Source organism: Zea mays, chromosome 5 (assembly GCF_902167145.1).
Source record: "Zea mays cultivar B73 chromosome 5, Zm-B73-REFERENCE-NAM-5.0, whole genome shotgun sequence".
NCBI lineage: Eukaryota > Viridiplantae > Streptophyta > Magnoliopsida > Poales > Poaceae > Zea > Zea mays.
The window spans coordinates 192,837,440-192,907,578 of record NC_050100.1 but is presented as its reverse complement, the minus strand read 5'-3'; the positions used below and the strand labels follow the sequence as shown (position 1 = coordinate 192,907,578).

At 44.6% G+C, this 70,139-nt stretch overlaps 6 protein-coding genes, 1 long non-coding RNA gene and 4 pseudogenes across 14 annotated transcripts in view; 8 read left to right on the top strand and 3 right to left on the bottom strand.

Moving 5' to 3' along the window:
• Positions 1 to 5,838: 5,838 nt before the first annotated feature.
• Positions 5,839 to 7,442, bottom strand: LOC100281076 (uncharacterized). Its single transcript, NM_001153995.2, has 5 exons — positions 7,298 to 7,442; positions 6,943 to 7,186; positions 6,783 to 6,851; positions 6,431 to 6,637; positions 5,839 to 6,320 (listed from the first exon to the last, which is right to left on the bottom strand). Exons 1-5 carry the CDS (start codon positions 7,333 to 7,335, stop codon positions 5,934 to 5,936), a joined length of 945 nt encoding a protein of 314 aa, NP_001147467.1. The 5' UTR covers positions 7,336 to 7,442; the 3' UTR covers positions 5,839 to 5,933.
• A 2,018-nt stretch (positions 7,443 to 9,460) lies between these two features.
• On the top strand, positions 9,461 to 12,613 carry LOC103627472 (membrane steroid-binding protein 1). The gene is made up of 2 exons (XM_008647763.4): positions 9,461 to 10,095; positions 11,686 to 12,613. Exons 1-2 carry the CDS (start codon positions 9,770 to 9,772, stop codon positions 12,431 to 12,433), a joined length of 1,074 nt encoding a protein of 357 aa, XP_008645985.1. The 5' UTR covers positions 9,461 to 9,769; the 3' UTR covers positions 12,434 to 12,613.
• A 2,396-nt stretch (positions 12,614 to 15,009) lies between these two features.
• On the top strand, positions 15,010 to 20,412 carry LOC100284385 (thioredoxin M-type). The gene is made up of 2 exons (NM_001157280.2): positions 15,010 to 15,389; positions 19,781 to 20,412. Exons 1-2 carry the CDS (start codon positions 15,191 to 15,193, stop codon positions 20,101 to 20,103), a joined length of 522 nt encoding a protein of 173 aa, NP_001150752.1. The 5' UTR covers positions 15,010 to 15,190; the 3' UTR covers positions 20,104 to 20,412.
• A 5,978-nt stretch (positions 20,413 to 26,390) lies between these two features.
• Positions 26,391 to 28,385, bottom strand: LOC109939988 (uncharacterized). Its single transcript, XR_002262482.1, has 2 exons — positions 28,294 to 28,385; positions 26,391 to 26,726 (listed from the first exon to the last, which is right to left on the bottom strand). It is a non-coding gene; the product is annotated as an uncharacterized lncRNA (long non-coding RNA).
• Positions 28,386 to 28,440: 55 nt separating this feature from the next.
• Positions 28,441 to 33,305, top strand: LOC103627470 (E3 ubiquitin-protein ligase RMA1H1). Of its 4 annotated transcripts, none has more exons than XR_553621.4 (3): positions 28,441 to 28,710; positions 31,559 to 32,678; positions 32,962 to 33,305. XR_553621.4 is itself a non-coding variant. In XM_008647761.4 (3 exons), the coding sequence occupies exon 3, from the start codon at positions 31,642 to 31,644 to the stop codon at positions 32,407 to 32,409; it is 768 nt and encodes a 255-aa protein (XP_008645983.1). In that variant the 5' UTR covers positions 28,442 to 28,710; positions 30,090 to 31,491; positions 31,559 to 31,641; the 3' UTR covers positions 32,410 to 33,300. The 4 variants fall into 4 exon arrangements, 2 of the variants coding, with proteins under 2 accessions (XP_008645981.1, XP_008645983.1); XR_553620.4 differs by having other exon boundaries at positions 32,760 to 33,300; XM_008647761.4 differs by adding an exon at positions 30,090 to 31,491 and having other exon boundaries at positions 28,442 to 28,710; positions 31,559 to 33,300.
• Positions 33,268 to 37,782, bottom strand: LOC103627471 (expansin-B16-like). Its single transcript, NM_001322275.1, has 4 exons — positions 37,481 to 37,782; positions 35,546 to 35,852; positions 34,823 to 34,952; positions 33,268 to 33,870 (listed from the first exon to the last, which is right to left on the bottom strand). The coding sequence occupies exons 1-4, from the start codon at positions 37,653 to 37,655 to the stop codon at positions 33,676 to 33,678; spliced, it is 807 nt and encodes a 268-aa protein (NP_001309204.1). The 5' UTR covers positions 37,656 to 37,782; the 3' UTR covers positions 33,268 to 33,675.
• On the top strand, positions 35,662 to 37,907 carry LOC111589354 (uncharacterized). The gene has a single exon (XM_023300202.1). The coding sequence runs from the start codon at positions 36,733 to 36,735 to the stop codon at positions 37,204 to 37,206; it is 474 nt and encodes a 157-aa protein (XP_023155970.1). The 5' UTR covers positions 35,662 to 36,732; the 3' UTR covers positions 37,207 to 37,907.
• Positions 37,908 to 42,152: 4,245 nt separating this feature from the next.
• LOC114574124 (Replication protein A pseudogene) lies at positions 42,153 to 48,735 on the top strand (annotated as a pseudogene). Its single transcript, NR_161329.1, has 4 exons — positions 42,153 to 42,234; positions 42,325 to 42,443; positions 42,844 to 42,913; positions 48,591 to 48,735. The product of NR_161329.1 is annotated as a Replication protein A pseudogene (transcript).
• Positions 43,182 to 44,419, top strand: LOC111589330 (uncharacterized; annotated as a pseudogene). The gene is made up of 4 exons (NR_161328.1): positions 43,182 to 43,460; positions 43,584 to 43,679; positions 43,761 to 43,832; positions 43,932 to 44,419. The product of NR_161328.1 is annotated as an uncharacterized protein (transcript).
• A 9,973-nt stretch (positions 48,736 to 58,708) lies between the features above and the next one.
• LOC111589353 (Replication protein A pseudogene) lies at positions 58,709 to 59,368 on the top strand (annotated as a pseudogene). Its single transcript, NR_161327.1, has 3 exons — positions 58,709 to 58,824; positions 58,909 to 59,060; positions 59,266 to 59,368. The product of NR_161327.1 is annotated as a Replication protein A pseudogene (transcript).
• A 9,041-nt stretch (positions 59,369 to 68,409) lies between these two features.
• Positions 68,410 to 70,139, top strand: part of LOC103627467 (LOC109942132-like pseudogene) — a 1,946-nt pseudogene continuing 216 nt past the window's right edge. The window contains exons 1-3 of the transcript NR_161325.1: positions 68,410 to 68,822; positions 68,915 to 69,004; positions 69,127 to 69,194. The product of NR_161325.1 is annotated as a protein-like pseudogene (transcript). The remainder of the gene's footprint in view (positions 68,823 to 68,914; positions 69,005 to 69,126; positions 69,195 to 70,139) is intronic.

The window sequence follows — 70,139 nt, the reverse complement described above, 5'->3', positions numbered from 1 at the left end:
ACCTGCCGGTACCCGAATAACCCGAACCCGGAAATTTTAAGCCAGCTACAGGTGCCTACAGCGGTACAACCTTAGCCTACATGCGTACAGGGCCTACAGTGCTACAGTGGTACAGCCCAACCCACGTCTCACACCAGCGGACCAGCCCACCGCCCAGGCCTACACACAGCAATATGACAAACCCTACACACGGCACCACCTGACCACACGGCACCAGCTGACCTGATCCATCCGCCGCCACCAAGTGTCCGACGCCGTCCAGGGTCGCCGTGCAGGGTCTTCGTCTACTCGTCCAGGTTTAGCCGTCCAGGGTCTTCGTCTTTGTCTACTCGTCCAGGCGTCCAGCCCAACTGCCGAAGAACGCCATCCAACTCCAGCGGTCTAGGGTCGTCGGATGACCTCGCAGACGCAGCAGCATGCAGACTTCGCCGCTCCATACTCGATACGAGAACCTGAGTCTAGCAGTTCGAGGAGTACTGGAGTCTAGCAGTTCGTGGAAACGGAAGAGCAGTCTAGCATTCCTGAGAACCTAATGTATTTTATCGTATCATATTTTTCTTGTGTGCATTTACTAGTGATCTGTGTATGTTTCATACGGGTAGTAGTGACTATTTTTTAAATCCGGGTACTTCGGGAGTACCTGATACCCGAACCCGAATTATCGGGTACCCGAATTTTCGGGTACTATAATACTCTATGCAATTTCGGGTATGACTTTCCAAAACCCGAAATTTTAATTACCCGAATTACCCGACCCGAATTTTTCGGGTAACCCGAACGCCCAGGCCTACGCGCAATTGCTTTGGATGAGGCAAACCCTGCGGGACTATGGTTACAAATTAACCAAAGTTCCTCTTCTATGTGATAATGAGAGTGCAATCCGCATGGCGGATAATCCCGTTGAGCATAGCCGCACTAAACACATAGCCATTCGGTATCATTTTCTTAGGGATCACCAACAAAAGGGGGATATCGAGATTGCATATATTAACACTAAAGATCAATTAGCCGATATCTTTACCAAGCCACTAGATGAACACACTTTTACCAAACTTAGGCATGAGCTAAATATTCTTGATTCTAGAAATTTCTTTTGATGTCTTGCACACATAGCTCATAAATATACCTTTGATCATATCTCTTTTATATGCTATGACTAATGTGTTTTCAAGTGTATTTCAAACCAAGTCATAGGTATATTGAAAGGGAATTGGAGTCTTCGGTGAAGACAAAGGCTTCCACTCCACTCCATTAACTCACCCTTCGCCGTCACTCCGAGCAACTCTCCAACTTTGGTATAATCTTCACTCATATTATTGTTTGCCAAAAGGGGAGAAAGTAGTTAAAGGGCTTATATTTCACTCAAGCATCCGTTTTTGGCGATTCATGCCAAAGGGGGAGAGAGTATTAGCCCAAAGCAAAAGGACTGCACCACCACAAAATTTTAAAACTTATGATTTTTCAAATTGGTATCTCATTGTGTTCTAAAGGGGGAGAAAGTAGCACCTTCAAAAAATTGGTATCTTAAAACCCTCTTGAACAGTAAGAGTAGAATTTTATTGAAGGGGAGTTTTGTTTAGTCAAAGGAAAAGCATTTGAAACAAGGGGAGAAAATTTCAAATCATGAAAATGCTTCGCAAAATCTTATTCATTTACCTTTGACTATTTGCAAAAGGACTTTGAAAAGGATTTACAAAAAGAATTTGCAAAAACAAAACATGTGGTGCAAGCGTGGTCCAAAATGTTAAAAATAAAGAAACAATCCATGCATATCTTATGAAAATTTCTATTGGCTCAATTCTAAGTAACCTTTGCACTTACTTTTTGCAAACTAGTTCAATTATGCACTTCTATACTTGCTTTGGTTTGTGTTGGCATCAATCACCAAAAAGGGGGAGATTGAAAGAGAATTAGGCTTACACCTATTTCCTAATTGATTTTGGTGGTTGAATTGCCCAACACAAATAATTGGACTAACCAGTTTGCTCTAGTCTATAAGTTCTACAGGTGCCAAAGGTTCACAATAAGCCAATAAAAAGACCAAGAATGGGTTCAATAAAAGAGAGCAAGGGACAACCAAAGGCACCCTGGTCGGGCGCACCGGACTGTCCGGTGCACCAGGGAACTCTACATCCAACCCTTCACCTTCGGGAATTTTCAGAGGAGCTTCGCTATAATTCACCGGACTGTCCAGTGTACCACCGGACAGTGTCCGGTGCTCCAGGGAAGAGCGACTCTGAACTCGCCAGCTTCGGGAATCCACTCCGCTATAATTCACCGGACATGTCCGGTGCACACCGGACTGTCCGGTGTAACGGCGGAGCAACGACTAGTCCGCGCCAACGGTCACCTGCTACAGCATTAAATGCGCGCCAGCGCGCGCAGAGGAGCAGTGCACGCGCGGGTGGCACACCAGACAGCCTACAGGGCTTGTCCGGTGCACCACCGGACAGCTAGGCGGGCCCACACGTCAGAGCTCCAACGGTCGAACCCTAACGGCCGGGTGACGTGGCTGGCGCACCGGACACTGTCTGGTGGCGCACCGGACTGTCCGGTGCGCCATGCGACAACAGCCTCCACCAACAACTAGTTTGGTGGTTGGGGCTATAAATACACCCAACCACCCCTCATTCAAGACATCCAAGTTTTCCACCTTCCAACTACTTACAAGAGCTAGGCATTCAATACAAGACACACCAAAGTGATCAAATCCTCTCCCAATTCCACACAAGGCTTTAGTGATTAGTGAGAGAGATTTGTTGTGTTCATTTGAGCTCTTGCGCTTGGATTGCTTCTTTTCTTTCTCATTTGTTCTTGTGATCAAAACTCAATTGTAACCGAGGCAAGAGACGCCAATTGTGTGGTGGTCCTTGCGGGGAAGTTTTGTTCCCGGTTGATTTGAGAAGAGAAGCTCACTCGGTCCGAGGGACCGTTTGAGAGAGGGAAAGGGTTGAAATAGACCCGGCCTTTGTGGCCTCCTCAACGGGGAGTAGGTTTGCGAGAACCGAACCTCGGTAAAACAAATCCTTGCGTCTCACTTCTTCACTCACTCACGATTTGTTTTTACGCCCTCTCTCGGACTCATTTATATTTCTAACGCTAACCCGGCTTGTAGTTGTGATTTAGTTTGTAAATTTCAGTTTCGTCCTATTCACCCCCCCTCCCTCTAGGCGACTTTCAGCTTCCGATACGATTGCCCTGTACCTGACACACTAACACCGAGTTTGTCCCTGAACATCCCAGCTACCTCGTCTCTGACCCTCTCCGCCATGTCTGGCGACCATCCATTGAGTTTGTGGGTAGAAATCTCAGGTTGCCTGACATCACTCTGTCGGCTTTCCTCCCAGGGATGTTTGAGGTGTGTGTTAGGTGTCCTATTAATGTCACCAGCTCCTGCCCTATACCTCTCAGGCTCTCTTGTGGCCGAATAGTATTCAGCCCTATGTCCATGAGGTGGTATGGCATGATTATAATGTGTTGCTGGTGAGGCACCATAATGTTGCTGCGATGAATGTGGGAACTGTGCGTATTACGCAGCTCTCGGCTCTGCGTATGCATATCCGGACGGTCCGGCATAAGAAGCCGGATGGTCCGCGACCTGGCCAAATGGTCCGAAGGTATATTCGGATTGTCCAGCCGTATATGGTGCTACGTGGGTAGTCTCATATCCAGACCGTCTGTCATAAAGAACTGGACGGTCCGTGATCGGGCCGAATGGTCCAGGGCTGTACCCGGACGGATCGACCATATATGGCGCGACTTGGGCAGTCTGCGCGTGGACTCGTGTAGAGTCGGATGGTCTAGCGTAATACGTTGGCCGGTTCATGTCATATCCGGACGGTCCGGCGTAAGATGGCGGACGGTGCGCAACATATCCGGACGGTCCGGCGTGATGTACCGGACGGTCCGTGATGGGGCCGAAGTGTTCAGGGTTGTACCCTGATGGTTCGGCCATGTACGGTGCGACCTGAGTGTTTTGTGTGCGGGCCTGCATCTGGTCGGACGGTCCGGCGAAATACGCCGGATGGTCCATGGTATAACCGGACTGTCTGAGATGATGCTCGGACGGTCCGGTCGCATCCAGTACCTGCCGCGTGCCTAGTGGTTGCGGCTGTGATGGTGACACGAAAGCGTGCATCGGCATACCATATGATGGCTGGGTCAAAGGTGACCCATTTATAGCCGATGTGTTTGACGTGGGTGGCACTGTATTAGACTCGCGATGGAAAGTTAGGAGCAGCTGATTTCTCGTATGCACGTAAATGCATTTTAATAGATTCATCTACATATTGCTTTAACTGATCTCCTCGTTGATCCATGAAAGTCGTAAGAGATAGATCTGGAGTACTTACAGCGGGACCCTGAAGTGGAGGTAGGAGAGATTCCATATCAATCTCCCCTTGACGGACGATCTTCTGGTGGCGATCTACCGTGAAGTGTGACAAGTACTTGTCCGCCGCCTCCTTGCGCCGTTCGGAGAGTTTATGCAGCAGTTCCGCCTCTTCCTTGTCGCGTTGTTCGTTCCATTGCCGCACCACCTCCTTCTCATCGCGCATTACGAGGTCTTCAAAGGTCCTTTGGTCATCAGCCGGGAGCGCCTCCATGGCCGGCTTGATGATGTTGGTGGTGGAGATCTTGGTGTGATCCTTAGAACCGGCCATCTATGGGCCGATTTTTAGTAGGTCTAGACACCTAATCCCCAGCGGAGTCACCAAAAAGTATGTTGGCACCCTTTTGGAGGCGCCAATCACTCAAAAGAACTAGCGGCGGTGCTCTCTGGCCAGGCGCGGACGGTCCGCGGCACAGGGCCGGACGGTCCACGACCTGGCGTGAGGCGGATGTGCTCTCTGGTCAGGCGCGGACGGTCCGCGGCACAGGGTCGGACGGTCCGCGACCTGGTACAGGAGTCCGGGTTCCCTGCCTGACGGCCGGACGGCCCGCGCGTGCGCAGGGGCGGCGGAGGATCGCCGGCGGCGCCTGGATCTCGCTCCCGGGAGGGACCCCGTCGGGGAGGAGAGATCCTAGGAGTTGTCTAGGCTCGGTCAGGCCGACCTAGACTCCTCTAGTCGACGTAGAGTCGAGGAGAGGCGGAGAATTTGGGGATCGAGAGGCTAAACTAGGGCTAAACTAGAACTAGACTAGAACTACTCCTAATGCATAAGGTAAAAAACGAGTAATAGACTTGATTTGATCGATTGTTGGGGGTTTCAATCGGCCGTAGCCCTTCATCTATATAAAGGGGAGGTTTGGATCCGTTTCCAACTGTTTCCCGAGTTAATCCCGCGGTTTTAGGTAACAAATCCCGCGAGAAACTAGGAACTCTAACTGACTCTGCGCACGCGCGGACCGTCCGCGCCACCACCGCGGACAGTCCAGACCGCGGACCGTTCGGACCGTCCCCACGGCCTCTTTTTGGCTTCTAACACAAAGATAATTCGCAAGGTGATGTTTTGCTCGTGTGTCTGCAGCTGCAAAGCCTCAGGGCGTTCTTAAATTTTAAGATGGTCTCATTTCTGTTGTGGAATGAGCCGGGTGACTCATGAGACAGGCCATTCAAACGTTTGGTGAGGCTCCGATTCACCCTATTCATCTGGTCATCTACCGAAGGACCCTAAGGGCTTGTTTGGGAGCAAGTGGAATGAAGGGTATTGATAGGACTATAATCCCTTGGTATCTAAAATTGAATAGTGGAGGATTATATGCCTTCCAATCCACTCCATTACCTTTATTCCCAAACAAGCCCTAAAGGGTCCTCTACCCTCTTCATCTGCCTACTTAGATGGTTGGGATGATCTTAGTCTTTTTTGTTTGGGGAAAGGAGAGACGGCATTTTCTGAATGTGAAGCATCAAGCATAGAGCTCTATTATTTGCGGTAGAAATACATGGTAAACGTGGTGCGTGTTCTTCTCTACGCGTGCGTAGCACTCGAGGATTACACGAACGAAGCTATTTGAGTGCGATCGAAGTAAGCGCCGGTGACGCCGCCCTGGTCGGCGAGAGCGACGGCGACGGAGACCCTGGCGCCTTCCGCGGCCGTGAGGTCCCCGGTGTTGCGGTTCATCTCCGTCTGGACGTAGCCCGGGTGCACGCAGTTGACCCGCAGCGCGGGGTTGTCCCTGGCGAGGACCCTGGCGTAGGCGGAGACGAGCGCCTTGGACACCTGGTACGCCGCGTACACCCGGTCGGTCGGCCATCCGCGGGGCTCCAGCCGGCCGCTCCTGTAGTCCTCCAGGAACAGCGCCGACAGCTCGTCCAGGCGCTGCGTGGTCAGCGTGTCGACGCTGCTCAGCTCCTGCCGGAGCTCCTCGCCGCTGAAAAACTGCACCGGAAATAAGCGCAGGGTACAAGATGAATGTTGCATTGCATTGGACTGGATGGTCATGGTCTCTTGTGTTGTGTATGAGCAGGGCAGGGCACGTCCGCACGTACCCTGAGTAGGCCGAAGGATGAAGTGACGTTGACGATCCTCCCGCCGGAGGAGGAGGAGGAGGACGACTGCACGAGTGGGAGGAGCGCTTCCGTGACGGTTTTGGTGCCGTGGTAGTTGATCCTGACGCATTCCTCCGCTTGCTCGGCGCTCTGCGTGGTCCGCTGCTTCAGCCACTCTGCAATCTCGTTCTGGTCCTTGCCTACCATCTGTTTCGATGCAGCCAGCCAAAATTGCGTTAGTGTCTAACACTAACTTACACCACCCAAATGTATACCCAGCTCAGCTGCTATGGAGTTACAGTTACGGTATACATATGCTGGCATTAATTTCCATCTCTGTTTATTTACGTACCATTTCTTTGACGGCTGCCTCGTCGTCGCCAACCTCCATCGTCACCCCCATGATTCCCGCGTTGTTGACCTGCAGCGTGTGATTTGTGAACCAGTTTATGCGCACGAAGTCGACGACGGTCAGAACTCAGAAGTCGACGGATCGGAGGGGCCGTACGTACCAACACATCGAGCTTGCCGAACTTGGTCCTGACGAAATCAGCCAGACGAGCAGCGCTGGTGGGCTCCGTGACGTCCAGCTGGTGGGACACGACGTCAGGCAGGCCGAAGCCGTGAAGCTCGCGGGCCGCCTCGGCGCCCCGCGTCTCGCTCCGCGCGGTGAGGACGACGGTGAGGCCGCTGGACGCCAGCTGCCGGCATATCTCGAACCCCATGCCCCGGTTCCCGCCCGTGACGAGGGCCACCCTGACCACGCACAAGAAAATGGAAGTAAATAAGCGCGCATGAACTCAGCTGCTGCCTGCTGCCGGTCGGACGACAGAAGCTCTCATGTCGTGCTATGTGTGCACAGTGCACCTCTTCTCCGATGGCTTGGGAACGGCTCCTCCCTCCATGATATGATGCTCAGTTCAGCTGACCCGGCTGGTGCAGGAGCAGAGCGCGGCGGTAGTATAGTAGTCGAGTTGGAGACGGACGTCAGGCCTGAAACGAGTGCATTTGCAGACAGATAGGTTGTTCTGGTTCATTTTATATACTACTGATGATGAATCCTAGTACTAGTATTGATATTGATGTGGTCTGTTGACGAGAGAGGATGCGGGTCAGCATTAGGTACTCAGACAGCGCAAGGCAGGGATTTCCTGATGATGGTTGGGTTGGGGGTGCTTGTTGACCTTTCAGCTCTCAAGTCCGGACGGGCGGCGCCCAGGCAGGTTCCTGGGCGAGCTTACCGGGCACATGGGTGAAAGAAACTTCTCGTTAGCGTCATACATGACGCGAACTAATCTGTTGTCCAAGTTGATGTTGCCTTGGCAACTTCGGTTCGCTAGCTTGAGTCATCGACGGACCACGTGTACAACTGTGCAAGCGAGATAATCGACGGGATCATCAGATCAGAGGGACCATTATTATGCATTATTATTATGTCACGAATTGATAAAGGGTTTAGGGTTTTTGGTATACATCCTCTGTTTAATATTTGGCCAAGTTTCGAATTTTAGGAGAATATATAATATTCAAACAATTGTAAGCAGGGGAAAAAAGTAGGGCATGATTTTTAGAAAACTATGAATTAGTTTTCCGTAGGTTAAAATACATTTTCTATGATTTCTTAATATTAATTCACATTTTAGTATTTTAAACGCATATTTGTTCCAGAAAACAATATGCTATTTTTCAAAAACCATCTACAATTTTTTTAGTCTAATGGATCTAGGCACTGTTTGGCACAGCTGCTGCTTGTTGAAAAAGCAGCTTATCTGATAAGCTGGTGAAAAGCAGCTTCTGCTTGTTGGCTGCTTTTAGTGTATTCTGAGAAGCAGCTGAACTGATAAGCTGCTGCAGAAGCTAGCTGTTTGGCAGAACTTCTGCTTAAATTTGTGAAGAAGCTGAAAATAAGCCGTGCCAAACAGGGCCCTAATGATCTATGGACTGTTGCGATTTACCTTCTCGTTGCTTGACGTGGCATCATATATGACAGAATGTGGTGTCACGTCAACCAACTTTCTAAAGCACTAACCACTTCACAAAACATTTAAGAAAACTAAAATCTGATATTTTTTCTTAAGGGCTAGTGGATCCAGGATTCTTCATAGGGACCGGAGGGAAATGAGTGTATCTAAACTAGCTATAAGATAGTGTCCAACAGTTTATCATTATGTTCATTTAAAACATTGTCTTACACTGTTTGCAATGTAGACTATACTGTTTGTGGGAGTGAAGCTTAAATATGGATACGAGGATGCTGAAGATGACCTAATAGTAGCAAATCGGATATGTATAATAGTTGAGGAAGATCAAATGAAATCCTCGACTACTAGGAGTTGTACCACCAATCCAATGAATATAGGGACAGTCGGACAGATCTATCTTTTTTGGTGGAGCAAATCCACGGTAGAGCCGCTAGATAAAAAAAACATTTGGCTAGAAAGTGAACCACATTAGAGCTGCTGGATCCAAAAATGTGACTAAAAAAACTGAATCTGGATTCGTATTTTGAATTTTGTAGAGCTTTACCAAACAAGCTCTTTAGTCGAGGAATGAGGAAGAATGGCCCACATGACATGGCGCAAGTTCACTTGCTACTGGGCTATGTGATTCACGGCATCAGCAAGGCGGGCTCATGTCGCACGGTCGCTCACAAACGTTCCCAAAGCCCAATGATGCGAGTTCCTCAGCACACCAGTTGAGGGGTTTTTTTGGAACAAAGGATTTTTTCTGAATTCTACGTTTTTCATGTGTTTTTAAACTAATTTCTATATCAATCCTATAAAATTCGTACTTTACAAAGGAGCCCTGACAAAAGATCGCCTCCACCTGGTCCTGGGCTCCTGGCACGAGAGTCTGATGTTCAATGTGAAACAAAACAACACAATTCTGATTTCTCATGTCAAATTTTGGACAATGTGACTTGACATTTTTTTCCTCCAGAAAACGTGACTTGACTGCAAACCTATCTACAGTTCTCCATTCTCCGAATCTGGTTCTTTTTTCTCCATTTCTTTCTTCAGCGAGGAGAGAGACAGGGAGGCTGGTGAATGAAAACCGAAAAGACGAAGAAAACCGCGCGGTTGCAAGTCCCTCTCCGACGCTGACTCGCCGACTCCCGCCTGGTCACCACCGTCATAGACCGCGCCGGACAGCCCAGTTCCGTTCCATCCCATCCACCGCGCGGTGCTCCTCCCTGTCCCTCAGAAAAAAAGGCGCACGGTTCGCGCGTCCCATTTCACTTGTTCCCTCGCACCGGCACTGCTCCCTCCACCTTACTCTGTCGGTTACACCTCTGCCTCTCCCTCTCCCCTTGCCGGCCGGTTTTCTCCGTCCGTGCCCATGGCCATGGCCATGGCAGAGTGGTGGGCTGCGGCGACGGAGGCCGTCGCGGTGTACACTGGGTTGACTCCTACGGCGTTCTTCACGGCCGTGGCTGTGGCCGCGGCGCTGTACGTCGCGGTTTCAGGACTGTTTGCGCGGCCGGCGCAGACGTCATCGAGGAGGCAGGAGGAGGCGGCGGAGGAGAGGACCTTCGAACCACTGCCGCCGCCGGTGCAGCTCGGCGAGGTGACAGAGGAGGAGCTCCGAGCTTACGATGGGTCCGACCCCAAGAAACCGCTGCTCATGGCCATCAAGGGCCAAATCTACGACGTCACGCAGAGCAGGTACGTGCTTTCTAGCCTGTTGAACAGTTTCGATTTTGTTTCTCATGGAAAAACTTGGAACGGGAGACACTAGAAGTCTAGCACCCGTAAAACTCCCATAGAATCTTTAGTACGGTGTATTACTTTTAAAAAGCAAACGGTTCATACATGAGTCTTCAGTTAATCTTTATATGACTGAAAAAACGAATTAGCAAAACGAAAATGGTTATTAGACTAGAAAATTAAGTCGTCATTTCAGTGAGTAATCTTCATGTCAACAAAAGCAAGTGGAACTGGAAAGGTGAATTTACCGACCTTGCCATGTGAAACTAGAGGAGAAATCTCTTACTAAGGACTGTTTGAAAACTCTATTTTTACAAGAATTTCTAATTTTGTAAGAAAAATGAACAAATTTACTTTGGGAAAATAGAAATCCCTCAAAAAAATTAGGTTTCTAAACTAGCCTTAAACCCTCCTAAATTTTAAAATGTGCAAACTATTATATATGTCTATTGTAGGTGATCTAGTGAGATTATATCGTTGTAGCGCTTTAATTCAGTCCCTTCTATTTTTTTTTCTTGCTCTGTCCATATCAAGTGATTCCTAATAAAAAAAGAATGAATTTTCTTCCTTCCAACTTTGTTTGTTCAAAAGACAACTCTTTTCTCTTTAAACAAATGATCATCAAGTTCGTATACGAATAACCCTTGGCTCTATCATCGTGGCTCTAGTATAAATCTAAGATTTTAATCCAACTGATTCATAGGTTTGCAACAAGATAATTTCTATAAAAATCCACTATAAATTTTGATACTAAATGTGTAATTGGATTTTTTATGGAATATATTTACATGGTACATGTATTTTGATACAAAATAAGTACAATTGGATTTGTTATGGAATATTTACATAGCATATGTATTATGTATTATATTTTACAGATATTAATGCCTTTTCTATAATCTGGTCAAACTTCACCTAGTTTGACTAGGATAAAATTCGAATTGAATTCTGTTCCGGAGATCTTAGCGATAGCATTTTATCCAGCTAGTGTGAGTGATATGACCGCTCTGCAAGCGTTTAGGTTAGTTTGACGATATGTGCATACTGAGTTACTGATCGTCCTTGCGGTTTCTAGATGCTGGTCAGTCCCAAATAGATTCATTTTTCATGTGAACGAATGCTTCAAGTCACCAAATTCAGCAAGATGCTTTCAGCTATTGTGACCTCAGTTATTTTCCATTGTCAGTTGTGGATTGCTCAGATGGTAATATACCTATCTGACCTTAGAAAATTCCATTGATTCTTGTTCTAGTCAAATGATCTGACCTTCAAGGGAAAATCAGGTGTTATTTTCTCTTTTAGAAGATTCATCGGAAAGGAACAACATATCTGATGGCTTGAAAAGGACTAGATGGTTAACCAGATACCATTAAAGTACTTGGTTCTGTCAAGACTTCCCCATCGTTTGGCTTCTGACATTTTTCATTTTTGTCCTTCCATATTGAGCACTATTTTCCAAGTTGATTTTTACAGGAACCAGTAGCGTTCATGAGCATTACATATTCCTGGTTGCAACATGTTCATCTTCAGTTTCATCTCCTTTCGCAGGATATTTTATGGACCTGGTGGCCCGTACGCATCGTTCGCTGGCAGAGATGCGAGTAGGGCTTTGGCAAAGATGTCATTTGAAGCAAGTGACTTAACTGGTGACATTTCAGGGTTAGGTCCATTGGAGGTTGAGGCCTTGCAAGAATGGGAGTACAAATTCAAGAGTAAGTATGTTACAGTTGGAATAATCAAGAAGACTGTTCCATTCTCAGAGGGAGATGCTGCAAGGAGCGATGTGACAACTGAAAGAGACATAGTTGCAGGCATTGTTGAAAGCAACAGTGTGCCAGAACCAGAGGAAACTGGAATGACAAACCAAGGGAGTGTAGTAGAGAAGATAACAGAATCACCAGACATCGATGTTAACACAAGCAGCCATGAAGATGCAAAGAAGGCAAAGGAATTGCCAGATCCAGATGTGACAAATACGAGCAGCCAAGCTGATGCAGTGGACAAGCCAGAGGAAATCCCAAATGCAGTTGTAAAGAACAGGAGAAGCATTGAAGGTGCAATTGAGGCAAAAGAAACACCTCAGGTAGAGGATGGGAAAGATACATATCAACCTGAAGACGCAACAGAGAAGCCAAATGAAGCAACAGATGTCGTAGATTTGAAGAACACAGCCAGCCATGAGGATGCTAAGCAACCAAAGAAAACCCGGAATGAAGATGAAAAGGATGTAAGCAGCCATCAACATGGTGATGAGAATCCAAAAGAAACTTCAAATGTAGAAGTCAAGAATGCATAGAGCTGCCCTGTTGCTGGGAAGCTTTCTGGCTGTCTGGTAGTTAACATAATAAATTGTAATGCACATTGTGGCCTGTATTCAGTTGTGAATCATAGTATGGAGTATAATTATAATTGAAATAAGATGATGATGATGATAACAATAATTATAATGAAGGTACACATTGGGTCTTAACCAAAAGCTAATCTATTTTGCCCAATCTGGAAAGCAAAAGCTGAACCAAATGTTGCTTCTTTGCGTGGAATATTTTTTTTTGATAATGGAAACAAAAAATGTTCCAGCCTTTTGTAGTTTCCTACATACGACATTACAGATTGATAATTAATAAAACATGCATCATTAAAAAATAACATCTTTGACAAGAACTTGTTCTCGAATCAAGCGTCCTTTAATCTGGCATTAGAACTCCAACCATATTTTGCAAGGATCTCCATTGCCACCATCTCTAAGGATTGACATACCACAAGAATCTCCTGGTGAGCTTCTTGTTTCTGCAATAATATCCAGAGTCTGAGCCAATACGTCCCCCTGAAACGAACCTGCAAAATTGATGGTATTGGTTTAAAATTAAAGGCCACATCATTGTGTGGAAGATAGATCAAGACACCGGTAGCCTTTGTGATTGGAGGAGTAGACGAAAAAACACACAAGGTGAATCAAGGAGCAAGCTTGTGGAGAGTAGGAGTGACAATGTTAGGGTAACACACGTAGCTAAAAACTCACAGGTGATCGTACGAAGGTGCTGAGCCAAAGAGAGTGACACGAGGACACGTAGCATTGATCGTTTTTTGTTGGGGAGATGGACGGTTCGGCAGGTAGGTGGTAGTGTGGAGCCCCTCAACCCAATATCGTCTGGGAATGGATGCTTGATCAACAACGAACGAATGACATTGTTAATGGAACGAACAATACGCTCGGCTTTACCGTTTGAGGGAACGTGTAATGGCAGGACATTCACAACTAAGTGTCTTTGGAGAGTACAAAAGTCCCGGTGGAGGAATTATCAAATTCACACCCGTTTGTCACATGGAGCGGCTTGATAGTGCAACTAAATTGAGTGGCAACATAAGGAAAAAGGTTGGACAGAGTGGTGAAGGTGTCAGATTTAAGTTTTAATAATAAAGTTCAGAGATAGTGAGTAAAATCATCCGAGAGGTCTAAATAATACTTATAGCCAAACACACTAACCATAGGAGAGGTCCAAAGATCAACAAATCAAAGGCATGAGCAACACGATTTAAAGAAGGATAAAACGACAACCTAGTATGTTTGCCTAATTGACAAGTATAACAATACTCATATTTAGTGCCAGTACAAGACATAAACCTAAACAAGCTAGTTATGGTGTCAAGACAGGGTGGCCACGAGGATGATGCCAAGTGAACAGGACAACATCAACCAACACTCGAGGAGCAACAAGTCAACAACAGACATGGCGCATGGCAGAGAACATCTGCGGGTGATAGATCTAGGCAGCAACAGTGTGTACAGAGGACTGGCGGTATTCGATCTGGCGATTACATTTTTTGTAAGATCCTTTATAGATAAACCAAAGGAGTCAAACTCCATGGAACACCAATTATTAGTGGTAATGCAACGAATAGACATAAGCCTTTGAATAATATGAGGAGCTAATAAAATGTTGTTAAGATAGAATGGTCCGGGGATGACATGGAAGCCAGTGATATTCATCAGTTTGCAAACATTCGATACAACCGAGAAGACCAGCGACGGTTGCCTCATAGGAGGAGGAGGCGGGGCGTCCAGAGTGGATCCTCCCTTTAGGTTGTATGCAACAACTCCTTTATCATAGTCTCTATCTTATTCCATATTTCAAACTTTACCCTCTTTATAAGCATATGTCTACCTTTCTCGTGTGGAGGTTGAGCGACATGACATGGATGGCCTTAGTCCAGCAGGTAGCGGACCATGAATGCGGAAATTGCATCGTTTTTGCAGTGGGCCCACAGGTGAACGCAAACTAGAGTACAACGTTTTTAGTAGGTTAGGATGCAGATGTTTATGAGAAGTATCACACTCTCTTTTTTATCTAGCCGCGACCGGTATCTGTTGGACGAAGCAACAACTTCTAGGGGATCGAGTGAACTAAAATCCTAATCCTGTTCAAAATTAAATAGGAAAGTGATTCTATATCACTCAACTCCATCAATACTATTGCTTGCAAACTAGTCCTTCCCACCACGTCGCGAGAACCCCGTGTCCGGGTCCTGCACCGGCAGCACGGCGCCACCGCCAGACTGCCAGTTCTGCCTTGTGGCCGGCCAGCAGGTTGCTGGAAGCTGAATCGCTGATACACAATGATGTGGGCTGCGATAGTTGGGCTCATGATCCGCTGCGGGCTTTTTGTTCACCTCGGATTCGGGACGCTACACCGGCCCACAAAAAGTATGTCATGAGATTTTGTGGTGCGATCTCTCTGATGGGTGATGGCGAATGGCGACGGACGAGTCATGGCTCGCGCGTCCACATCGGCAGCACACGGCGGCGCCACACGTCCCCCGCCGCGGGGCCCCGGGCCGATTTGTACTTATCCATCCGCTCTACTGTCCCATCCCATCTCATTCGCAGATCGCAACTCGTTCGACCAGAAACAGACCTGCACGGCTCCACTCCAACTCCCTCCCAAGCCCCAAGCCGGCAAGCCCCCAACCACCTTCCTTTTCCACATCCACACCGCCCCGGGTTTCCTCACGCCTCCGCCCTCCCACCCGCTCACTCCCGTCCCTATCCACCGCGATGGCCTCCCGCCTCGCCGTCGCCGTCGCCGTCGCCGCGCCCGCGTCGTCTCCTTCCCCGGTCGGCACCGTCGCCCCGCCCCGCGTCGCCCTCCGCCGAGGCCTCCCGCCGACGTGGCACGCTCTCCGCGCCCTCCCTCGATCCCGTGGCGCGGCCGTCGTGTGCCAGGCCCAGGGCGGCCAGGACACCGCCATCCAAGGTATGTTTATGCCAGCCTAGGCTACTCTCCTGCTGCTATGCTTCGATTCGCGTTTCGATCTGACATGGAATGGAGCTCGGGCCGCTCGGCTGCTGATTTGGATTACTAGATTCTGTAGATGCGATGTGAGATGCGAATAAGCCGTTAAGACGATTGGGTTTTCTGGTCTTCCCTCTTCCTTGTCGTTGAGAGTGTAACTGTTTAAGTGTATCGGTGGAGACTGGAGTTAGTGTTTTCGCGGTACTAAAGTTTGCTAGGAAGTAGGAGTAGCATCTCACAACAGTTCTAATAATGAGCAACACTGAATCAGCGAAGGCATGACAGCTTATTTGTGTATATGTTTTCCTGCATGCATTAGTATACATATCCTGCATCGGTGCATCCCATGCCCGCTTGTTGCACAGTGCGGACCTGTGTCACTGTTAGGCCTGGCGTTCGGGTTACCCGATTTTTTGGGTCAGGTAATTCGGTTAATTGGAATCCGGTAATGAGAACCGGATCCGATATATACCCATTCACAACTTCTACCGAAAATTTCGGGTACTCGAAAATTGTTCAGGTAGTCCCGAATTATCCAATTATACATGTGAAGGCTGTAGGGTAAAAATAGGAAAACGCCTTGGGATTTATCTCTTCTGTTCGCTCCCTCTACATTTCTGTTTGGCTTTGCTGTTTAGTACATAATTCTAGATTTACAGACTTACTTGATAACCTGATATAAAGGTCACGGCCATCCTTACTTTTTTGGATCAACTTGTATGTGTTGTGCTACTTATTGTCGTACTAGCCGCATTGGGCCTGCAGTTCAGCGGTTCAACCTGGCAAGCGTTGACTGTAGGTGTAGCACCGAGATGTTTATGGGGTTCGCGGTGGTTTGTTTACCCAATCCAGAATCACTCTGACACTGAAGGTATTATCCAGCATAACGTGTTAGTCCAAACATTGTCAGCACATATGTGTTGCATTGACATGTGCGGAGCAGCCACACAGATATCTATCTAATACTAAATACAATAAAATTAAAGTAAATATTACATATAACAAAATAATAAAACTTTTTCAACAAACACCACACTACTCATAAATCTCATACATATTGATTGAAGTTCATTGTTCATATATTAGTACATCATAAATTTTTTAAAAAAACATTACAATAATACAAGGGTTTTCAGAACCCGAATTATATAAACTTAAATCAGGTTTTCAAACTTGCTATCTGAATTAGTGATCAGGTAATTCGGGTTCGGGAAGATCGGATCCGGATTCGATAGATCGGGTTTGGGTAATGGTAGCGGGTTTTTTCCCAGCCCTAGTCAGTAGTCACTGTGTGCAGTGCACCAATGTCCAATGCATCTAAGTGACTTGTATGTGCGCATCAAAGTTATAACATAAAGGTATTGTATGTAACTAATTGTTTAACATTTGCTCACTGGCTCACTGCATTGTCCATGCATTCTAGGTTTTCTCTGCATGTATCCTTTGGCGCGATCCGCGACAGCTACTTTCCAATTTAAACCTATTAACATTTAACGTCACATGGAATCACTTTGTCGTGATCTGCTAGGAAAGCTTGGATTGAACATTTAAAGTTTGACAGAATACGACAGTAGTGCATTCTGCATAAGATATCCTATCTAATTACATTGTAGCCGTAGCTATACTTATTGAACCATGAGATTGTTATGAATGTCTTTGTTGAGAGCCATTACCTTCAATGTATGTAACTAACTGTTATACTGGAATAGTGTGAGATGTAGCAACAAAAACATTCTCCTAATTCAAAATTAGGATACTAGGTACTGTTATTGTTTGGGTTCTGACTCTCTGAATGTTGATTCTGCATTATTCTGTGTTAGTTTTAGGTGGATTTATGTCTTTCCATTTATGAAAAGTGGCTGCAAGAGAGCTTCCAACCATTTCATTAAGAAGCTAAAAGTGCTAGATTAAGTGTGGGCGCTTTCTTTATTGTTGTTATTCTTATTTTTAAACTGTAGCAAGGGTAAGTAGACTTGTATGGGGTTTGTGGTTGCTGTAATTAGTTAAGACCTCTGCTTGCTTTCTCATAAAGATTGTTGTATATGGTACCATAGTTCTTTTCAACTCAAGTGGAGCCCTAAAATCGCCTTGTGTGAAAATGGGCTATGGAATCATGACTCGTGAGCACTTTCGTTGTCACTGTGGTCATTTACTCATATTTGCCTACCTTGTTGTGGATACCAAGATGAGAATCTGTTTGGAATTGCGCATAGTTCCTAATTTCGAATTTAATTTACTATTTTGATGAATTTATTCAGTCTTGTGCTATTGAATTCATACCATAGCCATATGTATTTCCTTTGTCTGGCAAGTGATTGTCCCATATGCCTTGGTAGAAAATACAATAAATTTGCATAATAAGACCTGTTTATGTGAGCTTTGGAGAAAATGGTTATGAATTGCGTATTGAGCTGAATAGTTTAGTTACTGCCTAATGTTTCCTTATTCAGGTCCATCATATGTAGTCTCCAGTTCAATTTTCATGCATGAAATTATGTGGTTAAGCTGGAACATTAATGACTGTATATCTTTCAGTTCCTGGAGGTTAAATGTTGTCCATCCCTTTTGTGTTCTGTAACCTTTTTAACATTCTCTTCGTAATGACATGCTTGGTATCCATGTCTGGAAATGTGGGATGCATTAGTAGGAACTGTATCTAAATTTTCGAAAACTTAAATCACAGGTCTTCAAGTCATCGATCATTAGGCCCGGATTATAGTACGCTGTGCTGTATTCAGTTGAATCACTCTTCAGCTTGCGATATTTAGAACACTGGTAAACTTGCAAATGAACCTAGACATAGTTGAAGCAGCATAGTTGAACTCAGGACGATACATTCTAAGAATAGATTAAAAACTCGACGTACGCGGGTAAGACAACCCCAAACATTATATTAAGAGGAAGATTTTCTCACACAGATTGAGAAACCTCCGAACCTCTGCCCCACCCATACACAATGGCATCGTAGTCTCGTAGCCCATGTGAGACTGTAACCGGGGACCGGACTTTAGACCTGTGCTTTGACGTGGGATAGACGAGATGATTTTAATCCCGAACCTAAAATTCGCTCCATGGGCAGGGGCTGAGACAAACAAGAGAATTATATATATATATATATATATATATATATATATATATATATATATATATATATATATATATATATATATATATATATATATATATATTCTAAATTTTGTGTATCTAAATACATATACTCTAAATTTTGTGCAGCGCAATTAATCAAAGGTTTAATATAGTGGTTGGTAATACATGATCCATAACTATGTTGTAGTATGCCAACCAAAATCTAAAAGAGGCAAAGAATATAAGATAAAATATTCGTTGAATGACCAATCGATGCATGAAACGTCAAACTAATTCGCTTACAGACGCTGATATCTGAACCTCACCACTTTATGATTCATTCTATCGTCTGGCTAGGCAGCTGTCGATTGTCGTTGACCACTTGACTTGCCTCTGCCAGCCCCACAATTAAAGTCCAAAGAAGGTGATCACGCGAAGCAGCAGAATGAACGCCAACAACTTATATACATACTACATTAGATCTAGTGGATAATAAAATCTACAAATTTCAACTAAAGTTGTCACCTGATAGTTGGTGTGTACACGGTAATTTTGACATGTACCTGCGTAGGTTGACGAAATTTCATGGATCCTCGAGGCTAGTTGTATTTTTGAATTCTCTCAAAAATTTGTTAGCTGTCTCATGAATACTAGAGTCATTATATAAAAGTTGAATCTTATCAGTTGGATATTTATCATCAGTTGGATATTTATCGTTATATCGTCTTTATTATTTTGGTATTGTTCTTGCGTCACAACTTTAGTTCAATAAATCAATTTGCTAGAAAATGGACTCATGATCTAAGATAATTTATAAAGATAGATAATTCTTATTCCATTTCGAATGCTTAAACTTGATAACATTATACAATATTTTTTATCATATAGTATTGATAAATTAATCGGCCCCCCTTATATCATAATCCTGTCTCTGCCCATGTCCATGGCCATGGGAGTCAAACTCGGGATCTGAGAGACATAAGACATAACCAACTCGGCTAGAGGCATAGGCCCAGGCAAGGCATAAATGATTAAAAAAGGAATATATGTATATTTAAGACAAAAGTGATACATTTCTCCTGAATCATGCTTGTAGAATGGTTACACATCAACTTTAATTTAGACTCACTGGCCTTATTAACCTCATGGAATAGTTTCTTTTTTGTCCTGTTATATAGTGATTGATATATGAACTCTTTTTTTAAAAAAAAGAAGAGAGTTAATGTGCCAACTTGTATACTATATTTTAATCATCTATTTTTCAGTTCCTGATGTGAGCAAATCCACATGGCAATCACTTGTGGTGGAGAGCGAGCTTCCCGTCCTCGTTCAGTTCTGGGCCTCATGGTGTGGACCGTGTAAGATGATAGACCCCATCGTTGGCAAGCTCTCGAAGGAGTACGAAGGAAAGCTGAAGTGTTACAAGCTAAACACCGACGAGAACCCTGACATCGCGACCCAATTCGGCATCCGGAGCATCCCCACCATGATGATATTCAAGAATGGTGAGAAGAAGGACGCGGTGATTGGAGCCGTGCCAGAGAGCACCCTGGTCACCTGCATCGACAAGTACGTTGGTGGGAGGTGAAATCTCAATCTGGGCCACTAGCCTTGGACTTCCATATGTAGACGGATGGGTATGTGTATACCGTTCATATCGAACTGCTGTTGAGTAGTTGTATGTAGATAATAATGTGATGCTCACTCCAATAAATGCGATTCAAGGATGGGCAAGTCATCTGGATGAAAGGTTGCTTTTGGTCTAGCTTTTTAGGTTCTATGTTTCATTCATTGAGTTGTGGTCTGTATGTAGATCTGATGAGTCATATGCAGCTAATTTTCCTCACGTGAATCAGCATCTGATTGTTCTCGATTGGTGAGTTAATCGATCAGGAGCTGTGGCCAATGCAATGTTGGTGATAGTATGTGTAAATGTGTATTTTCGTGGTTACTAGTCAGGATCTGTTTGTGATAGCTCTAGTCCAAGGAAATTTAGTGGAGTTACTAGACCAAGTCATTAGGTGCTCTAAAAAATCGTGAAGTTAGAGTTGTAAGTTTTTAAAAGACATTTAGTTAATATATTTTGTATATTATTTAGACTAAAAATATTTTAAAACTTTTTAAATTAATATTATAAACTACAACTCTACACTAGAGCTAGAACCTGAAGTCATCCTAAACACTCCCTTAGTGTGCAGTGTTGCTTCGGCGCACGCTACGTAACTTATGGGTAGGGATGGCAATAGGGATTTTTCTATTGGGTTTTAACTCCCCATCCCCGCAACAAAAAAATTTTGCCCGTGGAGATCCTCACGAACGCTTGTGGTGGACATTTCTTCCCTGTTCCCATTTCCCGCACTTGTGGGTAGGGATGGCAATAGGGAATTCCCTATTGGGTTTTAACTCCCCATCCCTGCGACAAAAATTTTTGCCCGCAGGGATCCCCACGAACGCTTGCGGTAGACGTTTCTTCCCTGTTCTCATTTCCCGTGAGGATAAATCCTAGTCGGGATCTTCGTCCCCGCTTAAATTATAGTTAGAACATACTTTCTTTGTTATTAATGTAAAATATTATCACTTATACACATTTCCAAATGTAAAAATCATTATGTGTACATCAAAATGAACATATTTGCACAACAAGTGATCTCTTGAGAAGATAATTATTAATTTTTATCAATAACTATTAATAAAAACATCGTCACATATGTTATAATGGAAGAATTTCCCCATGAACACTTGCGATGGACGTTTATATCTCCATGGAGGAAGAAACATCCTTATCCCCATTCTCTAAGGTCTAGTTTGGAAACCTCATTTTTTTCAAGAGATTTTCATTTTTCCGAAGAAAATTAGTTCATTTTTTCTTAGAAAAATAGGAATCCTTTGTAAGAATAAAGTTTCCAAACTAGTTATAATGGAAGAATTTCTCGTAGATAATCGGGGACTGGGGCCATTGCCATCTCTACTTGTGGGTCTTGGAGGGCTTCATGGCATGATTGGCCTAATGTTCCACTAGAAGTGGAAGTTCTTTTTAGTAAGAACTGGTTGGTAATGGTATTGGGGTTGCTCTAGCCTCTAAGACTATTTCCTGAGGTATTGGGGGTTGCTGTAGAGTAACATATAGAGCCCATGTGTCAATTGGGAATAAAAAAGATCTCAACACTGAGTTATATTTATATTTTTTTTCTTGACATTTATTTGTCTCACCCATAGAGATGGCAACGACCAGTGGTGGACCCACAGGGGGGTCCGGGTGGGCCCTGGCACACCTTAAGCCAGGCCCACCAGGGACCCCACCCCACCCGACTATTTCAGTTAGCGGACAGGACGCATCACACACGTTCTAACTTTCTGCTTTCTGCTTTCTGTTCGCGATCGTTTCGGTTCGGCTACTGTTCCTGGCGATCTCGTCTTCTCGTCTTCTATCCGGCCTCCGCGATCGGTTTGGCTTTTCCTGGCGGCGGCCGACGGGCTAGCAGCTGCTTGCGACTTGCCTTGTGCCTTCCTGCGCGCAGTGCGCAAGCCAGCGACACCAACGAGGACCTCCAATCCTCCAGATCGGCGCGGCGCTCCTGGACCAGCAAGAGAACAGGACCGTGCTCCGGCTGTGCAACGGCGGCCGGACGGACGGAGGCGGCGGTGCGCGTGTGGAGAGGACGCGCAGCGAGCCAGCGACAGTTTCTACGCGAGGAGCGCGCCCGGCACTCCGGCCAGGGAGTTCAATAAGGTGTACAGCTGCTTCTGGGCGTGGTACAGGCGTACAGCCGGTGCAGCTCGTGTACATGATTGATTCGATCGGTAGGAACCCAGGCAGCATATTGTTATTGATTTTTGTCTTATTGATTATTGATTCACTACCATTATTTTTGTAGTGACTAAAATATGAAGAAGCAGGGAGATATCGCCTCTCTTTTTCGCAATCATGCTGCAAAGAAACAGAAGTTTATTACTTCTTCATTATCTTCGGATGTTACTCAACTATCGACACCTCAAGAACAAGAGGAAGAGAGAATAAATGAAGAAATTGTGAATCCAATGTCATCTGCACCGCCACCGCCAACACTTTATGATGTCAGTCGTCTTCCACATGATCCAGGTGAAAGACAACCTATTGCAAGTTACCATGCTAATAATCATGATGCAATTCGAAGAGCATATATTCTTAGAGGTCCATTTCAACCATATGCGCATGAATTCCCAAATAGGAAAATTGGAGATAGAGATCGTCATTTTAATTTTGTGTGGTTTCAAAATTTTCCTTGGATTGAATATAGTGTCAAAAAAGATGCTGCATTTTGCTTTATGTGCTACCTATTCAAAAGTAAAGCAAATAAGGGCAAAGGGACTTCTGCATTTACTTCAGATGGTTGGAATAATTGGAATAAAGGGTCTGAAGCACTTCTAAAACATGCGGGTTCTATGTCACATAAGACAGCCGAAGAGAAATATCTTGGCTTTATAAATCCTAATGCAGCAATTGATAATAAAATTGAGAAGTGGAGTGATGATGATCGCAATCTTTATAAGATAAGGTTGACATATTCACTTCGATGTTTGAAGTTTCTTTTGCATCAAGGATTGTCATTCCGTGGACATGATGAAAGTGAAGAGTCAAGCAACAGAGGAAACTTTATTTAAATCTTGAAATTTCTTGCTGTAAATAGTGAAGAGGTCAACAAGTATGTTCTTAACAACGCTCCAGGTAATTGCACTTTGACTAGCCCAAAGATACAAAAGAAGATTATTCAGTGTTGCGCTATAGAAACTAGAAAGAAAATAATTGAAGAGCTTGGGGAAGAGCCATTTGCAATTTTAGCGAATGAGTCTAGTGACATATCACACAAAGAACAACTAGCTCTTTGCTTGCGTTATGTTGATGCATTGGGAAGGCCATGTGAGCACTTCATTGGAGTTGTTCATGTAGATGATACTAGCTCTTTATCACTTAAGGATGCAATTGAAGCTTTACTTTGACACGAATTCGTGGACAAGGTTATGATGGGGCTAGCAACATGAGAGGTGATATTAAAGGATTGAAAACATTGATCATGCAAGAGTCACCTTCTACTTATTATATCCATTGTTTTGCACATCAACTCCAACTAGTTCTTGTTGTTGTTGCCAAGGGAAATAATGATTGTGTCTGGTTTTTTGATCAAGTAACTCTCTTATTGAATATCGTTGGAGTTTCCTGTAAGCGTCACGGTATGCTTCGAGATGCTAGACTTGAGAATCTCATGAAGTCACTTGAATGTGGTGAACTTGAAACAGGGAGATGATTGAATCAAGAGATAGGGTTGCCTAGGCCTGGTGAGACTCGATGGGGCTCTTATTACAAAACTATATGCAACATAATTACTATGTATCCTGTAATCCGAGATGTTCTCATGATTCTTGGAGAGGATACTACAATTAGAAGTGATTGGACAAGGATACATTCTATGCTTGGAGCATTTGAGTCATTTGACTTTGTTTTTTATGCACACTTAATGTTTGTTATTCTTGGATATACAAATGATTTATCAGTGTGTTTGCAAAGAAGGGAGCAAGATATTATTAATGCAATTTCACTTGTTAATGTGGCAAAGAGAAGAATGCAACAGTTAAGGCTTGATGGTTGGGATCAATTCCTTCAAAGAATCACTTCATTTTGCAACAAACATGATATCCTAGTTCCTGCTATGGATGGAAACTATAAGCCTTATGGAAGATCATCACGATTTGTTCATAACCAAACCAATGATGACCACTTCAGAAGAGAAGTATATATTAGGGTCATTGATCAAATTAGCCTAGAGCTTGATAGTCGGTTTAGTGAGGCTAATATGGAGCTGCTTTCTTGTATGTCAGCCTTAGATCCTTCCAACTCTTTTGCTTCTTTTGATGCACACAAGGTACGAAAGCTAGCTGATTTATATCCTAATGACATGTCAAGCACTGACTTATTGAAACTTGACTTGCAACTTGACAATTATATTGATGGCATAAGAGAAGATGATAGATTCAAAGACATAACTAATCTTGTGGACCTCTCAGTTAAGCTTGTTGAAACAAAGAGACATAAGGTGTTTGATATAATTTATTTGCTTCTCAAATTGGTATTGCTTTTGCCTGTGGCGACAGCAAGTGTTGAAAGGGCATTTTCTGCAATGAGTTTGGTGAAGACTAAATTGAGAAACAAGATGTGTGATAGTCTTTTGGATGATTGTCTTGTTACATACATCGAGAGGGATATTTTCTTCGAAGTGAATGAAGAAGATATAATCGAAACTTTTATGGCGTTGAGGAAGCGCAGACCAGATAAATAATATTATTGCAATCTTTATGTTTAATGTATGCAATTTTCATGCTTATTTGTTGAGTGTCAAACTTTATATCTATATATATCAAATTGTTTACCAAATTTATATGTACATTAGATAGAATTCTACATGAAAATTTTGTTACGGCACACTCTATATAAACATTCTAGGTCCGCCACTGGCAACGGCCACGGGGAATTATTCCATTTAGGGCTAGTTTGGGAGTCCAAATACCGGAGGGGACTGGAGTGGCTAAAATCCCCTCCTTATTCAATATGAGGGAGATTTTAGCCACTCCAGTCCGCTCCGGTTTTGTGGCTCCCAAACTAGCCCTTAGAGGATGAAAAAGTTTATTCTCCTATAGGGATGTAACCGGGGAAAATTCTCCCTCGAGGACGGGGATGGGGAAGCATTCTCCATCCCTATTTACCACGAGAACACGTTAAACTTACATGTGACGATGCTTTCATGTAATAGTTAATGATAAAATAAATAATTATTTTGTTAAGAGATCACTCGTTGTACAAATGTGTTTATTTTGATGTACACATAATGATTCCTTATAGCTAACAATATGTGAGTGATATTTTTGCATTAATAACATACGAAGTATGTCCTGATTATAATTTTAGCGGGGACGGTGATCTCGACGAGAATTTATCCTCACGGAAAATAAGGATGGGGAAGAAATGTCCTCCATAAACGTTCGTGGAGATCCTCGTGGAAAAAAGTTCTCGTCATGAGATGGAAATAGAAAGCTAAAACCTGATATAGAATTTCTCATTGCCATCACTACTCCCGCCCACATGTTGCTCGCATCTTGGTGCCTCCACCACGCGGTAGCTTCTCCGGGCAGTTCAGTGCGATCCACCAGTCCACCACACATGAGCTACTCCCTATGGACTGGCGCGAGGTCAATCGAGGAAGTTGTGCATCACGCCTCCACCAGCGTGAGCCTCGCAACGTATAATTTTTCGTCGGGTCCTCGAGGATGGGTTCCCATTTCCGTCCTCACGTAGAGAAAAATTCTTCTCCATCCCTGTGTAGAGAAAGTTTCTTCATCCTCATCCCCGCTGATGCTTACAGGGAAACTTTTTCTCCCATCCGACCATTCTCGTTTATGTTAGGAGGTGTAATTTTTAAAAGCAAATTTAAATTGATTATATTAAATTAATATAAATTGAACAAAAAAGATTTAAAACTACAAGAGACATATACTTCAAAAGTTTAGTTTTATATTTTATAATAAACTATGTATTGTGTTTTTAGTATAAATTTAACAAGACATATGCTAATTTAGATCGAGATAAGTTTATGGGGGCGTGGATGATTCTCCATCCCCGTCCCGCGATACGGATCTCGCGGTCTCGCCTCAGTCAACTCTTTCATGAGAGCAATTATAATAACGAACTGTGGCTAAATAATGAGGTAGATAAGAGAGAAGAGAAAAAGGTGGTACGTGAGTTTACGGTCAACTTAGACACAAGAATCAAAATATTACTCTAATATAAGAGAGACAAGTAAGTCATGTATTACTAATAGTGAGCAGCTACCTATTACATAAATGGACTAAAAAAATAGGGTAAGAATTCTTATCGCGAGCATTATGGTGGGAACGAAACGAATATTCCCATTTCCCTGGACCAGCCTAGCTACGCGCCTGCCGCTTAATGGGCACGCACTACCACGCGCACTGACACACCGGAGGTAGAGGTAGAGTACTAGTAGGCACTAGGCAGTTTGGCAATGCGTCAGCGTGTTTTATTGACTGAACGGGGTTTGTGCCGCACCAACTCCAAAGCACTCTGCAGACAGGCCACGGGGAAACGAAACGAAACTGAGGTTTGTTTCTCCCCAGCATGGATCGCTCGGGCTCCTGCGCTGATGGTGGCTGGAGCTAGCCTGTCTGTACAAGTCCACAAAAGAAAAGGAGTTACACCAATATGACATGTTTGAGAATAGTCAGGCTTTACATCTGTGAACACCAAGTGAACATATTTTTTTAGCATTAGTGCATTAGTCTTGTGGTCCGACGAATCTTAGGGTGTGTTTGTTTGGTTTTTGGCTTTAGCTACCTCCTAAAAGACAAAAGCCAAACTAAATGGCTAGATTCATAAGCAGTTTTTTCTTAAAAAAAAACGATTTTCTCGTAGTACAAAAAAGAAAGCATTTTCGGACCTTCTTTTAGTGATTTTCGAATGGAACTGTGAAAAACATATATCGAACAACTTTTAATGATTTTTAGTGTTTTCGATCAAACGATTTTTAGTTTTTTAATAGGTCACAGCGCACAACAGATTTTTCCATGTCTCACAGTCCACAACGGCTTTTTCATAGTCGCCGTCCAACCAAACATGCCCTTAGTGTTTCTCTGTCTCCAGTGGCGATCTCTCGGTGAGGAAAACGAGAAACTGGTGATTTCAATTTGAAAACCGATACCGGTCGGGGTTTGGCAAGAAATGGTGGTCTTTTCGCCGGTTTCTCGTTTCTGGGAGTAGCGGTAAACATGTGTTGAACGAGATTTAAAACCCTGCTCCTGACTGATGGTCCTTTGGTTCCGAATCTAGCTTCTTTGGCTCATTCAAGCCGGAGCTATTTTGTAATTTAGTTGATAAAACAACTTTCTATGTGTTTCTTTCGAATGGTGCATAAGAAAAATAGAGGAGGAACAAGTAGAAGTCATGTTTTTTTTTGGTGCTCTGACTTCTAACTAGAAAACGGGTTATAGCTCTTATTGGGCTGTTAACGAGAAGCCATTTTTTCTTTACCGTTTGGTACACGATGAGCCCGAGAGGCCGAGATAGAGTCATAGAGCTGTCGAAATAGCCAATCAAAGGGGCCTGAGTCCTGCTGCATGAGATCAGCTCTAAAACGAGAACCAATCAGGCGGCGGGCGAGGCGAAGATATTGGATCGGAGCTGCCAGATGGAAATCGCTGCGGCTGGGGCGCACGGCCGCGCTGCCGTGGAAGGGAGCAGAGATGACGAGCCCTGCCTGACGCGGCCGCACGGCGCGGGCTGCGCTGATCGGCCGAATTCCTTGCCCTATGGCGGCTGGGAGCGGCGTGCGCGTGCATGAGCTGATGCCGACGCTCGCATGCCATTGAAGTGTTTTCCTTTTTTTTTTTTGGAACGGAACAAGGCCAAGTGGTCTTGTACGCGGGCGCAAGCTATCTGCTGGTATCACTCAGGACTTGTTTGGAAGCAAGGATACCGAAGAGAATTGGAGGGGCTAAAATCCCCTTACTATTCAATTTTAAATAGCAAGAGGATTTTATCCCCTCCAGTCCCTTCGGTATCCTTCCTCCCAAACAAGCCCTCAAGAAAAAGGTTTTCCAGCACTAACCAAAAAAGATCTTATATGTTACCACGGAGCGATAAAACCACACCCGAAACTGCTGCTAATGGATAAGAGCAAGCCAAACTTTTTTTTAATAAATGAAAATAATAGTAAAACACTAGGTCTACTGCTACCTGCTAGGTGAGAATGGAGACGAACTGCACCCACCCAACAAGCGAAACGTCCGCTTCCCACTCCCGGTCGCTGGCCTCTGCCATCTGCCTGCACCGCCGCTCCATCTCTTGTTTGTTCCGCAACCTCTCCGCCTTTTTATCCCCCCGCAGTCCCGCACTGCACTACACTGCACCCCGCCTCCGCTGACGTCGACGCGCACGCCGCATCCGCCGCCTTCCTCCCTCCTCATCCGATCTCTTCCTTGCAAGCCCCAAGGGCAGTCTCATCTCATCTCATAAAAGCTGAGCTGTTAGCGCCATCGCCACCATCACATCTTTTTCCTCCGCCTATTTGTACTACGCCACTGTTGTGATCCTGCGCCCTGGACCTGGGGGACAGAGAGACGGAGGGACGTCGGCTGCATCCTGCCGCCGCAGGTCAGTCGCCGCCGTCAGTTCCCGTCTTCTTATTGGTTCTGTTCTTACTGGTTCCGAGTGATGTGGCGATCCGAGTACGTGCTGCTTGTGATACGTGTAGTATCCGGGGTGTCCCTCTGCCTGTGTTCACGGTTTAGATCAGCTGGTTTGCCCCTGCTGCAGTTTCTATGGCTATGGGTGCTCGTTGGATTGTTTCCGTTCTGTCGCTGTGTCCTGTTGTTCCCTTTTGGACATGATTCTCTCTCCCGACGGATGTCCTGCGCCACTTCGATACCCCACCTCCTAGCTTCCACGTGAATCGCCATGGATCTGATTTGCTCTAGCGGTGGCTCTTCTTTCTTTCTTGCTTTCTTTTCTTGGTCCTGTGGTTCGAGGGATGCAGCGAATCTGTATCCGTCGTTCTCTCAACGCCACAAATATCGTTGTTCTCTCCTATCTCCTTATTTCGCAAGGAAACCAAACCAAACGTCTGTTGGGAACTACCATTCGGTACATTGCAGGTCATACCTACGAGTTTTTGAAAAGGTCGTAATGAATTGTGTGTGTGTGTGTTTTCTTTATGCATTATTTTCTTTTATGAAATGTAATCGAGAGTAGAGGAAAGCTTCAGTGTGAAAAAAGATCGGTTCGGCCATATGTTGATTGTTGAGTGCGCAAAACAAAAGGCTGAAAGGCTAACGGTGCCTTGTTTTGGAGGGCACCCTGTGCTAACTGCATGCTAAGCTTAACTAGATACAAATCATTGAAATGAAACGTGATGAGAGTGGGTTCTGATTATAACCTCCTATGCATCGGTTTTAGTATCTCGAGTGCACTAAACAATTTGCCCTTTGGTAATTAATTAGCGGTGTAAGTGTAATCCATCAAACTCTACTGAATCCGTGTGCTTCGCGTGTTGATCTTTGACCGTCTGATTCCATCATAAAGCCAGAACGCAACGCTAGTCGATCACAACTACATGCACATGCTGCTTGTTCGGAGTCACTCCTTGGATTAGGATATTAATGGAGAGTGCAGAGCACAATTAGCATAAGACAACGAAAATCTACTACGTTGACAGTTAAATCTATGCCTCTATGGGTGTGAAGTTTCCCATTTTATAATTCGTTTTACTTTTAAAATTTTAACTTTGATACTCATCTTATTCAAATATTTGTGGAAAAAACAAAAAAATTATGTTTTGGTTTATTATCAAATATGCTTTTTATATATTTACTTTTTCATGATTTTTTGAATGAGATGATCGGTCAAAGTTGGAGTTGAAAACATCAAACGAATTATATTTTAAAACAGATGAAGTATTATTTAATGAACCCTCCTCCAAGTTGCTGGCCAAATCATTGATGGGTTCCCGACCCCATTGCTTTTGTTTTTGTCAGCGTGTGTAAACTGCGACGCCGAGAGTATGGAGGTTGTACGGGTTCAAGAAAAAAGAAAACCGTCATGGTTGCTGGGCAAATTATTCCTGCTTCGGGATCTTATCTCCGTCTGGAAACCATTATCTTTGCTTTTTTGTTGTCGTCTTTTCTGATCCATAGATATGCTTAAAAAGGAACCTTTTGTTGCGCTTATCTCCGTTGAGTATCTAGTGTGCTCCAAAGTCCAAACTCATAATTGCTTTGGAACCTAAAAGTGGTTCATTATCCTACCTTGTCGTTGTCTTTCAATTATTTCTAGAGAAATAAGTACTTGACTAATGACTAGGATCAGATTAAAGATTAGGACAGTCTTAGCAGAGTTTTTCATTATCAAGGCTATCACGTCAAAAAAAACCTGTCTATCTTCGTAAATAAGGCGTTAAGTCTGTTGAAGTGTCACCCATTTTTTTCAAGAGATTTCCATTTTTTCCAAGGAAAGCAGTTCATTTATCTTTAAGAAAACGAGAATCACTTAGTAAATATAGTTGACAAACTAGTTTGTGAGCCAGAAAACCAGAGGGAATTAGAGGGCAAAATGATAATCCCTTAGTAAATATAGTTGCCAAACTAGTTAGGAGCTAGAAAATCAGAGGGTCTTAAAAAATTTATTTAAAATTGAATAAGAAAAGATTTTAGTCTCTCTAATCCTCTCCGGATTTATGTCACCCAAACTAGTCTTAAATGAGAATAAAAACTCTTTTGAAACCCTCACCGAGAATGTTCTATTTTTTCTCTCCCTACATGTTGTTTGTGTGGTCAACCCTACTCCATTGGCCCTCTCTTCCTCTCCGACGAAAACAAGGAGTTAATCCTTTCGCTGTCCAGTTGCCCAACGTCGTTGTCCGAATTCCGAAATCAAATCACGGGGACATGTATAGCTAGCTGATTGGATCAAGGATTCGAGTGCCCATACCTTTCATCTGCTTTCATCTCGAGGTAAATATTTGTAGCTAGTGTGTTCACCCTGTGGATCCTAATCGTTTCGATCAAGGACGCACCCTAACCTTGCCACCTTGGTTCCGTCTAAGGAACGGTAACACCAAACGACAACAAGACGCGGTTAAAAAAAATTACCATTGGCCTTAACGCCCGTCTCCCCATTTAGCCTGGAGCAGTAGTTGTCAATTGTCATGTGCGTTGCTGTCTGCTCGTCTGGAGCAACAGCAATGTACTATCTTGGATGCTTGATCAGGGCCCTCTGAACTGTGGATAGGCTGCTGAACAACATCTGACTGACACCCCACACGCACACGCACACGCGCACTCACTCGCTCTGTGCCCATACGTCTTTGCACATGATCCTTTGTTTTGCTGCTGCTTTGTTTTGCTTGCCTCGGACAGTTTCGATCGTATGTCTTGATTGGTGAGATTCTATTTAGTTGCTCCGATTCGTCACGGTGATCGAATGACCTTTCTGCTTTGTTTTGCAGTGCCGCGAACAAGCTGTCGAGACGGAGTGCCAGAGACCAGCTCCCCTGGAAGTGCATGAACTAGTCAGCTACAAGTTTAGTACATGGAGCAGACGCGCACGGGTGGTGCCGGGGAGCAGCCCAGGGGGGCTCCCGGCGAGGAAGCGGCGAAGAGGATCATCGTTGGCGGAGACGCGCCGGCGTCGGGGACGTCTGGCTCTGGCTGCTTCGACTGCAACATCTGCCTCGAGTGCGCCACGGAGCCGGTGGTCACGCTCTGCGGCCACCTCTACTGCTGGCCCTGCATCTACGAGTGGCTACGCCACGACGTCGCCGAAGCCGGCGCCAGGAGCTCGGCGAGGCGGCAGTGCCCCGTGTGCAAGGCCGCGGTGTCCCCGGACGCTCTCGTGCCGCTCTACGGCCGCGGCGGGAGCTCCAGCGCCAAGAAGCCGCTGGCCAGCATCCCGCGCCCGCGCCGGCCGGCCCTGCGACAGAGCACGCATGACAGCGGCAGCGGAGGCCACCACCACCACCATCGGCACGCAGAGACCAGCACGCCAGCCCGGTCGCTGCGGCACCCAGCCCACGCCCACGCCGCGCAGTTCGACGCCCTCCTCTCCGCGCCGTTTGGGGACCGCGGGATGCTGCACTCGACGACGTCGACGACCGGCGGGATGCTCGGAGGGATGGCGGTGGCCGTCCTCCCGTTGGTGCTCCGCGGGCAGGCGCGGGTGCCGGGCATGTACTACCCGAGCCCGTATCATCTGATGAGCCCCAGGCAGAGACGGTGGCATGTGGAGGTAGAGAGATCCCTGCATCAGATATGGTTCTTCCTCTGCGTGTTCGTGGTGCTTTGCTTGCTCTTGTTCTGATTTCCGAAGCAGGACACCATCCTGCGCCTGCGGGCCACGAGACGTGCTCTGTACATAGCAAAGGGTGAGATATGGATATGGTGCTGGTGCGGCAGTGACCTATATTTGGTGATTGCATGACGGGGCGTTCAAGATGTTAAATTGAGAAGCAGCTGAGTTGTGGTTCTAGAAAGGAGAAATCGGTTTCGAAACTGCAAAGGACCCTTGAGAAGATTATCAGAAGCCATCGTCCACATGTTCATGCGCAGACAGTAACACATAAGCTACTGGTAATATAGAGCGTCAGAAAAAAAATGCTTCAGTATCTAAATGTCACGCTACCATTTTGAGCGCTTTGATGACCTGTGCAGCTGTGCTCCCTCCATCTCGGTGGTCACCAGCAATGCAGCATTTAACTCTAAAAGTCTGCAATGTGTGCGAAAAAGGAATGCCACTCGTGGCAGCTTACATAGCTCCCTTTGCCAAAAGAACAACAGCACCTTGATTCAAAACGTCACTTAAGATTGTGTTAAGATCTATGATCATCTTCTGTCAACTCCGCTGATTTTGCAGCTGATTAATCCGGCTGAGGAATGAGGATGTTGCCGGAGCGCGTCTCAAAATCACGAATCTGGATGAGAGCACTTCACGACAGGACCTGCTACCACCGACGTGAGTGTGATTTGCCATTGATATACAGCCTGATCAGTTGCAACTCCACTTAGTACTATGATGACGAGTAACAGAGCGTCTGTGAAAGGGAGCACGGCCGGCTACAACAGCAGCTGAAGTAGCGCATAAGTCACAAGTTACACTCCACTGCAACTGATCATTCGAGCTTTGCTTCTTTTTTTTTTTGTAACGGCAACAGTCGTTGATGACTAACATAACGAACAATACATGATTATTATAGTTTACGGTGCGCATAGGTGACAGCAAGTTACAGCCCATGTACCAAGGGCACGAAAATATAACAACAACAATAGATAAGTTAAGAGAGAAGAACACAGAAATAAGCACTGCATGAGTCCATCGAAAACGAAGAGGAGTCACGTCACGCTCACGCCTTTGGTTCCCCAGCCGCTCTTCACCGGATCGAGCTCCCATTTCCAGCCTCCAGGAAGCATGCGGCCCACGCCGACCAATCAGACGCTCTCTCTCCAGTTCGGAGAGGGCTACCTGGGCCCTAAACACCAGGTTTATCCACTACTATACCAGCTTATCCCCTTCACGCGACATCAAACTGCACAGAACGATAGATACGCGGCGGGCCAAGGCAGAAGGCCTCTACGCGAAGTTGAGGCGGGAGGTGTAGGTGGCCTTGGGGGCCCAGTTCTTGGGGATGACGTCCTGGGCCGTGAGCGTCTGCTTGCCCGACAGGGTCGTCAGCCGCACGGAGAAGGGCCCGACGAGCGGGCCCGGGGTGAGGCTCCACGTGGCCCCCCAGACGTGCTGCATGTCTCGCCACTGCGCCGAGTTGGCCTGCGGTCCACATCGAGGTTGCAACTTGAGCCATTCATTCCAGTTCCAATTCCAGATAAAAACGAAGGTGCAAAGGCTGTTTCAGTTTTCATTACACGAATTTCACCCCCGCAAAGAAAGAGACTAATTAAAGGCTGAGGAGGAAGTCGCTACTGCTCCTCATAGCTGATGGAGTAGCCCAGTTAAAAGATAGGAGTACTGGCATTATTGCACAGGCAGAGGGGTCACTGGAATTATTAACTCCGGATCCTGACAAAAATGAACAGGGGCATGCGTAGCTGGCAACTCACAGCTGCGTGCTGCCGTTTCGGTGTCGAGGGAAAAAGAAAAAAAAAACAGGAGAAGTTCAGGTGAAGTTCTTTGGAGTTTACTAAACTCGTGCAGAATCATGGCTTTGGCAAAACTAGTACTGTACAACAGTTTATTACTCTGCAGACAGCATCAAGATAGTCTAGCTCCCTCCTACACTTGCTAGCCACCCGTGGTGTTGTTCTGTGTGAGATAGTATCATACTATCATATCATATATACATAGAAGAACACACATTCCCACCAGCAATGGCCAATGGACGCGACGGGACAGGCACAAAAGGGGAACAGACAAAAGCCTAGTTACGGCCCATATGCTGCTGCGTCCAGAAAACCATCGCCCGTGTCCCTAGCCGCATGCATGTGTAGAAAAAAGCGGGGGGGATCCCACTCATCACATGCCCACAAACACCCGCATGTCCCTATGGAAAGAAACGCCAGCACCTTCCCACATACGTATCACCGGCCGAGCGCCCGAGCCGAGGGAAAAGGCCCTTGCACTGCGCCGCAATAATGAAGCTCTCACGTACGCATCCATGGCGTGGTGTGTTGTGCGGTGTCGTGGTCGAGTGGTGCATGTGAACCGTGAAGGAAAAAAAAAGAGCTAGCAAAGCTTTGCATCGACGTGTCGTTGTTGTTGTTACCTGTTTGAGCTGCATGGATCCGATGTCGCCGTCGCCGTCCTCGAACTCCACCAGCAGGGAGAGCCAGAAGCTAGTGGAGCCCTCGTTCACGTGGAAGGCGATGTTCTTGCCCCCGTACCTGCACGCCGTCCTGCAACCATATATATATACAAACGCCACCCGTAAATTCCCTCTCGCATGCCATGAGCGACGATTACAGAGTGCGCGCGAGAAAACTCTGTCGTCGCCACATTCATCTCTTCTTCTTTGGGCCATGGCGCGCCCACACGTACGTACCGCTGTGTTCGCTGAATCCAGTGAAGAGAGAGGGAAAACGATGCAATGCATGGCACGTTCCCAAGATCCAACTGCTGCTGCAGCCAGAAAGGCATACTATGCGTACACCCGGGCCCGTGGTACGTGGTCCTCGTCTGACAGCGTCACATTTTATTTTTAACCTTTCTGTCGCCTGCTGCTCCTACTACTACGGTGGTACCACTGCGGGCCGGCCAGGAAGAATGCAGCAGTACTGTAGAATCTCTTTCGTTTTGACAGAGTCCAAAGCGTCCGCGTTTCTAGTAACGGCAGACGACGCATGCTGGCATGCAGTTCGCCTTCGCCCCCGGCCCCGACCGATCCGGTTGACCACGACTGCCCCCATTCGTCGTTCGCGTCGTACATAATACAGCATTAAATGAGGCAGTAAAAATAAATGTGTGCGTGCATGTTGAGCTTCGATTGTACCTGCGGAACACGACGTTGATCTCGCCCCGGTCGCGCAGCTGGCCGCCGGCGCCGGCCACGGCGAGGCGGCCGAACGCGGCGCCGCTGAGGTCGAAGTGCGTGCGGCCGCCCGCGCAGACCCCGCCGGGGCACTCGTCGGTGACGATGACCGTGACGGCGCGGCGCGAGCAGACGCCGTGGTCGAGGCACCGCACCTTGTAGCAGGCGCCGCAGCCCTCGCCGGACTTGAACAGCACGGGGCTCACGGCGCCCACGCGCGCCTTCATCGGCACCACGTCCACCAGCGTCCCGTACCCGCACGCGCCGCCTGATCATGGTTAATTATTCAACACACAGTACGTGATATATATATAGAAATATTAGAGAGAGACATGTATACAGTAGTGCTCTGTCTACTATGGAATAATAATCCAAACTAAAGTTGGGCAGTGGGCAGGCAGATCTAACCAATGCTAGCCAAACGGCGCCAGAATATTTGTAGGGACGCAGAGAAATGCAACTAGCTAGATCGCTCTCGTGTATGGACGGACATAACAGCAGTTCCGTTGAGAAATGATCGAAAACTGGACCGTTGCCACACTGGTTGTCTGGTTCACATGGTCAGGGTACAAAATAAAAATACTGTTGCGACCTGGCCTCGTTGTAATAAAATATGTATAGCTGTAACCTTTGACTTGCAAGTGAATTACTGTGCACTCCGGCCAGAGTCCATTTCATCCATTGACCATTGTACGTACGTAACACAAGCTAGCTAGCTACATGTATATAAATATAGTTGTAACTTGTAGTAATTGACTTATGGTGCGATTGGTTGAATGTACAAAGAGGTATGGAATGAGGCGACCACGTTTTCTATAGTGTTGGGTTGAAAGTCAAGCGGGAACGAGGTGAACACCGGAGTGATTTTTGGAGGCAGCGTGTTCTAAAAATCGAGGGGACGGTGTCGCCCCCGACTCAACCTACTTTGACTTCAAACCAAACACACCATTAATTGCAAGGGAATTCACCTCTCTATACATACATACATACTTGTGAGCCCGTTTTGTACGTGTCAGGCGGAAAATACGTCAGAGTGTCGGTGGACTAATTAACAAGTACGCGACCCGGCCGGTTGTTGGTTCCTATACTATAGTAAAAGTGGCGAGTGAAGGACCCGGCCGGCTCAGTGGAGCACACTGCACACGACCATGGTGGCTACACGCTCCATTGCCGGCCACCATCGTGGCATCGTACGCACGAATCTTAAAGCCTCTCTCTGCTTGACGACATTGTCTTTAATCTACGTATCAAGACACAGGTGTCCTTGCTCTATCGGACTTGAAGGACACCAAAATGGGACAATATATGGGAAAAGGTATTTACTTGGAAGAAAAAAGGAAAATACTAGCCATGCTTGCTGCGAATCGAGAGGTTTAAGTGTCATGCTTAGGCTGAGTCCAGTGCACAGCCTCCCTCTCGCCCCTGCCACGTCAGCTCTCGCCTGCACTCTCGCCCCTGCTGCTCCAGTGCACAGGCTGCAGCAGGCTACAGCCTCAGGCTACAGCACACGTGGACCAATCAGAAGTCGCCACCTCACTGTCGCCTCCACTCTCGCCCGCGAAGACGCCATCGCCAACGCGTCGCCCCGCTCTCGCCTGCCTATCGCCGGGCGGTGGCAGTAGCGCCCGCCGGGTCGCTCTCGCCCGCCTCTAGCCCTGCTCTCGCCTCCTGCTGGGCGCTATCGCTCTCGCTATAGCCTGCATTGGCACCAGCCTTACACTGCTCGCGTTTTAATTTACCCCAAAAAAAAACGAGGATCATGGTTCACAAGCTTGGGTGTAAGTGCAGTCGCCATTGTTAATTCTTTACAGAGAGAGTGTCATCATATATACACTCTCTTCTACTCAGGACGAAGGATGTTAGAATTGAGTGTAGAGCCATGGAGAGGTACATTACCGTCGCTGCCGTCGCCCTCGGCGCTGCCGTACCAGGTGGCGGTGGCCGGGTGCCACTCGGGGTCGACCACCCTGTGCGCCGCCCCCGAAGCGTTCCCGGAGACGAAGAGGCACGCCGCGCACACGAGCCACGACGCGAGGAGGACGGAGAGGCAGGAGCTCGAGGAGGCGGCCATGGCGCGCACGTGAAGAGCTAGCAGAGAAACGGCGGCACAAGCAGGCAGCGAACGCCTACCGACACTCCCGCTGTCCTGGTGCAGAACGAAATGGCCGAGCTCGCTCGAGTGGTGGTGGTGGTGGTACCTCCTCCTCTCTCTCTGGGATCGCTTTTAAGGCTTCGAGAAGCCCCAGTCCCCGATGCGCTGAGCGCTCAGAGGCAGCCCCTCCTCCCCTGCAGAAATGGCGGGCCGGGGAAGGGACAATGGGAATGCACGAGTAGGGTGCTAGGGGTGGTGGCTGCCAGCCTCTGGCTTGGTTTATAGTAATAATGTGGACAAGGGCAAGAGCCGTAGAGAAAAACAGCAGCGTTTTAGCTTTTCTGCATGGCTAGCTGTTTGTTTCATACGGAGTACGAGTACACCGCCAAGTCCCAGTGGCATCCGTTTTCTGTCTCTGCTATGATGGAGATTGGAGAGCTTGGCCTTTGCCACGTGACGAGGGGTGGTGCCCTTGCTTGTTGGTGCACATTATTATGGTCTCCATAGATAAAAAAATTCACTAGAGATAAACTACTCCAGTACTTTTAATAAACAAAGTAGGAGTACCCCGTTGGTTCCAAATCAATTGCAAGGCATTTAAATAACATCTTTTTTGCATGTATAGTGACCCATTTGATTATATGGACCTACACCCCTATTCTAGTGAGCGCTTTCGATCAACTGCCGCACCCGATAAAAAATTGATTGGGCTATAAAAGCTACCTCTACCTCAAAATCAAAAGAAAGTAGAAGAGGGACGACGGGCTGGGATGGATTCTAAACATTTATACAATAAATTTAATATATATAAATATATAGTATTTGGCACTAATATTTAGTTATGTTGTTAAGCGCATTATATAGTACATATTTCTGTGTGCATCATTTCCTATCTGCAATGAAAAGGTGAAAAAATATCCGTATCCGAATTTTGTATCGAGTTCACTCGAGAAGATATATAAGACAAATGTAAGGTTTATTTTTTATGCATCTTAACAAGCTTAATATTAAAAATAAGAATATAGATTTGTATAGCAGATTTTATATCTTATGTATTAATCAAAGAAAGAAAAAACAAAAAAAAACATCCTAATAAATATCCAAACCCATCCTGGTTGTACGGCTGTACCATCTGAGGTCAGCCAGTCTATCGGTCACATTGGAGTCCGTTGTAAACGCGACACACGGACCAACGGTATATGCTCCCGCCGCTTGTGAATCCACCCAGATCCAGATTCTATAATGGAATGGAAGTATGGAACGAAGAAAGCACGGAGTGTGACTCTAGGACGCTGTGGAGAACTGGAGATGGTGGCGCATGCAGTGCAGGCGTACGGCCACGCACCAGTGTCGACACGCTGTTTTACCACCACACTCTGAGGCTTTCGACCCGTGCCTCCCATCTTGTCTAGTTGCATCGCGGTTTGGGTCCCCTCGGCGTGGGCGCTTCCTCCCCCATGTGCGATGTGCCGCGCGCCCGCGCCCATTCTTGGTTTCCGCGAGTCGCGACGCGCGCGTTGGTGGCCGAGAGCCGGTGCGGGCAGCGGGCTTGGTAGGTAGGTGGGCATGATCGATGATGTCGCTTGTCATCACCAGCCGACGAGAGTTTTGCTCGTCGTGCTGCCGGGCTCGAGCAGTGAAAGCGCCCCGCGGGGTTTGGGCAGAGACCTACAGCCAGCCGCTGCCCGCCTGCCCATGCACGTACACGTACTGGAATGTGGGGCGGGCCGGCGGGGAGAGTAGTCGAGTGGAGTGAACACGCTAGGTTTTACTAGAGGGAATTGAGGACTAATTTACTATGCCCAGGCTCCATCATCCAAATTCGTTTACTTTGGTTTTCATATCGGCTTGCTTTTTTCCATGGGCATCATTGGATAAGATTCGTGCGGTCGTGTTATTGTGGGGGGGGGAACAAAATCATCTTTCGAATCGCTGGATTCCAGTTCCCATTACAGACGCGTTGCGGTCTGTTTGGCAGGGCTTCAACTCCTCTAAAAATAGCTCTGGCTCGGACTTATCTGTAAGAGCAGCTTATCTATAAGAGACGGTATTTTTTTTTTGACAAATACTTTGGTAAAATGGCTCCTCCATAAGAGCCCGGTTTGACTAGCAAATTGTAGATCGTTGCAGCAAAAGCAAAACCAGCACCCATTAGGCCTTGTTCGTTTGTATCGGATTACACCTGGAATCGTTCCGTCTAAACAAAGTTTATATAAATTAGAGAAGCAATCCGGTTAGGAATTATTCCGACCCATCAATTCGGTGGAAACGAACAAGCCCTGAGCTGGTTTCTGACGAACGCGTTGCAGTTTCTTCCCGGCACACCAATACACCATGCTACTGCGTTTCATTTGTGGGCAGAGATGGCCACACGTCCAAACAAAAGCACATATTTTCGGGCCGGGCAACCGCTCTGCATGCCGTTCATTCGACCCGACACAAAGGGAACTTCGGCAGTTACTACGCCAGACGGGCGATGCACGGCAGCTGGTGCTGGTGCTGGTGCGCGTGTACTACTCCTGCCTGTCAGTAACTTGCTGTCAAAGGTACCGTCAGAACCCAGAACAACGCGGCACAAACCAAAGGCTCAAGGCTGCGTCCTCCCGCGCGCATCCACAGGCAGCAGGACCACGCCAACGCCATCGTCGAGCTGCCTGAAAGTGAAAGCTCCCCCATAAACTCCCAAGCTTCTGGAAAAACGCCAGCACGTCGCCTCCGTTTCCGGATCCTCTGCGCTTGCCTGCTACCTCTGCTTCCTTGCGTTGCGTTGCGTTGCTTTGCATTGCAGGCACGGTTAAGTTAAGGTTTCTCGACGCCAATAATAAGGGAGAGTTAAATGCGACAGCGGCGAGGTTGTTCAGGCAGCTGAGCTCCCTTGATTAAAAACTCCGCAAGGACGACGCGAGACGGTCGACTGCGAACTGTGGCGAGAGGGCTTTGCCTTTCTTAGAGAAGACGACACCACGAAGGAGGGCCCACCGCGTGAGTCCGTCCATTCGCGCCGTACGTGCCCGGCACGTTCTTTTCTCCTCCACAGCACGGATGCACCGCCTGCAACGGGCGGCTAGCTCGAGATCGATCCCTGGCCCTGCCTGTGACTGTGACTGTGACTGTGACTGTGAGCCTGATGTGTGCGTGCATCCACATGATAAAAGTAGATGTCTCGACCTGGTGGTGGACACACTCGAAGACTCATCCATGGCGTTGTTTTTCTTTTAAATTATCCGAGTTCCGAGATGAGACGGTATTTGACTATTTCGTGTGAATTCAGAATTGTGACGGGTTTCCACAGCAGCCGACGGGATGCCTCAATTGCTGGGTCGGGTCAAGGAGACAGAGAAGCGGCGGTTCCCTTCTTTTTTTTCTTCTTCTTCTTTTTTCGTTCGGAAAGATGAAAATAGTGCGGCGGTGATGAACGGGTGCAGCGGCTTTTGGCGTGCTTGCGGCACCGCAGGAGCCGGCTGTGCTCAAAAGAGGCACGGTGTCTCCTCCCTTTCGTAGCACTAGCTCCCCCGATCTGCAAACGCCTTTGGACACACAGGGCGATAATACCGGCCCTTCGTTCGTACGGAGCGCAAGGAATGCTCGTGTTCGTAGTACAGAGTGTGGTGCACAAACCCAAAATGCTCAAATAACAACATCTTCAAGAATATTTGCAGAATTTAGTCTCTAAATTGGAAAGCTAATAAACTAATACTTAGCTCTAAGTTAGTTAATTAGCAACTAAATATTTGCTCTAGAGGTTCGAACCAAGGTCTAAATATGATGTTATGTTTTGCAAAGTATTGTGGTATATTGCATTCCATATTATTTTTTATTAATTAACTGTGTTTTCCATGTTACATGATTACTTTATTTTAAATAACCTAATAAAATGCATAGGTTTAGCTCCACATATATACACCATTTCCTCTTTTTAAATTACAAGACATTATCCATTTTTAGATATATAGTTTTTATATATACTTTGATATAGACTACGCAGTACGCAACAGTTAAACTAATGTATCTAAAAAATCTAAATATATTAGAATTTAAAATAGAGATTATTGATGAAGATCAGGACACGAGAATAAACCTATGCATCATTAGTTAGATATGTATGCTTTCATCTTATCTGTTGTACGGGCACTCTGTGGTGTTGTGTCATTGTGTGGCATTCCAACGTGCGGACGCATGTTGAGTAAAGAATTCCTTTTAATAAAGCGGGGAGGGAATCTGACACGTATAGATGTCCACGTCCGCAAAATTTGTCTCAATCGTTCGATTCGGCGTGTACGTCGAAGATGCAACACATGAGTATGAGAATCCCCACACCACGGGATGCTTCCAGACAAGGCTGCCAGGTTCCCAGTCAAAAGGAAAAATGGTGGTCCGCTGGCCACACCACGGGACACTTCCAGATAAAGCTGCCAGGTTCCAGTCCAAAGGAAAAAACGGTGGCCCGCTAGCTTCTCTGTGGGCGCTTGGGCGGAGATCTGGATAGCGCTGCACGCCACTGCTTCTCTTTCCCCGCGAGTGTCCGCTCCGTACACCGGCGACTACGATCCTGTTTCTGGTGCGTACCTTACAGTCCATCCTTCTCCACGTGTCTACGCTCTTCACTGCGCCATGTGATTCCTCCAGTAACAGATCGCGCCCTCGACAGGTGAAAGGGAGTGTCGCATTCCCCATCAGCACTATTACTGACGGCCGTCGCGTGGTGTTCCCGACGTGTGCTACCATCTCCAGTACACCCAATCCTCAACGTGTCGACGATCCACGCAGGTACGGAGACTTCTCTGGCTATGTGTTCTTCGTGCTAGGTTTTGTCTTTTGCATCTCATTCTGATTCCATTGAACACGGCTAGATATTAGGGCTTCGATTTTAGGTTTTTGGTTGTAACTTCCTCCTCCGTGCACGGGTGATTAGGGCTTACCTCCAGCTTCGCTCACTTCGACTCCATTTTTTTATTCATCAATTTTTTTATTTCCTAATGTTTACCAAATGTTGAATTGCTATCCAAGGTTATCTACATTTCTCATCAAACTACTTACTACGACTCATACGAATATCCCCTCCCCGCTTCATTAGAAGGAATATCAGACTCCTCAGCTTACATATGCGAATCCAGCTTTGTTCATTATTATCTCTGAATACTCACTTACTATTCAACACCATCAGCAGGTGATTTGGATAGCGTGCATATTTTGTCACCAACAGGACCAATACATCTGGGACTAATACATCTGCTATTGTAAGTTTCTCCTATACATACAATACATTGTACATGTTCGAAATACTTCTCTATATTTGTTCAATGATCCTTAACCTGCATCATGCATTTCTTATAATAATTACATAAGTACATAAACAAATGTACATGTACACAGAATACATATAGTGACTAAGTACATATGTACAGTCATATATATACACAAAGATTATATACTGTGGCTATAGATATAATATACATATGCATATAATATATAATATAGACGCGCTTACATATATGCGCTCAGATCTATACATATCCAAAACAAGATTACATTTCTTAACTCTAACCTTCTTAAGTCCTACAAATCCATATATATATATATACATTCATACGTACATGTTTCTCTTTCTTGACTCTAACCTTCTCAAGTGTTCTTGATTTCACATAGACTAAAAAATAAAGGCAAAAAACATGTAAAAAAAACAACACAACATGCCATCTTCATCATCCGGTCCACCTAGCAGTGATGTAAGGCCGATTCCATATCTTGATGAATGCGATGCCCCAAGAAGAAAAAGAAGGCACAGTAAGTCTTTTCACTCAGTATATAAAAGACTACAAGTCTGACAAAAATACATACACACTATTTAGCTTGGTGCATAAATAAAAACAAGAAAGCTCATATGGAATCTTTTTTTTCTTAAAAAAGGCGCTTCTGCCATCTATACTCCTCCTAATATAACTGCCACTCAAGCAAGGGCAACAAGACGACATCTTCTAAATCAGAGTCGAATTACTAGAAAAGGTAAGTTCCACATCAAAATTATTTATGTTCCAATTATAGCATATTACGACCTATTCTAACCATAAAAGCCAAAAACAATAGGGTTGACAGCTAAAACATTGACGAATTTCCATACTGGACAGTTCACAACCGAATATGTGGAAGCATTAAAAGGTATGCACATATTCTCTCTCAAATGTCAGAGCGAATAAAATTACTATTTCTTAAAAATATAAAATATGTAACTAATACACAATCATTTTCACTGCACAGCCTCATACCCAAATAGGTCATACTACGGAACACCAGATTACGAATGCTCTTATTGTCATGCTGTGTTCTGGTATGCTGAAAGGGTCAGGAGTAATCAACAGGATTCATCTATCAGATACAACAACTGCTGCAAAGGTGGAAAAATCAGCATTCCTCCCTTCAAGCCTCGGCCTAAGCCTTTAGCATCTCTTGCAAGATTTGATGGTGATGCCACATCAAGAAAATTCATTCGCAATATTAGACAGTACAATTGTCTGTTTGCTTTTACATCAATGGGAGCACAAATAGATAACTCTGTCAATGATGGTCGTGGTCCACCTCTCTTTAAAATTTGCGGCCAAGTTCACCATCGTATTGGAACTTTGTTGCCAGACGATGGATGTCCTCCAAGATTCATTCAATTGTATATTTACGACACCACAAACGAAGTCCAAAACAGAATAAATGCTTTAGACAGTGGTGACAGAACCCAAGACAATTTCGATTCTGTAATAATAAGAAATTTAATTAAAATGCTTGATGATCATAACACATTCGTCAAGAAATTCAGAATGGCAAGAGATCGTTTGACGGATAATCCGAATGAAGAATTCACTATCAGACTTATCAGAGCAAAGGAAGGTGATCCTATCCAATATAACTTACCAACAACAGATGAATTAGCTATGCTGGTTGTCGGAGATTTCACATTAGACACATTCAAACGTGATATTATTATTGAGACTCAGAACAAAGAGCTAAAGCGAATATCTTCACTACACCCAGCATATATGGCTCTACAATACCCACTGCTTTTTCCCTTTGGCGAGAGAGGTTTCCAGGTTGGAGTTTTGTACAATGGTGCCACATCCAGCGGACAAAATGCACGAAAACATTTAACTATGCAATTATATTATTGCTACCAGTTCCATTATAGAAAAAATCAACCAAATCCTTATTTGTGTTATGCAATGTTATCAAGTCAAGCCAAAGTAGATGCTAGAGCATGTATTGATGAAAATAGACTCAACTACATAATCAATAATCAAAAGAATCTACGAATGGAAAGCATTCAAGGTATCACAGATGCAGTTAGTCGTGGATGCATCAGCGGTGAACAGATGGGAAAAACTATAACATTACCAGCATCACACACAGGAGGCAGACGCTACATGATCCAAAATTATCATGACGACATTGCTATTTGTCGAGTTCATGGACCACCAGATTTTTTCCTCACGTTCACATGCAATCCAAATCGGCAAGAGATACTTGAAAGTCTATCTCAGCCTGGTCAAACCCCTTCGGAAAGATCTGACATCATTGTTCGTGTTTACCATATGAAACTCAATGACTTATTACATCATATAAGAAATGGATCAATTTTTGGTCCATGTACCGCAGGTACACTAACATTGCTATCTCACATTGCATACTTTTTATGTACATCATTCACATTCATGTACTTTAAGTTATCCTAACACATGTTCCAATATTTTCCTTACAGTTTTATACACAACTGAATTTCAAAAACGAGGTCTTCCTCATTCACATATTATATTTTGGGTCTCCACTGACACTACGCAACCAACACCTGCTCTAATAGACTCATTCATCAATGCTGAAATACCAGACCCGCTGGTTGATCCTCTAGCTTATTGCTTAGTTGCAGAGCACATGATACATGGTCCTTGCGATTCATTGAATCCACACTCTCCTTGCATGAAGAACGACAAATGCTCAAAGAACTATCCAAAGCAATTATGTGAAATAACCACTTTGGACAATCAAGGGTTCGTCACATATAAACGACCAAACAATGGTCGATATATCATTAAGTCAGGTAATAAGCTTGACAATAGATGGGTTGTTCCATACGGAAAAGCTTTATTGAAAATCTACCAAGCTCATATTAATATTGAATGGTGCAACAAAACCATCTTCATAAAATATCTCTTCAAATATGTCACAAAAGGGCCAGATTGCAGCAAAGCATATTTACAGAAATTAAGAAATGACGAAGAAGCTCCATATGACGAAGCAACGGATGCAAAGAATGAAGTAAAAGAATATCTGGATAGTCGTTATCTTTGTGACAAAGATTCTGCATGGCGTATATTAGGGTATGAAATTCACAGACACTACCCTGCAGTTGAAAGAATGCATGTTCATCTACCAAATGAGAACTACATCACCTACAATGCAACAGCTAACATGTTTGAAATATTATCAGAAAAATTCCTTAGAAAAACCATGTTGACAGAGTGGTTTACAACTAATGTACAAAATGAAAATGCACGTAATCTAACATACATTGACTTCCCATCAAAATGGCGATGGGACGACAAAACAAGGAGCTGGAAATCTAGAGAACAAAAAGAAGGCAAAATAGGCCGTATATACTACGTCCATCCATCCGCAGGCGAAAAATACTACCTATGAATGTCGTTGGTCACTGTTAAGGGTGCTACAAGTTATGAGGACCTCAGATCATACAACAACACACTGCATCCAACTTTTAAAGAAGCATGTCGAGCACGTGGTCTACTAAATGATGATAACGAATGATATGAAGCTTTTGACGAGGCTGCTAAATGGGCTACTTCAGATCAACTACGTCAACTCTTTGTTACCATGTTGCTCTATTGTGAAGTGGGTGATGAACACATATTTTTTGAGAAGGTCTGGAAGCTTCTAGCTGATGATATACACAATACAATATGCGTAGGACATTACATCTTCCCACTTATCAAATGCCCGAAGATGAAGTAAAGGACCAACTGCTAGACAATCTTACCATTCTATTTAATAGGTGTGGAGCAAACATACATGACTACAATTTGCCCAGAAAAACTATCTTCATAGATCCTTGCTGTGGAAATCGACTACTTGAAGAAGAATTGTCGTACAACTTTGATGAACTATCACATCTATCCCATGTTCTATATTATAGACTCAACAAAAATCAGCTCCATGCTTTTAACACTATTATAGACACTGTCATTGCCAATAAACCTGGATTCTTCTTTGTGTCTGGATATGGAGGCACCGTAAAAACTTTCTTATGGAATGCTATCATCACACATCTACGAGCCAATAAAAAAATAGTACTAGCAGTTGCTTCCTTAGGTGTAGCATCCTTGCTTCTTCCAGGTGGCCACACAGCACATTCACGATTCAAGATACCATGCGATCTAGATGAATCTACTACTTGCAACATAAAAAGGGGAACAATGCTAGCTGAATTAATTGAATCAACTTCTCTAATAATATGGGATGAAGCTTTCATGACACACAGATGTGCATTTGAAGCTTTAGATCGCTCCCTCCGAGATTTGCTCTACTTAAATGCATCTGCATCTACCAATGCTCCTTTTGGAGGTAAAGTAATTGTCTTAGGAGGTGATCCAAGACAAATCTTGCCTATTATAGAAGGCGGAGATCGTGCACAAATTGTTAATGCTGCAATAACAAACTCACCACTTTGGTCATCAATTATTGTTCTTCACCTCATAGAAAATATGAGGCTAGCTTCAGCAGAATTAACAAATGAGGAAAGAACTCATATTGTTGAATTCAGCAAATGGATACTAGACATTGGTGATGGCAACATACCAGCTACAGTGAAACCAGGGGAATCTGAACCTGCTTGGATAAAAATACCATCAGATTTCTTATTAATACCAGAACACGACAACATATCAGCAATCATTGGAAGCATTTATACAAATATTACAGAGAATTTTAATGATCCTATCTACTTAGAGCAACGCGCCATCTTAACACCTACAAATGAAATTGCTGATTTAATTAATGAAAAGGTTGTGCACTTAATTCCTGGCCATTCTAAAGAATATACAAGCAGCGATAGGATTGCACCACACTCAAACAGAAATGGAACATATGATTTACTCTATCCTATAGAGTTCCTACATTCTCTCAATGGGAACAACTTCCCACAACATAAACTAATACTAAAGGAAGGAGTTCCAATTATGTTGCTTCGAAATTTCAACCAATCCGAAGGACTCTGTAATGGTACACGACTAATTGTGACTGCGTTAGGAGAAATGGTACTAGAGGCCCAGATAATAACAGGATCTCATATTTCCAAAACAGTGCTAATTCCAAGGATATCTCTAGCTCTTAAAAATACCAGGCTTCCCTTTGTTCTCGAAAGAAGACAATATCCTGTGAAGATTTGCTATGCCATGACGATCAATAAAAGCCAAGGTCAAACACTAACTCATGTGGGTGTTTACCTTAAAAAACCTGTATTCACACATGGACAATTATATGTTGCTGTCTCCCGTGTCACCTCTAAAAGTGGACTGCGAATACTAATTTAAGATGATGAGGGAAAACCCACTGATGAAACAAAAAATATTGTTTATAAGGAAATATTTACCAGGATAGCTGCTGCAACCAGCTCATAATGACTGAATGACTGACAAGCAAACAACAGATCAAATGTTTGAAGATAGTATATATGTACATATATATGTGTATTATATCTATACATATGTACACAAGCTTACATTAGGTTCTACAATGACTTCTCTCAGGTATGTGCATTTAAAAACTACACACATCTTTATTTGTTACAGTGACTTAGTTTCTCAACTATATTTAATAAAAATGTTCTTTTACCATACTAACGATTTATAACAATTGTTACAGATCGATGGACTACACACTTCTACCAGATTTAACAACGTATAAAAAACATGCGATAATCCAGGTCCATGTCTCAAGAAAATGGTCTTTCCATGGCGCCACTGAAAATGGTCCCTTGCAGCACATCGACATGGTCCTATCAGATTGCAAGGTATGACACAAAGTACACAAATAAAATTCTTATCCACTTTCTTAACTCATCACATTTAACTGCATCAAAACACAAGCAAATCGATTATAATATTATTACTAACAAGCAAACAAATTGTTAGGGTAATAGTATGGATGCTGAAATACCAGCAAATCTTGCCGAAGAAAAGGGAGCACTCATCGAAACAAATCAGATCTACAACATCAGACGTTTTAGAGTTACTGCAGCAAAAACAGCCTACAAACCCATTGATGGTGACAAGATGATACAATTTACGATTTACACAATTATCAAGCCTGCAAGTAACCCACCACCTACATTTCCTTTATATATCTATCAATTAACTCCATTTGAAGAGATTGAATCTCAAATTCAGCACAAGACCAAATTCCTAGGTAACATAAAAAATAGCTTCAACAATTCAATTGAACTACATTTTCTCACTGCATTACTACCTATATTCTAACTACATTTTGTTTAACAGATGTTCTTGGAACTATAACCGAGGTAACTGCTTTGAAGACAGTACACATAGAAGGACAACTCAGCCCCACTATTATTAGAGACGTAATGATAGAAGATCTAAGGTTTGTGACAAACAACTCACCTTAACTATAATTTTTACATATATGTGTGTATGTATATATCTTTGCGTTTACTAATTGAGAGCACCTAGAGGGGGGGGTGAATAGGTGATCCTGTAAAACTTAAACTTATAGCCACAAAAACTTGTTAAGTGTTAGCACAATAATGGCCAAGTGGCTATAAAGGAGTCTCAACAACACAATACCACAAGAAATCAATCACAGAGATGACACGGTGGTTATCCCGTGGTTCGGCCAAGTACCAACGCTTGCCTACTCCACGTTGTGGCGTCCCAACGGACGAGGGTTGCAATCAACCCCTCTCAAGCGGTCCAAAGACCCACTTGAATACCACGGTGTTTTGCTTGCTTTTTCTCAATCCCATTTGCGAGGAATCTCCACAACTTGGAGCCTCTCGCCCTTACAATTGAAGTTCACAAAGAAACACAGAGCAAGGGGGGAATGAGCAACGCACACAAGACTTCAAAAGATCAGAGCAACAACACGCACACAAGTAGCAACAAGAGCTCGCAACACAACTCAAAGAGTTCACAACTCCATAAGAGCTCTATATGCTATCACAATGAAACGAATGCGCGAGATCGATGTCTTGGTGCTTAGGAATGTTGTAGGAATGCTTGGTGTCCTCCTCCATGCGCCTAGGGGTCCCTTTTATAGCCCCAAGGCAGCTAGGAGCCGTTGAGAACAAATCTGGAAGGCCATCCTTGCCTTCTGTCGTCGGGTGCACCGGACAGTCCGGTGCACACCGGACACTGTCCGGTGCCCGATTTATTTCCATAAACAGCGCAGCCGACCGTTGCCGACCGTTGCAGATCTGGGAGCCGTTGGCGCACCGGACATGTCCGGTGCACACCGGACAGTCCGGTGCCCCCTTCCGACCGTTGGCTCGGCCACGTGTCTCGCGCAGATCGCGCGGCCGACCGTTGGCTCACCGGACAGTCCGGTGCACACCGGACAGTCCGGTGAATTTTAGTCGTACGCCGTCGGCAAATTCCCGAGAGCGGCCTCTTCGCCCGAGGCAGCCTGGCGCACCGGACACTGTCCGGTGCACCAACGGACAGTCCGGTGCCCCAGACCGAAACAGCCTTTTGGCTGTACACAGCCAACTCTTCTCTTCTTCCTTCTTTCTGTTTCTAACACTTAGATAAGTATATTAGTACACAAAACCAATGTACTAAGGCTTAGAAACATACCTTTACTCGTGATTTGCACTTTGTTCATCCATGGGCATGAATTCACATTTAAGCACTTGTGTTGACACTCAATCACCAAAATACTTAGAAATGGCCCAAGGGCACATTTCCCTTTCAATCTCCCCCTTTTTGGTGATTTATGCCAACACAACATAAAGCAACTAGAACAAGTGCAAAATCACTTCAAATAAAATAAATTTGAGTTTTATTCAATTTTGGCATATATGGATCATCCTTTGCCACCACTTGGTTTGTTTTTGCAAATCAAACTCAAATCTCTATCTCTAAGTCAAACACACATGTTGAAGCATAAAGAGAGTCATTCCAAAAGAGATTGATCAAAGATTTCAAAAACTCCCCCTTTTTCACATAATCACTACTTCTCCCCACAAGAAGCCAACTTTTGACAAAAGAGACAATAAGAGAGTTTTGACAACACAAAAAGCTCTATTTCACTATTTTCAAAATTTCTCAAGTGGTAGCTGATCCATTTATTGCTTTGGCCTTTATTTTCTCCCCCTTTGGCATCAAGCACCAAAACGGGATCAACTTCGGCCCTTTAACCCCATTGCCTCACCAAAATCTTAAATAAGAATAAACTTGGAATAAGTTACCCTCTCATCGGAGTGCAGTGGAAGTCTTTCATGGTCCAAGTCCACCTTTTCCCTTTCAATTCTCCTTCGAGACTAAATCAAGCAAACTCAAGCATATGGTTAGTCTCAAAGGGTCAAGTTGTAACACATCTCCCCCTAAACATGTGCATCACTTTGCAACGGACTTGTGAGGTCAAAGGCATAAATACATGTATGCTACAATTCAATCCAAGTTTCGCGAATCTAAGACATTTAGCTCACTACGCAGCCTGCAAAAGGTCTTCTCATCTAGAGGCTTGGTAAAGATATCGGCTAGCTGGTTCTCGGTGCTAACATGAAACACTTCGATATCTCCCTTTTGCTGGTGGTCTCTCAAAAAGTGATGCCGGATGTCAATGTGCTTTGTGCGGCTGTGTTCAACAGGATTTTCTGCCATGCGGATAGCACTCTCATTATCACATAGGAGTGGGACTTTGCTCAGATTGTAGCCAAAGTCCCGGAGGGTTTGCCTCATCCAAAGTAGTTGCGCGCAACACTGTCCTGCGGCAACATACTCGGCCTCAGCGGTGGATAGGGCAACAGAAGTTTGTTTCTTAGAGTTCCACGACACCAGGGACCTTCCTAAGAATTGGCACGTCCCCGATGTACTCTTCCTATCGACCTTACATCCAGCATAGTCGGAATCTGAGTATCCAACCAAGTCAAAGGTAGACCCCTTTGGATACCAGAGCCCGAAGCAAGGCGTAGCAACCAAATATCTAAGAATTCGCTTTACCGCCACTAAGTGACACTCCTTAGGATCAGATTGAAATCTAGCACACATGCATACGCTAAGCATAATATCCGGTCTACTAGCACATAAATAAAGTAAAGACCCTATCATTGACCGGTATGCTTTTTGATCAACGGACTTACCTCCTTTGTTGAGGTCGGTGTGTCCGTCGGTCCCCATCGGAGTCTTTGCGGGCTTGGCGTCCTTCATCCCAAACCGCTTTAGCAGATCTTGCGTGTACTTTGTTTGGGAGATGAAGGTGCCGTCCTTGAGTTGCTTCACTTGGAACCCAAGGAAGTAGTTCAACTCGCCCATCATCGACATCTCGAATTTCTGCGTCATCACCCTGCTAAACTCTTCACAAGACTTTTGGTTAGTAGAACCAAATATTATGTCATCGACATAAATTTGGCATACAAACAAATCACCATCACATGTCTTTGTAAAAAGAGTTGGATCAGCTTTCCCAACCTTGAAAGCATTAACAATTAGAAAGTCTCTAAGGCATTCATACCATGCTCTTGGGGCTTGCTTAAGTCCATAGAGCGCCTTAGAGAGCTTACACACGTGGTCGGGGTACCGTTCATCCTCGAAACCAGGGGGTTGCTCCACGTACACCTCCTCCTTGATCGGCCCATTGAGGAAAGCGCTCTTCACATCCATTTGGTACAACCTGAAAGAATGGTGAGCGGCATATGCTAGCAAGATACGAATTGATTCTAGCCTAGCCACAGGAGCAAAAGTCTCCTCAAAGTCCAAACCTGCGACTTGGGCATAACCTTTTGCCACAAGTCGAGCCTTGTTCCTTGTCACCACTCCGTGCTCGTCTTGTTTGTTGCGGAACACCCACTTGGTTCCCACAACATTTTGCTTGGGACGAGGCACCAGTGTCCACACTTCATTGCGCTTGAAGTTGTTGAGCTCCTCTTGCATGGCCAATACCCAGTCCGGATCTAGCAAGGCCTCTTCTACCCTGAAAGGCTCAATAGAAGAGACAAAGGAGTAATGTTCACAAAAATTAACTAATCGAGACCGAGTAGTTACTCCTTTGCTAATATCACCCAGAATTTGGTCGACGGGATGATCCCTTTGAATCATCGCTCGAACTTGGGTTGGAGGTGCCGTTGCGCTTCTTCCTCCATCACATGATCATCTTGTGCTCCCCCTTGATTACACGCCTCCTGTTGATGAACCTGTTCATCGTCTTGAGTTGGGGGATGCACCATAGTTGAGGAAGAAGGTTGATCTCGTTCATCTTGTTCCAGTGGCCGCACTTCTCCAATCGCCATGGTTCGTATAGCGGCCGTCGGAACATCTTCTTCATCTACATCATCACAATCAACAACTTGCTCTCTTGGAGAGCCATTAGTCTCATCAAATACAACGTCGCTAGAGACTTCAACCAAACCCGATGATTTGTTGAAGACTCTATACGCCTTTGTATTTGAGTCATAACCTAACAAAAACCCTTCTACTGCTTTGGGAGCAAACTTAGAATTTCTACCTTTCTTCACTAGAATGTAGCACTTGCTCCCAAATACACGAAAGTAAGATACATTAGGTTTGTTACCGGTTAGCAGCTCATACGAAGTCTTCTTGAGGAGGCGGTGAAGGTAGACCCTGTTGATGGCGTGGCAAGCCGTGTTCACGGCTTCCGACCAAAAACGCTCGGGGGTCTTGAATTCTCCAAGCATCGTCCTTGCCATATCGATTAGCGTCCTGTTCTTCCTCTCTACCACACCATTTTGCTGTGGTGTGTAGGGAGCGGAGAACTCGTGCTTGATCCCTTCCTCCTCAAGGAACTCCTCCACTTGAAGGTTCTTGAACTCGGACCCGTTGTCGCTCCTTATCTTCTTCACCTTGAGCTCAAACTCATTTTGAGCTCTCCTGAGGAAGCGCTTGAGGGTCCCTTGGGTTTCAGACTTATCCTGCAAAAAGAACACCCAAGTGAAGCGGGAAAAGTCATCAACAATAACTAGACCATACTTACTCCCTCCTATGCTCAGATAGGCGACGGGTCCGAAGAGGTCCATATGCAGCAGCTCCAGGGGTCTTGAAGTGGTCATCACATTCTTGCTGTGATGCGCTCCTCCCACTTGTTTACCTGCTTGACAAGCTGCACAAGGTCTATCTTTTTCGAATTGCACGTTAGTCAAACCTATCACATGTTCTCCCTTTAGAAGCTTGTGAAGGGTCTTCATCCCCACATGTGCTAAGCGGCGATGCCACAGCCAGCCCATGCTAGTCTTAGCTATTAAGCATGCATCTAGACCGGCCTCTTCTTTTGCAAAATCAACTAAATAAAGTTTGTCGTCTAATACACCCTTAAAAGCTAGTGAACCATCACTTCTTCTAAAGACAGACACATCTACATTAGTAAATAGACAGTTATATCCCATATTGCATAATTGACTAACAGATAGCAAATTATATCCAAGAGACTCAACTAAAAACACATTAGAAATTGAGTGCTCATTTGAGATTGCAATTTTACCTAACCCTTTTACCTTGCCTTGATTCCCATCACCGAAAATAATTGAATCTTGGGAATCCTTATTCTTGACGTAGGAGGTGAACATCATCTTCTCCCCCGTCATATGGTTTGTGCATCCGCTGTCGATAATCCAGCTTGAACCCCCGGATGCATAAACCTGCAAGACAAATTTAGGCTTGGGACTTAGGTACCCAACTCTTGTTGGGTCCTATAAGGTTAGTCACAATTTCCTTAGGGACCCAAATGCAAGTTTTATCACCCTTGCATTTTGCCCCTAACTTCCTAGCAATTACCTTTCTATCCTTTCTACAAATTGCAAAGGAAGCATTCAAAGCATGATATATTGTAGAAGGCTCATTAACTTTCCTAGGAATATTAACAACATTTCTCCTAGGCATATTATGAACAACATCCCTTCTACCAACATTTCTATCATGCACATATGAAGAACTAGAAGCAAACATAGCATGAGAAAAATCATCGTACGCATTATAACTCTTATAAGCATTTCTAGTTTGCCTCCTATCATGATACAAAAAGGCATGGTTCTTTTTAGCACTAGTAGCCATAGGGGCCTTCCCTTTCTCCTTAGCGGGAATGGGAGCCTTATGGCTTGTTAAGTTCTTGGCTTCCCTCTTGAAGCCAAGTCCATCCTTAATTAAGGGGTGTCTACCGATCGTGTAGGCATCCCTTGCAAATTTTAGTTTATCAAATTCATTCTTGCTAGTCTTAAGTTGGGCATTAAGACTAGCCAATTCCTCAGTTAATTTGGAAATTGAAACTAAATGATCACTACAAGCATCAACATCGAAATCTTTACACCTAGTGCAAATTTCAACATGTTCTACACAAGAATTAGATTTACTAGCTACTTCTAGTTTAGCATTTAAGTCATCATTAACACTCTTTAAAGTAGCAATGGTTTCATGACAAGAAGATAGCTCACTAGAAAGCACTTCATTTCTTTTAACTTCTAAAGCATAAGATTTTTGTGCCTCTACAAATTTGTCATGCTCTTCATACAAAAGGTCCTCTTGTTTTTCTAAGAGTCTATCTTTTTCATTCAAGGCATCAATCAATTCATTAATTTTATCTACTTTAGTTCTATCCAATCCCTTGAACAAACTAGAGTAATCTATTTCATCATCACTAGACTCATCATCACTGGAAGAATCATAAGTGACATTGTTTTGATTACATACCTTCTTCTCCCTTGCCATAAGGCATGTGTGACGCTCGTTGGGGAAGAGGGATGACTTGTTGAAGGCCGTGGTGGCAAGTCCTTCATTGTCGGAGTCGGAGGAGGAGCAATTCGAATCCCACTCCTTTCCGATATGTGCCTCGCCCTTGGCCTTCTTGTAATGCTTCTTCTTTTCCCTCTTGCTCCCGTGTTCCTGGTCACTATCATTGTCGGGACAGTTAGCAATAAAATGACCAAGCTTACCGCATTTGAAGCATGATCGCTTTCCCTTGGTCTTAGTCTTGCTTGGCTGTCCCTTGCGACCCTTTAGTGTCGTCTTGAATCTTTTGATGATGAGGGCCATCTCTTCATCATTAAGACCGGCTGCCTCAATTTGCGCCACCTTGCTGGGTAGCGCCTCCTTGCTCCTTGTTGCCTTGAGAGCAATGGGTTGAGGCTCATGGATTGGGCCATTCAGCGCGTCGTCCACGTACCTCGCCTCCTTGATCATCATTCGCCCGCTTACAAATTTTCCAAGAATTTCTTCGGGCGACATCTTGATGTACCTGGGATTTTCACGAATATTGTTCACCAAGTGAGGATCAAGAACGGTAAATGACCTTAGCATTAGGCAGACGACGTCGTGATCCGTCCATCGCGTGCTTCCGTAGCTCCTTATTTTGTTGATAAGGATCTTGAGCCGGTTGTATGTTTGTGTCGGCTCCTCGCCCCTTATCATCGCGAATCGTCCGAGCTCGCCCTCCACCAACTCTATCTTGGTGAGTAAGGTGACATCATTCCCCTCATGAGAGATCTTGAGGGTGTCCCAAATCTGCTTGGCATTGTCCAAGCCGCTCACCTTGTGATACTCGTCCCTGCACAAAGAGGCTAGCAACACAGTAGTAGCTTGTGCATTTTTATGGATCTGTTCATTAATAAACGAAGGACTATCCGAGCTATCAAATTTCATTCCACTTTCCACAATCTCCCAAATGCTTGGATGGAGAGAAAATAGGTGAGTACGCATTTTGTGACTCCAAAATCCGTAGTCCTCTCCATCAAAGTGAGGAGGCTTGCCAAGTGGAATGGGGAGCAAATGAGCATTTGAGCTATGCGGAATGCGCGAATAATCAAAAGAAAAGTTTGAGTTAACCGTCTTTTGTTTGTCATAGTCGTTGTCCTCGTTGTCCTTTTGGGAAGAGGAAGATTCGTCGCTGTCGTCGTAGTAGACGATCTCCTTGATGCGCCTTGTCTTCTTCTTCTTCCCTTCCTTCCGTCTATGGCCCGAGCCGGAGTCGGTAGGCTTGTCATCTTTGGGCTCATTGACGAAGGACTCCTTCTCCTTATCGTTGATCACGATTCCCTTCCCCTTAGGATCCATCTCTTCGGGCGGTTAGTCCCTTTCTTGAAGAGAATGGTTCTGATACCAATTGAGAGCACCTAGAGGGGGGGGGTGAATAGGTGATCCTGTAAAACTTAAACTTATAGCCACAAAAACTTGTTAAGTGTTAGCACAATAATGGCCAAGTGGCTATAAAGGAGTCTCAACAACACAATACCACAAGAAATCAATCACAGAGATGACACGGTGGTTATCCCGTGGTTCGGCCAAGTACCAACGCTTGCCTACTCCACGTTGTGGCGTCCCAACGGACGAGGGTTGCAATCAACCTCTCTCAAGCAGTCCAAAGACCCACTTGAATACCACGGTGTTTTGCTTGCTTTTTCTCAATCCCGTTTGCGAGGAATCTCCACAACTTGGAGCCTCTCGCCCTTACAATTGAAGTTCACAAAGAAACACAGAGCAAGGGGGGAATGAGCAACGCTCACAAGACTTCAAAAGATCAGAGCAACAACACGCACACAAGTAGCAACAAGAGCTCGCAACACAACTCAAAGAGTTCACAACTCCACAAGAGCTCTATATGCTATCACAATGAAACGAATGCGCGAGATCGATGTCTTGGTGCTTAGGAATGTTGTAGGAATGCTTGGTGTCCTCCTCCATGCGCCTAGGGGTCCCTTTTATAGCCCCAAGGCAGCTAGGAGCCGTTGAGAACAAATCTGGAAGGCCATCCTTGCCTTCTGTCGTCGGGTGCACCGGACAGTCCGGTGCACACCGGACACTGTCCGGTGCCCGATTTATTTCCATAAACAGCGCAGCCGACCGTTGCCGACCGTTGCAGATCTGGGAGCCGTTGGCGCACCGGACATGTCCGGTGCACACCGGACAATCTGGTGCCCCCTTCCGACCGTTGGCTCGGCCACGTGTCTCGCGCAGATCGCGCGGCCGACCGTTGGCCCAGCCGACCGTTGGCTCACCGGACAGTCCGGTGCACACCGGACAGTCCGGTGAATTTTAGCCGTACGCCGTCGGCAAATTCCCGAGAGCGGCCTTTTCGCCCGAGGCAGCCTGGCGCACCGGACACTGTCCGGTGCACCACCGGACAGTCCGGTGCCCCAGACCGAAACAGCCTTTTGGCTGTACACAGCCAACTCTTCTCTTCTTCCTTCTTTCTGTTTCTAACACTTAGATAAGTATATTAGTACACAAAACCAATGTACTAAGGCTTAGAAACATCCCTTTACTCGTGATTTGCACTTTGTTCATCCATGGGCATGAATTCACATTTAAGCACTTGTGTTGACACTCAATCACCAAAATACTTAGAAATGGCCCAAGGGCACATTTCCCTTTCACTAATATATTTCCAACATGATCTACAACCGCAAAACTCTCAAAATCACTCTTTGGGCAAAACGAGCAACATCATTTACAATACAAAATGTGTATGACCCAGTTAGCAAAAAGCCAATTCTTGCTCTTTTTGTTGGTTGCCTACCTAAATTCTACAAAGGTAAATACCTACTGCAACTACAAATTTTTATCACAATATACACTTCACACATCACACAAAGAAAAGATATTAGTGATTACAATTCTAAACAATACCAGGTGTTTACTTAAGTGGTGGTGCGGCTTGCCATTGGTATTTCAATCCTGCAATACCTGAAGCTGAAGCGTACCAAAATAGGTAGAAAAACACCAAAGTTATTTTTTATTTATGTCATCTTCTATTCACATCACATTATAGTATAACAAAGTATTATGCTGACAGACATGGTGGTGAAACAATTCAGCTGCACCTTCCTACACAACCGGAACATGCACTACAAACCTTCCAACCTCCAACAATAGAACATAAAACTCTGGAGCAACTCCTGACAATGAACCCATATGATTACCCAGTAAGACCAATAAAAATACTACTTCCCATTACTTAACAACTTCACTTTTGTACTACCTAACCTTTCTACTATTATCTTTTTCAGGACACGTGATATGAATGCACAGTGACAATCATCGAAATAGATACATCAAACACATGGCGGTATCCATCATGCACAAAATGCGGTCGAAAAACAACTCCACATAATACAACATATTATTGTGATTTGTGTAAATGGGATGGCTACAAATTCAAGTAAGTAATCAACATCTTCAATATTCATATGGTGAATAAATTAGACATACTGACAACACTTTTTTACATAAACAATTCCATTGCTTTATAAACAAACCTAACCATGACATATTACTATTATCCATTGTTATTTACATCACCCAATTTTATAACAACATTCTAAGCATAGATTTTTAATTGCTATCACAATGCCTCTTAATGACAGATACAAGCTCAAATTTCGAGCATCAGATGCAACAGCCATAGCACAAATGTTTTGCTTTGATAATGAAAGGGAATTAGGCTTACACCTTTTTCCTAATTTATTTTGGTGGTTGAATTGCCCAACCCAAATAATTGGACTAACTAGTTTTCTCTAGTCTATAAGTTCTACAGGTGCCAAAGGTTCACAATAAGCCAATAAAAAGACCAAGAAAAGGGTTCAAACAAGAGAGCAAAAGGCAACCCGAAAGGCACCCTAGTCTGTCGCACCGGACAGTGTCCGGTGCACCAGGGGACTCCAAGCTGAACTCCTCACCTTCGGGAATTCTCAGAGGCGCTCCGCTATAATTCACCGGACTGTCCGGTGCACCACCGGACAGTGTCTGGTGCCCCAAGGGAGAGCGACTCTGAACTCGCCAGCTTCGGGAATCCGCTCCGCTAAAATTCACCGGACTGTCCGGTGCACACCAGACTGACCGGTGTGACAGCGGAGCAACGGCTACTTCGCGCGCAACGGTCGACTGCGGCGCATTAAATGCGCGCCTGCGCGCGCAGAGGAGGAGAGCACGCGTGGGTGGCACACCGGACAACCTGTAGGGCCTGTCCGGTGCACCACCGGACAGCCAGGCGGGCCCACAAGTCAGAACTCTAATGGTGAGAACCCAACGGCCAGGTGACGTGGCTGGCGCACCAGACAGTGTCCGGTGCGCCCGTCGACAGCAGCCTCCACCAACAGTCAAGTTTGGTGGTTGGGGCTATAAATACCCCAACCACTCCCACATTCAAGTCATCCAAGTTTTTCACCTTCCAACTACTATAAGAGCTAGCATTCAATACAAGACACACCAAAGAGATCAAATCCTCTCCCAACTCCACACAAAGCTTTAGAAGAGAGATTTGTTGTGTTCATTTGAGCTCTTGCGCTTGGATTGCTTCTTTTTCTCATTCTTTCTTGCGATCATCTCAATTGTAATCAAGGCAAGAGACACCAATTGTGTGGTGGTCCTTGCGGGAAGTTTGGTTCCCATTTGATTGAGAAGAGAAGCTCACTCGGTCCGAGGGACCGTTTGAGAGAGGGAAATGGTTGAAAGAGACCCGGTCTTTGTGACCACCTCAACGGGGAGTAGGTTTGCAAGAACCTAACCTCGGTAAAACAAATCATCGTGTCTCGCTCTTTATTCGCTCATGATTTGTTTTGCGCCCTCTCTCTCGGACTCGTTTATATTTCTAACGCTAACCCGACTTGTAGTTGTGATTAAGTTTGTAAATTTCAGATTCGCCCTATTCACCCCCTCTCTAGGCGACTTTCAATTGGTATCAGAGCCCGGTGCTTCATTAGAGACTAACCGCTCGAAGTGATGTCGGGAGATCACACCAAGAAGGAAATGGTCACCGGCGAGAAGCCCGCTACAAGCCACGGGAAAGCTCCATCGGGAGAGTCCCGCAACAAGGGGAAGGAAAAGGAATCCCCTTCACACAAGTCGCGTCGGAGCGGTGACAAGAAGAAGAAGATGAGGAAAGTGGTCTACTACGAGACCGACACCTCGTCGCCATCCACCTCCGGCTCCGACACGCCGTCCGTAACTTCTAAGCGCCATGAGCGTAAGAAGTTTAGTAAGATCCCCCAACGCTATCCTCGCATTTCTAAACATACACCATTACTTTCCGTCCCATTAGGCAAACCACCAACGTTTGATGGTGAAGATTATGCTAGGTGGAGTGATTTTATGCGATTTCACCTAACCTCACTCCACAAAAGTATATGGGATGTTGTTGAGTTTGGTGTACAGGTACCATCCGTAGGGGATGAAGATTATGATGAGGACGAAGTGGCCCAAATCCAACACTTCAACTCCCTAGCCACAACTATATTCCTTGCCTATCTAAGTCGAGAGGAGTATAATAAGGTGCAAGGGTTGAAAAGTGCTAAGGAGATTTGGGACACGCTAAAGACCGCGCACGAAGGAGACGAGGTGACCAAAATCACCAAGCGGGAAACGATCGAGGGGGAGCTCGGTCGCTTCCGACTTCGTCAAGGGGAGGAGCCACAAGACATGTACAACCGGCTCAAAACCTTGGTGAACCAAGTGCGCAACCTCGGGAGTAAGAAATGGGATGACCATGAGATGGTTAAGGTTATTCTTAGATCACTTGTTTTCCTTAACCCTACTCAAGTTCAATTAATTCGTGGTAATCCTAGATATACACTAATGACTCCCGAGGAAGTGATAGGAAACTTTGTGAGCTTTGAGTTGATGATCAAAGGCTCAAAGAAAATCAACGAGCTAGATGGCCCCTCCACGTCCAAAGCACAACCAGTCGCATTCAAGGCGACGGAGGAGAAGAAGGAGGAGTCTACTTCAAGTAGACAACCCATCGATGCCTCTAAGATCGACAACGAGGAAATGGCGCTCATCATCAAGAGCTTCCGCCAAATCCTCAAACAAAGGAGGGGGAAGGACTACAAACCCCGCTCCAAGAAAGTATGCTACAAGTGTGGTAAGCCCGGTCATTTCATTGCTAAATGTCCATTATCTAGTGATAGTGACAGGGGCGACGACAAGAAGGGGAGAAGAAGGGAGAAGAAGAGATACTACAAGAAGAAGGGCGGCGATGCCCATGTTTGCCGGGAATGGGACTCCGACGAGAGCTCCACCGACTCCTCCTCCGACGAGGACGCCACAAACATCGCCATCACCAAGGGTCTTCTCTTCCCCAACGTCGGCCACAAGTGCCTCATGGCAAAGGACGGCAAAAGGAAGAAGGTAAAATCAAAATCCTCCACTAAATATGAAACCTCTAGTGATGAGGATAATGCTAGTGATGAGGAGGATAACTTGCGCACTCTTTTTGCCAACCTAAACATGCAACAAAAAAATTTAAATGAATTGATTAGTGCTATTCATGAAAAGGATGATCTTTTGGACTCCCAAGAGGACTTCCTTATTAAAGAAAACAAGATTCATGTTAAGGTTAAAAATGCTTACGCTCTAGAAGCAGAAAAATGTGAAAAACTATCTAGTGAGCTAAGCACTTGCCATGATACTATTGCCAACCTTAGAAATGAGAATGCTAATTTAAATGCTAAGGTTGATTCAAATGCCTGTAATGTTTCAATTCCCAATCTTAGAGATGAAAATGTTGATTTGCTTGCTAAGATTGAAGAATTAAATATCTCTCTTGCTAGCCTTAGAAATGAAAATGAAAAATTGATTGCTAAGGCTAAAGATTTTGATGTTTGCAATGTTACTATTTCTAACCTTAGAAGTGAAAATGATATATTATATGCTAAGGTTGTAGAATTAAAATCTTGCAAACCCTCTACATCTACCGTTGAGCATACTTCCATTTGTACTAGATGTAGAGACATTAACATTGATGTTATTCATGATCATATGGCTTTAATTAAACAACAAAATGATCATATAGCTAAATTAGATGCTAAAATTGCCGAGCATGCCTTAGAAAATGAAAAGTTAAAATTTGCTAGAAGCATGCTCTATAGTGGGAGACGCCCTGGCATAAAGGATGGCATTGGCTTCCAAAAGGGGGGACAATGTCAAACTTAATGCCCCTCCTAAAAGATTATCTAATTTAGTAAAGGGCAAGGCTCCCATGCCTCAGGATAACGAGGGTTACATTTTGTACCCTGTCGGTTATCCCGAAAGAAAGATTAGGAGAATTCACTCTAGGAAGTCTCACTCTGGCCCTAATCATGCTTTTATGTATAAGGGTGAGACATCTAGTTCTAGGCAATCAACCCATGCAAAATTGGCTAAGAAGAAAACTCCTAAGGCATCAAATGATTCTAACATCTCATTTAAGACCTTTGATGCCTCCTATGTTTTAACTAACAAATCTGGCAAAGTAGTTGCCAAATATGTTGGGGGCAAGCACAAGGGGTCAAAGACTTGTGTTTGGGTACCCAAAGTTCTTGTGTCTAATGCCAAAGGAGCCAAAACCATTTGGGTACCTAAAGTCAAGAACTAAAATTGTTTTGTAGGTTTATGCATCCAGGGGCTCAAGTTGGATTATCGATAGCGGGTGCACAAACCACATGACAGGGGAGAAGAAGATGTTCTCCTCCTATGAGAAAAACCAAGATCCCCAAAGAGCTATCACATTCGGGGATGGAAATCAAGATTTGGTCAAAGGATTGGGTAAAATTGCTATATCTCCTGACCATTCTATTTCCAATGTTTTTCTTGTAGACTCTTTAGATTACAATTTGCTTTCCGTATCTCAATTATGCAAAATGGGCTACAACTATCTTTTCACAGATATAGGTGTTACTGTCTTTAGAAGAAGTGATGATTCAATAGCATTTAAGGGAGTGTTAGAGGGTCAGCTATACTTAGTAGATTTTAATAGAGCTGAACTCGACACTTGCTTAATTGCTAAGACTAACATGGGCTGGCTCTGGCAGCGCCGACTAGCATATGTTGGAATGAAGAATCTTCACAAGCTTCTAAAGGGAGAACACATTTTGGGACTAACAAATGTTCATTTTGAGAAAGACAGGATTTGTAGCACATGTCAGGCAGGGAAGCAAGTTGGTGTTCATCATCCACACAAGAACATCATGACGACTGGCAGGCCACTCGAGCTCCTCCACATGGACCTATTCGGCCCGATAGCTTACATAAGCATCGGCGGGAGTAAGTACTGTCTAGTTATTATGGATGATTATTCTCGCTTCACTTGGGTGTTCTTTTTCCAGGAAAAATCTCATACCCAAGAAACCTTAAAAGGATTCTTGAGACGGGCTCAAAACGAGTTTGGCTTAAGGATCAAGAAAATTAGAAGCGACAACGGGACGGAGTTCAAGAACTCTCAAATTGAAGGCTTCCTTGAGGAGGAGGGCATTAAGCATGAGTTCTCTTCTCCCTACACCCCACAACAAAATGGTGTAGTGGAGAGGAAGAATAAAACTCTTTTGGACATGGCAAGGACCATGCTTGATGAGTACAAGACTTCGGATCGGTTTTGGGCCGAGGCGGTCAACACCGCCTGCAACGCCATCAACCGGTTGTATCTACACCAAATCCTCAAGAAGACATCCTATGAACTCCTAACCGGTAAAAAGCCCAATATTTCATATTTTAGAGTCTTTGGTAGCAAATGCTTCATTCTTGTTAAAAGAGGTAGAAAATCTAAATTTGCTCCTAAGACTGTAGAAGGCTTTTTACTAGGATATGATTCAAACACAAGGGCATATAGAGTCTTTAACAAGTCCTCTGGACAAGTTGAAGTTTCTTGTGACGTTGTGTTTGATGAGACTAACGACTCTCAAGTAGAGCAAGTTGATCTTGATGAGATAGGTAGTGAAGAGGCTCCGTGTGTCGCGCTAAGGAACATGTCCATTGGCGATGTGTGTCCTAAGGAATCTGAAGAGCCTCCAAATGCACAAGATCAACCATCCTCCTCCACGCAAGCATCTCCACCAACTCAAAATGAGGATGAGGCTCAAGTTGATGAAGGAGAAGATCAAAAAGATAAGCCACCTCAAGATGACGACAATGATCAAGGGGGAGATGCAAATGATCAAGACAAGGAGGATGAAGAACCAAGGCCGCCACACCTAAGAGTCCACCAAGCAATCCAACGAGATCACCCCGTCGACACCATCCTCGGCGACATTCATAAGGGGGTAACCACTAGATCTCGTGTTGCACATTTTTGTGAGCATTACTCTTTTGTTTCCTCTACTGAGCCACACAAGGTAGAAGAAGCACTACAAGATTTGGATTGGGTGGTGGCGATGCAAGAGGAGCTCAACATCTTCACTAGGAACGAGGTATGACATTTGGTTCCACATCCTAACCAAAATGTTGTAGGAACCAAGTGGGTCTTCCGCAACAAGCAAGACGAGCATGGTGTGGTGACAAGGAACAAAGCCCGACTTGTGGCCAAGGGATATTCACAAGTCGAAGGTTTGGATTTCGGTGAAACCTATGCACCCGTAGCTAGGCTTGAATCATTTCGCATATTACTTGCCTATGCTACTTACCATGGCTTTAAGCTTTACCAAATGGACGTGAAAAGTGCCTTCCTCAATGGACCAATCAAGGAAGAGGTCTATGTTGAGCAACCTCCAAACTTTGAAGATAGTGAGTACCCTAACTATGTTTATAAACTCTCTAAGGCGCTTTATGGGCTCAAGCAAGCCCCAAGAGCATGGTATGAATGCCTAAGAGATTTTCTTATCACTAATGGCTTCAAAGTCGGAAAGGCAAATCCTACTTTATTTACTAAAACTCTTGACAATGATTTGTTTGTATGCCAAATTTGTGTTGATGATATTATATTTGGGTCTACTAACGAATCTACATGTGAAGAATTTAGTAGGATCATGACACAGAAATTCGAGATGTCTATGATGGGGGAGTTGAAGTACTTCTTGGGATTTCAAGTGAAGCAACTCCAAGAGGGCACCTTCATTAGCCAAACAAAGTATATTCAAGACATTCTAAACAAGTTTGGAATGAAGGATGCCAAGCCCATCAAGACACCCATGGGAACCAATGGGCATCTCGACCTCGACACGAGAGGTAAATCCGTAGATCAAAAGGTATACCGGTCGATGATAGGTTCTTTACTCTATTTATGTGCTTCACGACCGGATATAATGTTTTCCGTATGCATGTCTGCAAGATTCCAAGCCGACCCTAAGGAAGCTCACCTTACGGCCGTAAAACGAATCTTGAGATATTTGGCTTATACTCCTAAGTTTGGGCTTTGGTACCCTCGAGGATCCACATTTGATTTAATTGGTTATTCGGATGCCGATTGGGCGGGGTGTAAGATTAATAGAAAGAGCACATCGGGGACTTACCAGTTCTTGGGAAGATCCTTGGTGTCTTGAGCTTCAAAGAAGCAAAATTCCGTCGCTCTTTCTACCGCCGAAGCCGAGTATATTGTCGCAGGTCATTGTTGCGCGCAATTACTTTGGATGAGGCAAACCCTTAGGGACTACGGTTACAAATTAACCAAAGTTCCTCTTCTATGTGATAATGAGAGTGCAATCCGGATGGCAGATAATCCCGTTGAGCATAGCCGCACTAAACACATAGCCATTCGGTATCATTTTCTAAGGGATCACCAACAAAAGGGAGATATCGAGATTACATATATTAACACTAAAGATCAATTAGCCGATATCTTTACCAAGCCACTAGATGAACAAACTTTTAACAAACTTAGGCATGAGCTAAATATTCTTGATTCTAGGAATTTCTTTTGATGTTTTGCACACATAGCTCATGAATATACCTTTGATCATGTCTCTTTCATATGCTATGACTAATGTGTTTTCAAGTTAATTTCAAACCAAGTCATAGGTGTATTGAAAGGAAATTGGAGTCTTCGGCGAAGACAAAGGCTTCCACTCCACTCCATAACTTGTCCTTCGCTGTTGCTCCGAGCAACTCTCCAACTTTGGTATAATCTTCACTCATATTTTATTTGCCAAAGGGGAGAAAGTAGTTTACAAGGGCTTATATTTCACTCAAAGTATCCGTTTTTGGCGATTCATGCCAAAGGGGGAGAAAGTATTAGCCCAAAGCAAAAAGGGACCGCACCACCACCTAATTTTAAAAATAATGATTTTCAAATTGGTATCTTAGTATGTTCAAAAGGGGGAGAAAGTAGTATTTTCAAAATTGATATCTTAAAACCCTCTTGAACACTAAGAGGAGGATTTTATTGAGGGGGAGTTTTGTTTAGTCAAAAGAAAAGCATTTGAAACAGGGCAAGAAAATTTCAAATCTCGAAAATGCTTCTCAAAATCTTATTCATCTACCTTTGACTATTTGCAAAAGGACTTCGAAAAGGATTTACAAAAGAATTTGCAAAAACAAAACATGTGGTGCAAGCGTGGTCCAAAATGTTAAAAATAAAGAAACAATCCATGCGTATCTTATGAGAATTTATATTGGCTCAATTCTAAGTAACCTTTGCACTTACAATTATGCAAACTAGTTCAATTATGCACTTCTATATTTGTTTTGGTTTGTGTTGGCATCAATCACCAAAAGGGGGAGATTGAAAGGGAATTAGGCTTACACCTTTTTCCTAATTGATTTTGGTGGTTGAATTGCCTAACACAAATAATTGTACTAACTAGTTTGCTCTAGTCTATAAGTTCTACAGGTGCCAAAGGTTCACAATAAGCCAATAAAAAGACCAAGAAAAGGGTTAAAACAAGAGAGCAAAAGGCAACCCGAAAGACACCATGGTCTGGCGCACCGGACTGTTCTGTGTGCCACCGGACAGTGTCCGGTGCACCAAGGGAGAGCGACTCTGAACTCGCCAGCTTCGGGAATCCGCTCCGCTAAAATTCACCGGACTGACCGGTGTGACAGCGGAGCAACGACTACTTCGCGCGCAACGGTCGACTGCAACGCATTAAATGCGCACCTGCGCGCGCAGAGGAGCAGAGCACGCACGGGTGGCACACCGGACAGCCTACAGGGCCTGTTCGGTGCACCACCGGACAGCCAGGCGGGCCCACAAGTCAGAACTCCAACGGTCGGAACCCAACGGCCAGGTGACGTGGCTGGCGCACCGGACAGTGTCCGGTGGCGCACCGGACTGTCCGGTGCGCCCGTCGACAGTAGCCTCCACCAACGGTCAAGTTTGGTGGTTGGGGCTATAAATACCCCAACCACTCCCACATTCAAGTCATCCAAGTTTTTCACCTTCCAACTACTTACAAGAGCTAGCATTCAATACAAGACACACCAAAGAGATCAAATCCTCTCCCAACTCCACACAAAGCTTTAGTGATTAATGAGAGAGATTTGTTGTGTTCATTTGAGCTCTTGCGCTTGGATTGCTTCTTTTTCTCATTCTTTCTTGCGATAATCTCAATTGTAATCAAGGCAAGGGACACCAATTGTGTGGTGGTCCTTGCGGGAAGTTTGGTTCCCATTTGATTGAGAAGAGAAGCTCACTCAGTCCAAGGGACCGTTTGAGAGAGGGAAAGGGTTGAAAGAGACCCGGTCTTTGTGACCACCTCAACGGGGAGTAGGTTTGCAAGAACCGAACCTCGGTAAAACAAATCATCGTGTCTCGCTCTTTATTCGCTCATGATTTGTTTTGCGCCCTTTCTCTCGGACTCATTTATATTTCTAACGCTAACCCGGCTTGTAGTTGTGATTAAGTTTGTAAATTTCAGATTCGCCCTATTCACCCCCCTCTAGGCGACTTTCAGATAACATAGCACGATATATTGTTGGCAAATCTTGCGAAGTTATCTTACGATCTACAAATGCAGCGACACCAATTCCTCCAGATTTAGCTCAGATTGTTTCACTCAAATTCACCTTTAGAGTAATACCAGATGACAGTTTTTTCGATAACCAAGATCAGGTCCCCATTGCCCTTCGCATCATCTCTATAACTGCAGCGCATGGTAGACAACATGCACTACCATTGAAGCCAACCAATATCATAGAAGGTACATCAACACCACAAAACAAGTTACAACTGCAGTTAATCGAGAACTCACCATCAAATCCTTTTCAAAATTTATCCACAAGTACTCCACCACCCATACAGGTTATCATATGACCATACTCAAACACCTTATTTTTACTGCTACCTAGGTAACGTCTCACAACTAAATTATGTTATACAATGTTTACTTTTAGGCTGCAAGGAAGCTAATATATCCACCGCTCAGTAACCCCCTCACATATCAACATACTCCCAAGTCTGATGGCGAAGAAGAAATTACAGAGGTACGTCTCTTCCACTTTGTATAAAAAATAACAACCACAAATATATTAATATATCTATTACTCACTGTATTATGAAAAGTTAGTACATTGACAAGCTAATCCATATTTTCCTTCCGTGGCAGCAAACAATGGACACCAGTCAAATCAAAGGAAAAAAAAGTATGCCCTCATTCGAATCTCCTCCAAAAAGGTAACTATATACCTTCTACATGTTTATCTTAGTAAGCAGCAATAAACTATATTATGATCCTCTATGAATATGAGATATAAACATTGTATGTTTGAGAATCTTGAACAACAATAATACAATAGCTTTTTTACTCCAACCACAAAGTCTATAATAATTGAAACAATTTTGTGCATACATGGCTCAATTCAAATCATACATAACAACAGAAAAAATATATCTGTTTGATTTCTGGTAGCAATGCAGTGAGGTTTGATCGCTGCCTCCTACAAAAAGCATTGCACAATTAAATCAAAGAAATGTAGTAAGAATAACATTGATAATTTGAAATATCATCTAGAGTATTATACTCACCATTTATAGGTAACATGGTCTAAACGTTAATTATACATGTGTACATTACGTTCAGTTACAAATTAATAGCATTACCATACGTAATATCACGCCATATTTAAGTGAACCATTATTCCAAGTATCCACAGGTTCATATTACAGAATTGCTTTCACCGTTTACTAACAATATATACCAACACACAGCCTAACAATATGAGTACCATACACAAATTCCATGCTGCCATAGGTACTCACAGATTACTGCACCAGATAGAATCTAGGTATCAACTTAGGAATTTCTAATAAATACACCAAATTGGACCTTCTAGAAATAATTCCCAAATTTAAAATTCATGACCATTATTATCCATCTTCCTATCAGGTGCCTACATAAAAAAAATCAACTGCTACTAATAAGTTTGTACACTATGACTTAAACAAAACAAAACCATACCATGTTCCCTATATTTGTTTTATGTACCATGCACGATACATTTTAAGAAAATACGAACCTTTTGATCATAGAAAAAACTTTATTTGTTCTTTACTTTACTTTACATTAAGATACTAACCTGCTCACAAATTATTTCCTATATTCGCATCTACATCGATCTA

Coding starts and splice junctions, on each gene's coding strand:
- LOC103627471 (NM_001322275.1), bottom strand. CDS start 37,655: ATGGCCGCCTCCTCGAGCTCCTGCCTCTCCGTCCTCCTCGCGTCGTGG. Junction 34,953..35,545: donor ATCAACGTCGTGTTCCGCAG/GTACAATCGAAG, acceptor ATATGGTTGCAG/GACGGCGTGCAGGTACGGGG. Junction 33,871..34,822: donor GATCCATGCAGCTCAAACAG/GTAACAACAACA, acceptor TGTGGACCGCAG/GCCAACTCGGCGCAGTGGCG.
- LOC111589354 (XM_023300202.1), top strand. CDS start 36,733: ATGGTGGCTACACGCTCCATTGCCGGCCACCATCGTGGCATCGTACGC.
- LOC103627470 (XM_008647759.4), top strand. CDS start 31,642: ATGGAGCAGACGCGCACGGGTGGTGCCGGGGAGCAGCCCAGGGGGGCT.
- LOC100281076 (NM_001153995.2), bottom strand. CDS start 7,335: ATGGAGGGAGGAGCCGTTCCCAAGCCATCGGAGAAGAG. Junction 7,187..7,297: donor CCCAAGCCATCGGAGAAGAG/GTGCACTGTGCA, acceptor GTGCGTGGTCAG/GGTGGCCCTCGTCACGGGCG. Junction 6,321..6,430: donor CATCCTTCGGCCTACTCAGG/GTACGTGCGGAC, acceptor TTTCCGGTGCAG/TTTTTCAGCGGCGAGGAGCT.
- LOC100284385 (NM_001157280.2), top strand. CDS start 15,191: ATGGCCTCCCGCCTCGCCGTCGCCGTCGCCGTCGCCGCGCCCGCGTCG. Junction 15,390..19,780: donor CCAGGACACCGCCATCCAAG/GTATGTTTATGC, acceptor TCTATTTTTCAG/TTCCTGATGTGAGCAAATCC.
- LOC103627472 (XM_008647763.4), top strand. CDS start 9,770: ATGGCCATGGCCATGGCAGAGTGGTGGGCTGCGGCGACGGAGGCCGTC. Junction 10,096..11,685: donor TACGACGTCACGCAGAGCAG/GTACGTGCTTTC, acceptor CTCCTTTCGCAG/GATATTTTATGGACCTGGTG.